Source organism: Pan paniscus, chromosome 1 (genome assembly GCF_029289425.2).
Source record: "Pan paniscus chromosome 1, NHGRI_mPanPan1-v2.0_pri, whole genome shotgun sequence".
In the NCBI taxonomy this organism is placed as follows: Eukaryota; Metazoa; Chordata; class Mammalia; order Primates; family Hominidae; genus Pan; species Pan paniscus.
In genome coordinates this window covers 98,916,406-98,988,494 of record NC_073249.2, presented here as the reverse complement: position 1 = coordinate 98,988,494, position 72,089 = coordinate 98,916,406, and the positions used below count along the sequence as shown (strand labels likewise).

At 42.9% G+C, this 72,089-nt stretch overlaps 3 protein-coding genes across 14 annotated transcripts in view; 2 read left to right on the top strand and 1 right to left on the bottom strand.

Annotated features, from left to right (window-relative positions):
* The window catches only part of ARNT (aryl hydrocarbon receptor nuclear translocator), a 66,205-nt gene extending 34,227 nt beyond the window's left edge, over positions 1-31,978 (bottom strand). For 2 of the 12 annotated variants that reach the window (XM_055101639.2, XM_008970461.5), the window contains exons 1-4: positions 31,755-31,970; positions 14,343-14,454; positions 8,742-8,786; positions 2,287-2,331 (exon numbers count right to left, since the gene is read on the bottom strand). In XM_055101639.2, the coding sequence (XP_054957614.2) occupies positions 2,287-2,331; positions 8,742-8,786; positions 14,343-14,454; positions 31,755-31,779 (227 nt within the window). In that variant the 5' untranslated portion in view covers positions 31,780-31,970. Of the gene's footprint in view, positions 1-2,286; positions 2,332-8,741; positions 8,821-14,342; positions 14,455-16,461; positions 19,283-31,754 lie in introns of those variants that run through there. The other 10 variants (XM_055101641.2, XM_055101653.2, XM_003817287.5 and 7 more) reach the window with 10 other exon arrangements.
* A 9,914-nt stretch (positions 31,979-41,892) lies between these two features.
* Positions 41,893-68,561, top strand: CTXND2 (cortexin domain containing 2). Its single transcript, XM_057300261.1, has 2 exons — positions 41,893-42,588; positions 67,511-68,561. Exon 2 carries the CDS (start codon positions 67,584-67,586, stop codon positions 67,749-67,751), a length of 168 nt encoding a protein of 55 aa, XP_057156244.1. The 5' UTR covers positions 41,893-42,588; positions 67,511-67,583; the 3' UTR covers positions 67,752-68,561.
* LOC103785895 (cytochrome c) lies at positions 58,490-59,917 on the top strand. The gene has a single exon (XM_008970516.4). It carries the CDS (start codon positions 59,219-59,221, stop codon positions 59,549-59,551), a length of 333 nt encoding a protein of 110 aa, XP_008968764.1. The 5' UTR covers positions 58,490-59,218; the 3' UTR covers positions 59,552-59,917.
* Positions 68,562-72,089: the final 3,528 nt, after the last annotated feature.

Genomic DNA, 72,089 nt, shown 5'->3' with positions numbered 1-72,089 from the left:
ATTTCTGAATGAAATATATGCACATTAAGCAGGACAAATGAAAACCAAAATCATTCATGTGATGTTTTCATGGCTTTTTGAAATTTCATCAAGATACTGCCAATAATAACTGATGGCCTGACTTTTCAATGAAGCTTGAAAAACTATCCTCCAAATATCTATGATTAACTTCTCATTTTAGAGATGGTTCACATCCTAAAGACTTTACAAATATTTATTTCAATTAGTTTCGATAAACAAATTATTCTTCAAAAACCTCTTAACTTCACTCCTTTCCTGTTACCACTGCCACTCTAGCCCAGGCCCTCATGATTTTATAGCTGTCTTATTATTTCAACAGCTTCCTATCTACCTCCCTACAGTCTAACAGTCCATCCCTTTAATCAATTCTATAACTGCTACCAGAGAAATATCCCTACAATGCATTTTATATAATACCCTCTAATTCAAAGCCTGAGACTGCATCTCACCACTCCAGAATAGTTTTTAACTACTTCCCCTGATATTTCTAATCTCTCTACATCAACGGTTCTTAAAGTATTTTCCCGAGACCAGGAGCATCAGCAACAAACAAATACTAAGTGCTAAGTGCTCAGTTAATCACTGGATTTTGAAATAACGAATTATTCATCTTTCTGAGGTAGCTACAAACTTAATTTTTAAAAAAGAAATAATTTGACTAATATTTAATAAAAACTTTCTAAAAAGAAAACTGACATTTAAGTTAAGAATTTAATAAAAAAAAGTATATTTCATCATCTTGATAGGTAATTTAAACAAATTTAAGTTTTTTTCAATCAAAACTCTACTTGTCACAAAAACTGTTTCCTTACTGTCTTTTTTTTTTTTTTCTGATACAAAATCTTGCTGTCACCCAGGCTGGAGTGCAATGGTGCCATCTCTGCTCACTGCAACCTCCACCTCCCGGGCTCACGCAATTCTCATGCCTCAGCCTCTAGAGTAGCTGGGATTATGAGTGCCCACCATGATGCCCGGCTAATTTTTATATTTTTAGTAGAGATGGGGTTTCACCATGTTGGCCAGGCTGGTTTTGAACTCCTGACCTCAAGTGATCCACCTGCATCTGCCTCCCAAAGTGCTGGAATTACAGGCATATGCCACCACTCCCGGCCTCTTACTGTCATTTTTAAAAAAACAGGACCAACCAGGCATGGTGGCTATGCATATAATCCCAATATTTGGGAAGCTGAGGTAGGAGGATCACTGAAACCCCAGAGTTTGAGACTGCAGTGAGCTATGATCATGCCACTGTACTCCAGCCTGGGAAACACAATGAAAACAATGTCTCTAAAAAATATACATATATTAAAATAAAATAATAGGCCGGGCACAATGGCTCACACCTGTAATCCCAGCACTTTGGGAGGCTGAGGTGGGTGAATCGCTTGAGGTGAGGAGTTCGAGACAAGCCTGGCCAACATGGTGAAACCCCACCTCTGCTAAAAAAAATTATTACAAAAATTAGCTAGGCATGGTGGCAAATGCCCATATTCCCAGCTACTAGGGAGGCTGAGGTGGAAGAACAGCTTGAACCCAGGAGGCAGAGGTTACAGTGAGCCAAGATTACACCACTGTACTACAGCATGGGCGATGGAGTGAGACTCTGTCTCAAAAAAATAAAATAGGCCGGGTGCGGTGGCTCACACCTATAATCCCAGCACTTTGGGAGGCCGAGGCGGGCGGATCACAAGGTCAGGAGTTCAAGATCACCCTGACCAACATGGTGAAACCCCATCTCTACTAAAAATACAAAAATTAGCCGGGCGTGGTGGCAGGGGCCTATAGTCCCAGCTACTCAGGAGGCTGAGGCAGGAGAATCGCTTGAACCCAGGAGGTGAAGGTTGCAGTGAGCTGAGATGGCGCCATTGCACTCCAGCCTGGGCAACAGAGCAAGACTCTGTCTCAAAATAAATAAATTAATTACAGAACCATTATCTGTATTCCTATTTTTGTAGATCCATTTAATAATAAATGCAAGCACAAAATCCATAATTTGTGCTCCTATGGAAACCTTGCAAGCACATTGCTTTAGTTATCACATACACAGAAAAACACTGTATAAAATATACTGCCAGTTTGAAGCCATGTCACCTGAACATAAATGATAGTTATAATACTAAGTTTCACATACTTCCAAATAGGAAAGATATTAAACAGAGAAATTCCGTCTCATCCAGAAAAAATTAAGTCAATATGCTAGGATTGTCTGGTTCTACAACATGGATCATATTATATATTACAATATATTACCTACTACAATATTACCTGGCAAACCGCTCCTTATCGTTAGACATCTGATCATCATCACACCTGAAGGAGAGAAAAAGGATTGTTTCAAAGCATTACACTTGTTATATCTATTTCACTCTGAAAAGTAAACTAGAAAGGGGTGAAAATATTCAATAGAAAAAAAGCCAATGGAAAAGCATCACAAAGTGATAGAAATAACAGCAGCACCCCATAGAACTTAAAAGACCCACAACTATTATTTGTCAGGTTTCTGGTATTTCCATTACCCTTACCAGACACACCAAAAAAAGATGATGATCTAATGACAACACAGCTGACTGGCCTGTCAGCACAATTCTAAAGTAAGGGGTTAGTTTTGGGGTTTTTTTTAATTCTGGTAAAAAACACATAACATTTACTGTATACCATTTTTAAGTGTACAGTTGAGTAGTGCTAACCATATTCACATTGTTGTGCAACAGATATCTAGAACTTTTTCATCTTGCAAAACTGAAACTCTATACTCATCAAACATCATTTTCTCATTTCTCCTTCACCCCAACCCATAGCAACCACCATTTTACTTTCTGTGTCTATGAATTTGACTACTTGCAGATACCTCATGTAAGTGGAATCATACAGTAATTGTCTTTTTGTTATTGGCTTATTCTTTCAGTATAATGTCCTTAAGATTCATCCATCTTGTAGCATATGACAGGTTCTTTCTTTTTAAGGCTGAATAATATTCCCTTGTATGTACATACTACATTTTCTGTATCCATTCATCTGTCAGTGGACATTTCGGTTACTTCGACCTCTTATCTATTGCGCAAAATGGGCCAATAAACATGAGTGTGCAAATATCTCTTCAAGATTCTGCCTTCGATTATTTTGTATATATATATCCAGAAAAAAGAAGGGGGAGGCTGGGCGCAGTGGCTCACGCCTGTAATCCCAGCACTTTGGGAGGCCAACGCTGGGCGGATCACGAGGTCAAGAGATCCAGACCACTCTGGCCAACATGGTGAAACCCCATCTCTACTAAAAATACAAAAATTAGCTGGGTGTGGTGGCACGTGCTTATAGTCCCAGCTACTTGGGAGGCTGAGGCAGCAGAACCACTTGAACCTGGGAGGCGGAGGTTGCAGTGAGCTGAGATCACACTACTGCATTTGTGGCAACAGAGCGAGACTCCGTCTCAAAAAAAAAAAAAAAAAAAAGAAGGGGGAAAGGGAATTTGGCAGTGCTTTTCTCAGGCACAACAACCTGACTTGGTAAGATAAACTTTGATAGTCTTTTTTTATGGTTAGGAAAAGGACAAACGAACCTCTCTTTGGATCTGCATGTAGTTGTGACTACTGGATTTTATGGAAGCAATGACTGAGGGTTAGAGCTAATTCACGGGTATAAAAAAAGACTAGTGGTTACCCTCATATCTTTCATACACACAGTGAAGTTCCACTAATAGCATGTATCATTATAATTCAGGATTCTCAATAGGAGGAATTCTCAATAAAGCTGTTTGAAAAAGTCTATCTTCTCCAGAAATTGAAATCTCTTCCCTTCTTCACATTTATTGAGACTCATTAAGTCTCAAGAGACCTCTTAGAGAATTATACTTCCACTTGCAACTATTTCTTTATGATGGCCAAGTCACGGTTGTTGTTTTCAAGAGTATTTGGCAAAGTTCATCTAGTGAGTAGCCAGAAATATGAGCCTTAACTTTAAATGTTACTATAAAAAAAGAAGATAGATGCTATTAACTGTATGAAGCAATATAAAACTAAAAAATGGCAAGCAATTTACAATATGGACATCCTTTGTGTAAAAAAAACTGAGGAGATAAGTGTGTGTATGCTCACACATACACATTTATATACAATTCTATATACACTATTTTTGGAAGGATACTCAACAAACTGGAAACTGTAGTTGTCTAAAGAGTTTTGAAGGTCCAGGCTGGGGGCAGTGGCCCGCACTTGTAATCCCAGCACTTTGGGAGGCCGAGCCGAGTGGATCAGGAGTTTGAGACCAGCCTGGCCAACATGGCGAAACCTTGTCGCTACTAAAAGTACAAAAATTAGCCGGGCATGGTGGCAGGCGCCTGTAATCCCAGCTACTCAGGAGGCTGAGGCAGGAGAATAGCTTGAACTCAGGAGGCGGAGGATGCAATGAGCAGAGATCGAACCAATGCACTCCAACGTGGGCAACAAGAGCGAGACTCCTCTCAAAAAAAAAAAAGGAGTTCTGAAGGTCCAAAGTAAAACGAAGATGTGCCTTCACTATATATAACTCTGCACTGTTTGAAATTTTGTTGTTTTTCTTTTTTGAGGCAAGGTCGCCCAGGTTGGAGAGCAGTGGCGCAACCTCGGCTCACTGCAATCTCTGCTTCCAGGACTCAAACCACCCTCCCACCTCAGCTTCCCGAGTAGCTGAGACTACAGGCACACACCAGCACATCCAGCTAATTTTTGTAACATTTTTTGTACAGATGGAGTTTTGCCATGTTGCCCAGACTGGTCCTGAATTCCAGAGCTTAAGCGATCCACCCACCTCAGCCTCCTAAAGTGCTGGGATTACAGGTGTAAGCCACCAGGCCCAGCCTGAAATTTCTGTAATAAAATACACTTATATTACTTTCCCAATTAAAGAAAAAACTTAGTTAACAAAACAAACAAATAAGAAAAAGAAATGGGCTGGGCGTGGTGGCTCATGCCTATAATCCCAGCACTTTGGGAGGCCGAGGTGGGCGGATCACCTGAGGTCGGCAGTTCAAGACCAGCCTGACCAATATGGAGAAACCCCATCTCTACTAAAAATACAAAATTAGCCGGGCGTGGTAGTGCATGCCTGTAATCCCAGCTACTCGGGAGGCTGAGGCAGGAGAATTGCTTGAACCTGGGAGGCAGAGGTTGCGGTGAGCTGAGATCATACCATTGCACTCCAGCCTGGGCAACAAGAGTGAAAATCAGTCTCAAAAAAAAAGAAAGAAAGAAAATAAATAAATGATATTAAATCTGGGCACCCACATAATCAAATCATTTTTTTTTCATTGGGCTCCTTTATCAAATTGTCTGTTACTCAGCAACGTACAGACTACCTGGGTAATATTTTCAACTCTGGAAAGAAAAAAAGCAGGTTGCAGTCAAAGTTCTCTTCCTTTTGAGTCTTACTGTTTTTCTTACTTGAAAAGAAGACAAGCAATTGGTCTTCAGCAAGAATATCCCCCTTTTCTGAAAGAACTCCTTCATCAATATATTAAAAGGTCCATTTTCAGGCCGGGTACAGTGGCTCATGCCTGTAATCCCAACACTTTGGAAGGCCAAGGTGGGAGGATTGCTTGAGCACAGGAGTTTAAGACCAGCCTGGGCAACATCATTTTAAAATTAGCCAGGTATTACGACCCAGCTACTTGGGAGACTGAGGTGGGAGGATCTCTTGAGCCCTGGAGGTCGAGGCTGTAGTGAGCCGAGACTGTGCCACTGCACTCCAGTCTGGGTGACAGAGTAAGACCCTGTCTCAGAAAAATAAGAAGAAAATAGGCTGGACATGGTGGCTTATGCCTATAACCCCAGCCCTTTGGGAAGCTGAGGCGGGTGGACCACTTAAGGCCAAGAGTTCAAGACCAGTCTGGCTAACATGGTGAAACTCCATCTCTACTAAAAATACAAAAATTAGCCAGGTGTGGTAGTCCCAGCTACTTAGGAGGCTGAGGCACTAGAATTGCTTGAACCTGGAAGGCAGAAGTGGTAGTGAGCCAAGATTGCAGCACTGCACTCCAGCCTGGGCAACAGAGGAAGACTCTGTCTCAAAAAAACAAACAAATAAATAGTCCATTTTAAAAGCTCCAGAATATTAACTACTCAAAAATACAAATTCCTCACACCTGTAATCCCAGCACTTTCGGAGGCCGAGGAGGGCGGATCACGAGGTCAAGAGATCGAGACCATCCTGCCCAACATGGTGAAACCCTGTTTCTACTAAAAATACAAAAATTAGCCCTCTCCCTTTCCCTCTCCATCTCCCTCTCCCCACGGTCTCCCTCTCCCCACGGTCTCCCTCTCCCTCTCTTTCCATGGTCTCCCTCTGATGCCGAGCCGAAGCTGGACTGTACTGCTGCCATCTCCGCTCACTGCAACATCCCTGCCTGATTCTCCTGCCTCAGCCTGCCGAGTGCCTGCGATTGCAGGCGTGCGCCGCCACGCCTGACTGGTTTTCGTATTTTTTTGGTGGAGACGGGGTTTCGCTGTGTTGGCCGGGCTGGTCTCCAGCTCCTAACCGCGAGTGATCCGCCAGCCTCGGCCTCCCGAGGTGCCGGGATTGCAGACGGAGTCTCGTTCACTCAGTGCTCAATGTTGCCCAGGCTGGAGTGCAGTGGCGTGATCTCAGCTCACTACAACCTCCACCTCCCAGCCGCCTGCCTTGGCCTCCCAAAGTGCCGAGATTGCAGCCTCTGCCTGGCCGCCACCCCGTCTGGGAAGTGAGGAGCATCTCTGCCTGGCCGCCCATCGTCTGGGATGTGAGGAGCCCCTCTGCCCGGCTGCCCAGTCTGGGAAGTGAGGAGCGCCTCTTCCCGGCCGCCATCCCGTCTAGGAAGTGAGGAGGGTCTCTGCCCCGCAGCCCATCCTCTGAGATGTGGGGAGCGCCTCTGCCCCGCCGCCCCGTCTGGGAGGTGAGGAGCGCCTCTGCCCAGCCGCGACCCCGTCTGGGAGGTGAGGAGCCCCTCCGCCCAGCAGCCGCCCCGTCTGAGAAGTGAGGAGCCCCTCCACCCGGCAGCCGCCCCGTCTGAGAAGTGAGGAGCCCCTCCGCCCGGCAGCCGCCCCGTCTGAGAAGTGAGGAGCCCCTACGCCCCGCAGCCACCCCGTCCGGCAAGTGAGGAGCGTCTCCGCCCGGCAGCCTCCACCCAGCCAGCTGCCCCGTCCGGGAGAGAGGCAGGGGCCGCCCCCACCCGGCCAGCCGCCCCGTCCGGGAGGGTGGTGGGGGCGCCTCCGCCCGGCCGCCGCCCCGTCCGGGAGGTGGGGGGCGCCTCTGCCCGGCCGCCCCTTCTAGGAAGTGAGGAGCCCCTCTGCCCGGCCGCCACCCCGTCTGGGAGGTGTACCCAACAGCTCATTGAGAACGGGCCATGATGACGATGGCGGTTTTGTCGAATAGAAAAGGGGGAAATGTGGGGAAAAGATAGAGAAATCAGATTGTTGCTATGTCTGTGTAGAAAGAAGTAGACATAGGAGACTCCATTTTGTTCTGTACTAAGAAAAATTCTTCTGCCTTGGGATGCTGTTGATCTATGACCTTACCCCCAACCCAGTGCTCTCTGAAACATGTGCTGTGTCCACTCAGGGTTAAATGGATTAAGGGCGGTGCAAGATGTGCTTTGTTAAACAGATGCTTGAAGGCAGCATGAGCATTAAGAGTCATCACCACTCCCTAATCTCAAGTACCCAGGGACACAAACACTGCGGAAGGCCACAGGGTCCTCTGCCTAGGAAAACCAGAGACCTTTGTTCACTTGTTTATCTGCTGACCTTCCCTCCACTATTGTCCTATGACCCTGCCAAATCCCCCTCTGCGAGAAACACCCAAGAATGATCAATAAAAAAGAAAATTAATAAAAAAAAAAAAAATACAAAAATTAGCTGGGCATGGTGGCACGCACCTGTAGTCCCGGCTACTTGGGAGGCTGAGGCAGGAGAATCGCTAGAACCCAGGAGGCGGAGGTTGCAGTGAGCCGAGATTGCACCACTGCACTCCTGGCGACAGAGCAAGACTCCGTCTCAAAAAAAAAAAAACAAAAACAAAAAATACAAATTCCAATTCCTGCTACCTATAAGAGGTGTCAACAGGTGTCAGAGGGTATGACAGAGTCACAGATTAATGACACCTCAACCAATGAATTACACCTCTCAGTATGTACTTCCTTGTGTAACCCCCTCACACACTTATACCTGGAACATATGACTTGCTTTGGCCAATGGGACATAAGCAAATGTCATATAAGCAGAGGCTTGATAAGCACTTGCACACTGGGATTTGTGCTGTAGATTGTAGCCATCACCACATGAAAAAATTCAGTCTGGCCTCCTTGAGGATAAAAAAACACATAGACAGAAATACCCAGCCATCCCAGCTGAGTCCAGTTCTCAGCTGACCAGCTGAGAATGCAGTCTTATGAGTGAGTCTAGGTGAGATAAGCAGAATAAACATGCAGTCAATCCACAGAATTGAGAAATAACGAACTGTTGTTCTTTTTAGGCTATGAAGTAGTAGAGAACTGATACAGAGGGTTTGTAAATGCCGTCCTCTCCTCACTGAGGTCCTTTCTCTAGAGATATTAACGGAATGCTTAAAAATTTTCTGAGATATATGAATATTTATAGTTTTAGGATGAAGTACTCTCCTTAGACCTAAGGACAAAAATTTACAAGTCAGAAGTATAAAGATCATAAACTAATTTTTAATATCAGACATCTAAGGAAAGTTTTTCAGTCTCTTACCTCAAAAATTTACTGTTCCCTTCTCCATCATCATCAAAATCCAGCCTGAGGAAAGCCAACAACAAATACTTTAAGCCTGCTGATAATACAAAACATTAAGAAGTTAAAATTTCTCAACACAAGCTACCGGAACACCCACCCAAATGGAAGAATGGAAAGAGGAAGTGGCAGAAGTCAAACAAAGCTACATTTCCTCTTGTTCATAGTCCCAAACTAGGCAAAGAAGTACAAAACTGGGGCCAGGAGTGGTGGCTCACGCCTGTAATCCCAGCACTTTGGAAGGCTGAGGTGGGTGGATCACCTGAGGTCAGGAGTTCGAGATCAGCCTGGCCAACATGCTGAAACCCCATCTCTACTAAAAATACAAAAATTAGCTGGGCATGGTGGTGGGCGCCTGTAATCTCAGCTACTCAGGAGGCTGAGGCAGGAGAATTGCTGGAACCCGGGAGGTGGAGGTTTCAGTGAGCCAAGATCGCGCCATTGCACTCAAGCCTGGGCGACAACTGCAAGACTCCATCTCAAAAAAAAAAAAGTACAAAACTGGGCAATAGAAACAAAAGTACCTTCTGCTACCTTAACACTTTCCTAGAGTAGCAGTCAATCTTTGCCAGAGTTTTCAATCAGACTACAACCTCTGTAAAGGGAGCAGGAATCCACTCAGAAAAAATAAGAAAAAATTAACGTAAATAATTCAGGTCCATGTTTCATTTCTAGAGTCTGCTCTAAGCCGTGTTACCAAATTTCTGAAACATCTTTCAAAGCAGTGATCTTACATAAAGGAGTGACTTAATACCTACGAAGATTGTTAGATAATGTTTCTTTCCTTCATTGATCTAATAAACATGTAATATATACTTCATTCAAGACACTGTGCTAGGTGAGGTAAAAACAAGAACCTTGCCCTCAAGGGGCTCTTCACCTAGAGAAATACAAATATAAAACAAGTGAGAATAGGAAAGTGTCACATAAGGGGTACAATCAACATGCTACAGACATTCAGGGAAAGAAGAAGTGAATTTCTTTAAAGGAGATTAGGAAAGATTATAAACAATAAAATAGGCCGATCCCCTTGTAATCTCTGTACACTATTGAACTAAAATATTGCTAATGTTACCACCTTAACCTAGTGATCACTCTTTTTACTTCTACTATTGGGATACCTTGATATTATGGGCCTCTAGATGGGTCGCATTTGAAGTACACATACAGCATCAATCCTGAAAGTGTTTGCTCCTCTTCCTCCTTCCTGAATCCCCTAATCTGGTCACCTGTAAAATCCTATCTATCTACCCAGTAACTCAAATTCTTTCTTTCTCTCTATCTCTTCCTTTCTTTCTTTTTAAGAGACAAGTTCTCACTCTGTTACTCAGGCTGGAGTACAGTGGCATGATCATAGCTCACTGCCACCTTGAGCTCCTGGGCTCAAGGGATCCTCCCATCTTGGCCTCCCAACTAGCTGGAACTATAGGAGCCCACCACTGCACTCAACTAAATTTTTTTATTTTAAAAAATCTCAGCCGGGCATGGTTGCTCACACCTGTAGTCCCAGCACTTTGGGAGGCCAAGGCGAGCAGACTGCTTGAACTCAGGAGTTTAAGACCAGCCTGGGCAACACGGTGAAATCCCGTCTCTACAAAACATACAAAAACTAACCAGGCATGGTGGCGCATGTGTAGTCCCAGCTACTTGGGTTGGGAGGGCGGGAGGGGCTGCAGGCCTTGAGTCTGGGAGGTCAAGGCTGCAGTGAGCTGAGATTGGGCCACTGCACTCCAACCTCAGTGACATGGCAAGACCCTGTCTCAAAAAAGAAAAGGGGCCAGCCACTGTGGCTCACATCTGCAATCCCAGCACTTCGGGAAGCTGAGGCAGGCGGATCACTTGAGGTCAGGAGTTCAAGACCAGCCCAGTCAACATGGTGAAACCTCGTCTCTACTAAAAATACAAAAATTAGCTGGGTGTGGTGGCGGGCACCTGTAATCCCAGCTACTCGGGAGGCTGAGGCATGAGAATTGCCTGAACCCGGGAGGCAGAGGTTGCAGTGAGCCAAAATTGCGCCACTGCACTCCAGCCTAGGCAACAAGAGCGAAACTACATCTCAAAAAAAAAAAAAAAAAAAAAAAAAAGGGAAAGGGAAAGAGAGGGAAGGAGGGAGGGAAAGGTAATTGCTAAGTCAAAGAAAAAAAATGAAGGAAGGAAGGAAAAGAAAGATAATTGCTAAGTCAAAGAAAAAAAAAATCTCGCCATTTTCCCCAGGCTGGTCTTGAAATCCTGGGCTCAAGTAATCCTCCTACCTCACCCTCCCAAAGTGCTGGCACTACAGGCATGAGCCTCCGTGCTCAGCCCAATAACTCTATTTCTAAGAATCTAAAGAAATAATATGAAATAGGAAAAAAAAAGTTTAGGTACAAAGAAGTTCTTTTTAGCATCATATGTAACAGCAAAATCTTCAAAACAATTTAGATGTCCCAAAATAGGAAGTTAAGCACATCCTTTCACGCAACCATTAAAAATTATGTTTATGGCTGTGCGCAGTGGCTCATGCCTGTAATCCCAGCACTTTGAGAAGCCAAGGCAGGCGGATCACGAAGTCAGGAGATTGAGACCATCCTGGCTAATATGGTGAAACCCCGTCTCTACTAAAAATACAAAAAAAAAAAAAAATTAGCCAGACGTGGTGGTGGACGCCTGTAGTCCCAGCTACTCGGGAGGCTGAGGCAGGAGAATAGCATGAACCCAGGAGGCGGAGCTTGCAGTGAGCCAAGATCGCATCACCACACTCCAGCCTGGACAACAAAGCGAGACTACGTCTCAAAAAAAAAAAAAAAAAAAATTATGTTTATATAGAATATGTAACAATATTTTTTTAAAGGGCCAGGTACAGTAGGTCATGTCTGTAATCCCAACACTTTAGGACGTCGAGATGGGAGGGCTGCTTGAGCCTAGGAGTTTTAGACCAGCCTGGTCAACGTAGTGAGACCGTGTCTTTAAAAAAAAAAAAAAAAATTAGCCAGGTATGGTGGCATGTGCCTGTGGTCCCAGCTACTCGGAGAACTGAAGTAGGAGGATTGCTTCCTGGGCCCAGGAAGTTGAGGCTACAATGAGCCATGATCATGCCACTGCACTCCAGCCTGGGCAACAGAGCAAGACTCTGTCTCCGAAATGTGTGTGTGTGTGTATTGCTTATTATTTATATAAGGTGCCAAAATGTGTGTGTGCGTGTGTATTGCTTATTATTTATATAAGGTGAAAAGACCAGGCCATGTAAAACTATATAATTACATAACTATTAAAAACAATTTACATATAAAGACTGAAGGACATGCACTAAAAAACATGGTAGTAGATTTTGGCCTTTTTATTGTTCTTTCTAACTTTCTGTATTTTCCAATCTTTCTTTAAAAGAAATATGGGCCGGGTGCAGTGGCTCGTGCCTGTAATCCCAGCACTTCGGGAGGCCAAGGCGGGTGGATCACGAGGTCAGGAGATCGAGACCATCCTGGCTAACACAGTGAAACCCCGTCTCTACTGAAAATACAAAAAAATTAGTCGGGCATCATGGCGGGCGCCTGTAGTCCCAGCTACTCGGGAGGCTGAGACAGGAGAATGGCGTGAACCTGGGAGGTGGAGGTTACAGTGAGCTGAGATTGCACCACTGCACTCCAGCCTGGGCAACAGAGCGAGACTCCATCTCAAAAAAATAAAAAATAAAATAAATAAATAAAAGAAATATTAGGCCGGGCATGGTGGCTCATGCCTGTAATCCCAGCACTTTGGGAGGCCAAGGTGGGCATATCACCTGAGGTCAGGAGTTCGAGACCAGCCTGGCCAATGTGGTGAAATCCCATCTCTACTAAAAATACAAAAATTAGCTGGGCATGGTGGTGCACGCCTGTAGTCCCAGCTGCCTGGGAGGCTGAGGCAGGAGAATCCCTTGAACCAGAGAGGTGGAGATTGCAGTGAGCCAAGATCACGCCACTGCACTCCAGCCTGGCAAAAGAGCAAGACTCTGCCTCGAAAATAAATAAATAAATAAAAATAAAAGAAATATTAAAAGACTTCTTTTAGGACAGGTGAAGTGGCTCACGCCTGTAATCCCAGTACTTTGGGAGGCCAAGGCAGGAGGACTGCTTGAGCAGGAGTTTGAGGCTGCAGTGGGCCATGATTGTGCCTCTGCACTCCAGCCAGGGTACAAGACCCTGTCTCTAAAAAAACCAAAAAGAAAATTTTTAAAGACTTCCTTTAATATATTTTTCTGATTACCAATCATACATGTTCATTTCAAAAATCTGAAAAATCAAAAACAAAAGAAACCATAAGTCACCCATAATACTATTACCCAGAAATGTGGTATATATTCTTTCAGTTTTTTCCTATGTACATGTTATACATATCTTTTGACAGTGAAATACTATAATGCTGTAACCTTTCTTAATAGATTGTGAACATCTTTCTACACTGAAACATATTTGTCGCTTATAACTACATAGCATTCCATTTTAAATATACTATGACTTTCTCAAGTGATGCCCTAATTTTGATATTTATAATACTTTTGTTTGTTACTGTACATAAACATAACACAGTGTTTAAAGAGTAAGCTACAAAGCTAAACCCCTAAGGTTCATATCCTATATCTGACACTTACTAGCTTTACAATCTTAGAAAGTTACTTATTTAGCTTATGCTTCAGCAAATGGTTAAAATCTGAAAGCTACTGAACATATAGCAAGTCTTAATATGTTACTCATGTTACCACTGAACCCAAGCATCACTCTTCCATTACTATTGGTGGGACAAAACTTAAAGACTGGTTATAATTAGCTGCACAATTTTTAAAAACAAAAAGAAGGAAAAAGGAAAATTTAATACCAAAAAGTAAATAAACTAGTGCCCATTCTTCCAGGCCCCTCTAAGGCAACCTCCTTTCTGAAGCTTTTCTCAGTCTTTACCAACAAATGCATATTTCCATACACAGAAAAACATAGTATCAAATTTGTTCCTAACAAAACTAGGCATATTCTATCATATATTCATGTGTATAATAATTATTTCTATCAGAACACAACCAACTTAGAAACAAGGACTGTGTCTTATTCATCTTTGTATCCTACTTGGAATCAGCACAATGCCATAACACTAATTAGGAATTTAATAAATACTTTTGGAGCTGAATGGACTCTGCATTCCAAACCAAGCAACATATCAATAACTTAGAAGACAGCTATTCTAGAGCTCAGCATTCTCTAAATTCTGAAAAGCAGCCTACCAAAATGATTTTGGGAAAACAGAAACAAAGCTTAATGAAAGCAGCAAACAGTTTTCTCAGGCATAGTAAAATCTCTGGGCTTAGCTACAGTCCTTTATCTTACAGAAATTTTGGTTTAAAAAAAGAACTGCTTACGGGAAACTTGGATAAAAACATAAATTCTTCATAAACAAAAATACAGGGACTAAGGAGACTTATATGACAGTAGTGTAGTAAGTAATCAAGTTGAAGTGAGATGGTCAGGAATAGCGAAGTGAGTTCAGCAACTAAATAAATTCAGCAACTAAAGTTGGTTTATAGGAGAGATATTCATAACACACTACACTCAAACTCACCCTGGTCGCCGCTTAATAGCCCTCTGGACAATGGCTCCTCCACCTTGAATTCCAGGTCCAGGGTTTCCAGAGGCAATGGCTGGACCCAGTGATGGTACATCTGATGTCATTTCTGTCAGGAAAATAATGAAGTAAACATTTTTAAAAAGACAGTCCTTGCTTATCATCAGTATCATCAAGTTAGCTAAAAGAAAGGTTCAAGCTATAGACAAAATCTCAGCAGTTTGCTAAAAATCCCAAATGCTCATATCCAGATTGCTCTTCTTGATTTTTTTTTTTTTTAAGACCAGGTCTCACTCTGTTGCCTGGGCTAGAGTGCACTGGTATAATCACTGGTATAGGTCACTACAGCCTCAAACTCCTGGGCTCAAGCAATCCTCCCACCTCAGCTTCTGGAATAGCTAGGACTATAGGCCCGCACTACCACACCCAGTTAATTTTTTTTTTTTTTTTTAAGAGATGGGGTCTTGATATGTTGCCCAGGCTGGTCTTGAACGCCTAGCTCCAAGAGATCGTCCTGCTTTGGCATCCCAAAGTGCTGGGATTATAGGCATGAGCCACCACACACGGTCTCTTCTTGAATTCTTACACTGGTATGAGATATCCCCATACTTCAGTTCCCCCCATGTCATAGAGTTTGGAAGAAGTACTATATTCTGCAAACTTCATGTTAAAAAGCTTATACATACATAACAATATACTAATATTGTATAGACTTAATAATATACTAATTTAAAAAAATACATACATAAATGGGTTTATACATTTCATTCATGCAACAAATATTTATAACTTATTTTATTTATTGTGATTGGAAAATACAGAAAACCCCAAAGGAAAAATCACCTAAATTCCAATACTTAAAAGAAAATTCTGTAAAGTAAAACTGAAAGTCCCTCATTATTGTCTCCCTTTCCTGCCCCCCGTACCTCTCCTCTCTCCTTCCAATTCGATCTCATCCCCCAGCAGTAACCATTAGTAACAGCTGAGTACTTTTTTTTTTTTTTTAAGACAGGGTCTCACTTTGTCCAGCCCAGGCTGGAGTACAGTGGCATGATCATGGCTTACTGCAGCCTCAACCTCCCGGGCTCCAGTGATCCTCCTGTCTCAGCTTCCTAAGTAGCTGGGACTACAGATGGGTACCACCACACCTCGGTGATTTTTTTTTTCTTTTTTTTTTCTTTGTAGAGATAGGGTCTCACTGTGTTCCCCAGGCTGGTCTCAAACTCCTGAGCTCAAGCAATACTCCCACCTCAGCTTCCCAAAGCACTGGAATTACAGGTTTGAGCCACTGAGCCCAGCCCTGAGTATATTTTCTCTTATTTTTCAACCTCAGTTTATATATACCTGCCCACCGTGCCCAGCACCATGAGCCACCGTGCCCAGCAGAAAAAAAAATTTTCGAATCATATATGCAACACAGAATATCCAAAATATATAAAGAGTGGCCAGGCACGGTGGCTCACACCTGTAATCCCAGCACTTTGGGAGGCCAAGGTGGGCATATCACCTGAGGTCAGGAGTTCGAGACCAGCCTGATCAACATGGTGAAATCCCATCTCTACTAAAAATACAACAATTAGCCAGGCATGGTGGTGGGCACCTGTAATCCCAGCTACTCGGGAAGCTGAGGCAGGGAGAATTAATTGAACCCAGGAGGCAGAGGTTGCAGTGAACCAAGATCGCACCACTGCACTCCAGCCTGAGTGACAGAGAAAGACTCTGCCTCAAAAAAATAAACAAATAAAAAATAAAACAAAATATATAAAGAGCTCCTACAACTCAACAAAAAGCAAACCCAATTTTAAAATGGGCAAAGAACTTGAACAAGCATTTCTACAAAGAAGATATACTAATGGCCAATAAATACATGTAAAGTGCTCAACATAACCAATCGCTAGGGAAATGCAAATCAAAACCACAATGAGAAAGCATTTGCTACTCATTAAGATGACTATTATCCAAAAATATATAAATAAATAAAGGGTTGGCAAGGATGTGGAGAAATTAAAACCCTTATGCACTGCTAGTGGAAATGTAAAATGGCATAACGGCAATAGAAAACAGTATGGAGATGCCTCCAAAAATTAAAAATAAAGCTGGGTGCAGTGGTGCGCACCTGTAGTCCCAGCTACTCGGGGTCTGAGGCAGGAGAATCTTGAGTCCAAGATCGGGCTGGGAAACACAGCAAGACAACGTCGCAAAAAAAAAATTAAATTAAAAATAGAATTACCACATGATCCAGCAATTCCACCTCTGGGTATATACCTGAAAGAATTGAAAGCAGGGTCTCAAAGAAACATTTGTATACCCACGTTCACAGAAGTACTATTCAACAGTAGTCAAGGGTGAGGGCAACCCAAGTGTCTATCTACAGGTTAACGGATAAAGAAACTGTGGGGCTGAACATGGTGGCTTACACCTGTAAGGCTAGCACTTTAAAAGGCCGAGGGAGGAGGATCATTTGAGTCCAGAAGTTCAAGACCACCCTGGGCAACATAGTGAGACCCTATCTCTAAAAAAAATGAACAAAATTGGCCATACATGTGGTATGTGCCTGATTACAGGCATGAGTCACCACGCCCAGCCAGGGTTTCGGTAATTTTTACCCAAAAAAAAGGGTCATACTATACAAACAGTCCTGACTTATAATGGTTCCATGTAGGGCTTTTCACCTTTATGATAGTGGGAAACCATTACAATTTCAGTGTAATGTACAGTGTTCTGTAAATTACATAATATCCAGTACTTTATTATAAAGTAGAATTTAAGTTAGATTATTTTGCCCACTGCAGGCTAATGTAAGTATTCCACACACATTTAAGGTAGTCTAGGCTAAGAATAGGTTAAGTGTATTAAATGTATTTTTGACTTAGGATGTTTTCAATTTACAATGGGTTTATCAAGCCATAACCCCACTATAAGTACAGATGTACTTATTCTGAACTTTTTCCCTTCCACGTAACAATATATTGCTATGGCAATAAATACACACGTAGATCATTCTTTTTAACAGTTACATAGTACTCTGTACTGTAAATGTATAGTTATGACATTCAAACCTTCACTATTATAAATAATGTTTCAAGGAACATCATTGTGTATCTTCATGCACAGGTGCCAGTACTTCCATTTTATTTCTGAAAATGACTCCCTGGGCCTAAGGGTAGACACATTTAAAACTTTGATTACCCATTACCTGCCAAGGAGGTTATACCAATTTAAAGCCTCATCCACTGCATCAATTTAGCCATACCTCCAACAGCACTGTGTTTTGGGAATCCTTCAAATTTGTGGTCATTTTCTTGGTAAAAAACAATTATCACTGTTAGTTTAACATACATTAAGGCTGAGTATATTTTTATGTTACTGCTAATTTTTCTATTTCAGCCTATAAATTTGAAATAGTAAGCATATGTTACTTTCCTAAGAAAAAACACTTTTTCCATTAAAAAAAAAAGTTCAGGGCCAAGTGCAGTGGCTCATGCCTATAATCCCAGCACTTTGGTAGGTCAAGGCATGAGGATTGCTTGAGCTCAGGAGTTCAAAACTAGCCTGAGCAACATAGTGAGATCCTGCCTCTGTAAAAAAAAAAAAAAAAAAAAAAGTTCATACTTTTAGTAATACGTTTATATAGGATATAAGAGTACCATGGAGTCAAACCTGTAATCCTAGCACTTTGAGAGGCCGAGGCAGGCAGATCACGACATCAGGAGTTCGAGACCAGCCTGGCCAATACAGTGAAACTCCGTGTCTACTAAAAATACAAAAATTAGCCAGGCATGGTGGCGCACACCTGTAGTCCCAGCTACTCGGGAGGCTGAGGCAGAAGAATCGCTTGAACACAAAAGGCGGAGGTTGCAATGAGCCAAGATTGTGCCACTGCACTCTAGCCTGGGTGACAGAGCAAGATTCCGTCTCAAAAAAAAAAAAAAAAAAAGATTACCATGGAGGCCAGGCACGGTGGCTGATGCCTGTAACCCCAGCACTTTAGGAGGCTGAGGTGGGTAGATCACTTAAGGTCAAGTTTGAGACTAGCCTGACCAACACGGCAAAATCCCGTCTCTACTAAAAATACAAAAATTAGTCAGGTGTGGTGGTGCATGTCTATAATCCCAGCTACTTGGGAGACTGAGGCATGAGAATCGCCTGGGAGGCAAAGGCTGCAGTGAGCCGAGATCACGCCACTGCACTCCAGCCTGGGCAACAGAATGAGACTCTGTCTCAAAAAAAAAAAAAAAGAGTGCCAGGTAAATTCAGAGAAGATAATCCTGGTTTAAATTAAGGCCTGGCATAGTACTTGCAGAGAAGATGCTCAATATGAAGAGGAAACTGAAGGAAATAAAGAAGGCAGGCAACCAGCCCATGGGGAAGTTTCAAAAAGGTAAATCAAGCTGGGCCTTAAAAAAAGTAAAGGAGACCAGGCACAGTGGCTCACGCCTGTAATCCCAACACTTTGGGAGGCCGAGGTGGGTGGATCACCTAAGGTCAGGAGTTCAAGACCAGCCTGACCAACATGGTGAAACCCCGTCTCTACTAAAAATATAAAAAATTACCAGGCGCCTGTAATCCCAGCTACTCAGGAGGCTGAGATAGGAGAACTGCTTGAACCCAGGAGGCAGAGGTTGCAGTGAGCCAATCGAGCCACTGAACTCCAGCCTGGGCAACAAGAGCAAAACTCCGTCTCAAAAAAAAAAAGTAAAGAAGAAGAAAAAGGCATTCCACATAGATAAAAGTACATGAGCAAGTCTAAAGGGAGATATGAAAATACAGTTATGTATCACTTAACAACAGGAATATGTTCTGAGAAATGTGTCATTAGGAGATTTCAACATTGTGTGAATATCATTGAGTATACTTACACAAATCTAGATGGTACAGCCACTACACACCTAGGTATGTAGGTGTATAGCCTACATACCTATATGTAGCCTATTACTCCCAGTAACAGCCTATTACTCCCAACCTGTACAACATGTTACTATACTGAATACTGTAGGCAACTATAACTCGGTGGTAATTATTTATGTATCTAAACATAGAAAAAGTAATGTGTTGTACTAAGACCTTATGACAACTATGATGTCACTGGGCAATAGGAATTTTTCATCTCCATTATAATCTTATGGGACCACCATCATACATGCAGTCCTTTGATGACCAAAGTGTCATTAGGTGACACATAACAGCAACTGTGAAGAGCTGTAAAGAAAAAGACCTATTGGAACCAACCCAAATGTCCAACAATGATAGACTGGATTAAGAAAATGTGGCACATATACACCATGGAATACTATGCAGCCATAAAAAATGATGAGTTCATGTCCTTTGTAGGGACATGGATGAAATTGGAAATCATCATTCTCAGTAAACTATCGCAAGATCAAAAAACCAAACACCGCATATTCTCACTCATAGGTGGGAACTGAACAATGAGATCACATGGACACAGGAAGGGGAATATCACACTCTGGGGACTGTGGTGGGGTGGGGGGAGGGGGGAGGGATAGCACTGGGAGATATACCTAATGCTAGATGACGAGTTAGTGGGTGCAGCGCACCAGCATGGCACATGTATACATATGTAACTAACCTGCACAATGTGCACATGTACCCTAAAACTTAAAGTATAATAAAAAATAAATAAATAAATAAATAAATAAATAAAATAAACATATACAAAATATGTGGTGGAATGTAAAAAAAAAATTGCCCCTGAAGAAAAGAAAATGGTTTTCTTTAAATCAAAAAAAAAAAAAAAAAAAAAAAAAAAGACCTATAAAAGGTAAGATGTCAAGTGCTAACCAAGAGAAAGCTTTGAATGTCACGATGAAACACCTGGATCAGATTCAACAAAGACAAACATATAACTTTAAGTCTGAGTAACAAGATGAAAATATAAATTAAAATTAATCTGACAGATTTAAAGTTTGAAGTAATAGAAGTAGGAAGACAAGATTAATTAAAAAAACAAGGTGATAAAGGCCTAAATGAGGATGGCACAACGAAAAGGTAGTTACTTCTAAAATTTTAAACTATGCAACTTCTGAGTAAGGATAGTGAATTAAATGTATCTATCTATTTCTACTCTCTTCTCTCTTCACTCACACACAGGAAAAAATTTTTTAAAAGCAAAAATTTTTACACAAGACATAAAACCACAAGGATGGAAAGAATAAGAGAAGAAGAGCAATAATTTTTTTGAAACTAGAGATAAAATGGAGTATTGCCTTGGGAGATCGACAAGAAATAAATCCTAAACTGACAAGGGAAAAAGCAGAAAACCAACTCAATTTACACTATGGAATTCCCCAAAGTCTCAGAAGCTGGTGAGTCCAGGTAACTCTGGGTATGCAGGGTAGGGTGAATGAAGTGAAAATAAGGAGAATTAGTTCAGCATCTGTTTACTACAGAGATGGATTCCTAGATCCTTTTCTCTATTCCTTCTAACCAAGGCAACTACCCCTCTCCATTCTGTCAAAAGACAGATTTACTCTCTGGAGAGTATAAATCAAAGGTCTTACAGTCTAGTGAACACGACGTAAAGGTGAAAGTGAGGGACCCGTACTGAAAATAGGAAAACTAACACCAATGTATGCATACCACATGCTTCATTTTTCTTCTGTGTTATACTGCCTATTTCCTATATTTCGTATCTCCACTTTCTTGGTTTACTATCTCCTACTGGTAGAGCCTATCTTCTAGTGGATTCCTGAAAGGGTGTAAGAAATGCCTTGGATGTATGAAAATATTTCTTCTATTTCACTAATTGATAGTTTGCCTAGCTATGGAATTCTAAATTAGAATTTATTTTCCCTCAGAATTTTGAAGGCATTGCTCCAAAGTTTTTTTTTTTTTTTTTTTTTGAGACAGAGTCTTCGCTCTTTTGCCCAGGCTGGTGTGCAGTGGCGTGATCTCGGCTCACTGCAACCTCTGCTTCCCAGGTTCAAGCAATTCTCCTGCCTCAGCCTCCCAAGTAGCTGGTACTACAGGCACACACCACCACGTCCAACTAATCTTTGTATTTTTAGTAGAGACGGGGTTTCACCATGTTGACCAGGCTGGTCCCAAACTCCTGACCTCAGGTGATCCACCTGCCTCAGCCTCCCAAAATGCTGGGATTACAGGCGTGAGCCACCAAGGTCAGCCTGTTCCAAGGTCTTCTACTTTCCAGCATGACTACTGAGAAAAAAGACCAATCTGATACCTGAATCTTTTGAATGTGAATAATCTTATTCTCTCTGAAGCTTATAGGATATTCTCTATCTGATGCTGAAATTTCAGCATAATGGGCCTTGATGTGTGCACAGCCCCTTTGATCTGGAAACTAATGTCTTTCACTGGGACATTTTATTTAAACAGAAACAAAGAATTCTGTTAAAAGAAATAAAAATGATGCCACTGGAGAGAAGGAAATGAGAGAAAGGGAGCAGAGGACTCCCTTATAATTTTTTTGTAACAAACATTTTATAAAACTAAGTCTTTAAATATTAATATATGGATGTATAGTTTTGATTTAAATAACTTTTATATATGTATGTATACACACATACATATACACACACACACACGTATATTTGGCAAAAGACCTGAGAAGAGGTAATAACCCAGATAAACACATAAAAAATAAAATCCAAACACTTATAGTTCCTTAGCCTGGGGAAATGAAAAACTGAATTGTGATAGTGATGAAAGATACAGAAAGGTAGGAAGAACAGCAGATTTAAAGGAAATACTGGTGAGTACATACATATATAGGATGTTAAAGATTATTCAAATAGAGGCTGGGCGCAATGGCTCACACTTGTAATCCCAGCACTTTGGGAGGCCAAGGCAGGTGGATCACTTGAGGACGGGAGTTCAAGACCAGCCTGGCCAACATGGCGAAACCCCATCTCTACTAAAGATACAAAAAATTAGCCAGGCGTGGTGGCACACTGTAGTCCCAGCTACTCGAGAGGCTGAGGCACAAAAATCATTTGAACCTAGGAGGCGGAGGCTGCAGTGAGCCAAGATCGCACCACTGCACTCCAGCCTGGGCAACACAGAAAGACTCTGTCTTTAAAAAAAAAAAAAAAAAAAAAAAAAAAACAGATTACTCAAATAGAGCTGGGCATGGTGTCATACACCTATAATCCCAGCTACTAGGGAGACCAAGATGGGAGGACTACTTGAGCTCAGCAGTTCAAGACCAATCTGGGCAATACAGTGAGACCTCATTTCTATAAATTAAAAAAAAAAAAAAAACTATTCAAACAGAGATGCAGCCAGGCACAATGGCACACACCTGTAGTCCAGCTACTCAGGTTGCTGAAGTGGGAGGAATGCTTGAGCCCAGGATTTCAAGACCAGCCTGGGCAACATAGTAAAACCCTGTCTCAACTTTAAAAGAAAAAGAGAGAGATATCTTTTAAATAGATAAAAATATAGGAAAGTAGTTTATGTGAGAAGCCAGGAATGAAATTTTTGGAGTCTTTTATACATAAAAGATAAATGAAGGGTGATATGGTTTGGCTCTTTGTGTCTCCACCCAAATATCATGTCAAATTGTAATCCCCAGTGTTGAAGGTGCAGTCTGGTGGGAGGTTATTGGATCATAGGGGTGGTTTCCAAAGGTTTAGCACCATTCCCCTAATGCTCTCTCATGATAGAGTTCTCAAGAGATCTGGTTGTTTGAAAGTGTGTAGCACCTTCCCCTTCTCTCCCTCTATCCTGCCAGCCATGTGAAGACATGCTTGCTTCCCCTTCGCCTTCCGCCATGATTCCAAGTTTCCTGAGGCCTCCCCAGCCCTGCCTCCCATACAGCCTGCGGAACTATGAGTCAATTAAACCTCTTTTCTTCATAAATTACCCAGTCTCAGGTAGTTATTTATAGAGTGTGAGAATGGACTAATACAAAGGGAAGAGGACTATGGTAGGTACCAAGTGAATGTCAAATTGAAGTAGGAAGGCAAGCAGCTAGGAAGGCAGGTAGGTGGGCAAATGGGAAGAAATGAAGGAAACTGCTTGGTTTACTATTTAGTTCTAGCCCCAAGCCGGGCACTGTGGTGTACACTTGTAATCCCAGCTACTCAGGAAGCAGAGGTGGGAGGATCATTTGAGCTCGAATCCAAGACCAACGTGGGCAACATAGCAAGACCCTGTCTCAAAAAAGAGTCAAGACCCTGTCTCAAAGAAGAGTCCTAGCCTCAAGGGTGAGAAGAGAAAAGTAGAAGAATACTGAACAAGAGAAAGAAACAAGCAGAAAGATAAGCAAAAAGGACAAAGAAGGAACAATCAGTGATAAAGACCTAGCAACAGTGTCTCTGAAACCAAGTTTCTAGGAGAGGCTCAATTATGGAGTATCAAGAACTTGTAGAGGATTCTAATAACAACCCTAAAAGCTGCAGTGCATGATTCATGCCTGTAATCTCAGCAATCTGGGAGGCCAACAGCAGGAGGATCACTAGAGGACAGTAGTTCAAGACCAGCCTGGGCAGGCCGGGCGCGGTGGCTCACGCCTGTAATCCCAGCACTTTGGGAGGCCGAGGTGGGCAGATCACGAGGTCAGGAGATCGAGACCATCCTGGCCAACATGGTGAAACCCCGTCTCTACTAAAAATACAAAAATTAGCCAGGCGCGGTGGCACGTGCCTGTAGTCCCAGCTACTCAGGAGGCTGAGGCAGGAGAATCGCTTAAACCCGGGAGGCAGAGGTTGCAGTGAGCCGAGATCACGCCACTGCACTCCAGCCTGGGTGACAAAGCAAGACTCCGTCTCAAAAAATAATAATAAAATTTTTTAAAAAAAGGACCAGCCTGGGCAACATAGCGAGATCCTGTCTCTACAAAATTAAAAAATTAGCTGGGCATGATGGTGCATACCTATGGTCCCAACTATTCAGGAAACTGAGGAGTGAGAATCGCTTGAGCCTAGGAATTGGAGGTGTTTCAGGAAGCTATGGTCACGCTACTGCACTCCAGCCTGGCTGACACAACAGGACCTTGTCTCAAAAAAACCCTTAAAAGTATTTAAAGAATTGAAACACAGAACTAGGAGAAAGAAATATAGAATGTTAGGCCGGGCGCGCTAGCTCAAGCCTATAATCCCAGCACTTTGGGAGGCTGAGGTGGGCGGATCACGAGGTCAGGAGATCGAGACCATCCTGGCTAACACAGTGAAACCCCATCTCTACTAAAAATACAAAAAATTAGCAGGGCATGGTGGTGGATGCCTGTAGTCCCAGCTACTCGCGAGGCTGAGGCAGGAGAATGGCGTGAACCTGGGAGGCGGAGCTTGCAGTGAGCTGAGATCGTGCCACTGCACCCCAGCCTGGGTGACAGAAGGACACTCAGTCTCAAAAAAACAAAACAAAACAAAATGAAGAATTACAGAATGTTACAGAAAAGATTTTAGGAAACTACTCTTTTTTTTTTTTTTTTTCCTAGAGACAGGGGCTCACTCTGTCAACCAGATTAGAGTCCAGTGGCGTGATCATGGCTCACTGCAGCCCTGACCTAGCAAGCTCAGAGATCCTCCCACCATCTCAGCCTCCCAAGTAGTTGGGACTATAGGCATCCACCACCACATCCAGCTAATTTTTTTATATATATTTTTGTGGAGACAAGGTCTCACTATATTGCTCAGGCTGCTCTCCAACTCCTGGGCTTAAACAATCCTCTCACCCTGGCCTCTCAAAGTGCTGAGATTACAGGTATGAGCCACCACACTCAGCCTGGAAACTACTCTTCTAGCTCCTTTTTTCAGCACCTTGCACTTGGTTCTCCAACCAAGCAATGCCTTGCCCCCAGGCTGCCTAATGTGGTATTTCACCCTTTTCATCTACAAAAAAGACAATACTCCACCTACCTCCTTCTCAAAAGATATCCATTGTACTATATTTCAGTAGGAAGTTGACTCTAAGTCACAATGGAAAAAATAATAACTTAGAGATTAAGAATGATGACTGTGTAGATGGACTGCCAATAATAAAATTCTGTCTCTAACTTCTAGTAGCTATGTGACTTCAGACAAGTTACTTATTCACTCTCTGTGCCTTAGTTTCCTCATCTGTAAAACAAGAATAATAATACTTACCTAATACGATTGTTATAAAAATTAAATGAGAACAGCTGGTAAGTATTACTAATAAATATTAGATGTTATTATAGTTAGTACAAATTCATGATGTCAATGGCTTAATTAGTTTTATCCCTTCAAAGGTATTTCATATTAACAGTGGGTTTTACATTCATTTTTATTCCACAAACATACATTAAACTCTAATCCAACATACTAGGCACCCACTGTAAGCACTGCAATGCTCTGGTAAACAAGGAAAGCAAAAGTTCTGCTCTCATGGAACTTATATCCTAAGTATGCTGGTTTTGTTTTGTTTTTTGAGACAGGGTCTCACTCTGTCTCCTAGTCACCCAGACAGGAGTGCAGTGGCACAATGATGGCTCACTGCAGCCTCAACCTCCCAGGCTCAGGTCATCCTCGCATCTCAGTCTCCCACGTAGCTGGGACTACAGGGAATGCTACCACACCCTGCTAATTTTTTGTATTTTTTTGTACAGATGGGGTTTCACCATGTTGCCCAGGCTGGTCTCAAACTTTTGGGCTCAAGCAATCCACCTACATCAGCCTCCCAAAGTGCTAGGATTACAGGTATGAGCCACCATGTCCAGCCCTAAGTATACTGTTGAATCCATAAACTTACTTGTCCATTCAACTACAATGAAAACGTGGAGGGAAAATATAAAATGGGCCTCAGAGGGTGGCTCACACCTGTAACCCCGGCACTCTGGGAGGCCGAGGCAGGAGGATTGCTTGAGCCCAGGAGTTTGAGACCAGCCGGGGCAATATAGTGAGACCCGGTCACTATCTAAAATAATAAAAACTTTAAAACAAGAAAATACATTGACGAAATCATGAAAAGTGACATAAATTTGAAGAGTTTATGTGAAAAGTTGGAGACAGTTGCTACAGACTAGACATAAAGATTAGCAACAAAATAGGAAAGTGCAGCCTGGCATATAGAAGGAACTTAATTATCCACTCCTTTCCCTGGGTTTGTCTCCTTAAGTGTAAAATGATAGGTGTTGTCATATTTCCAACCTGAAGATTCACTGATGTCTACTTACTAAAGTCATTATGGCATATTAGGCAGTTGTGGGTTTTTTTTGTTTTTTTTTTTTTTTAGACGGAGTCTCACTCTGTCGCCCAGGCTAGAGTGCAGTGGTACGATCTCAGCTCACTGCAACCACCACCTTCCAGGTTCAAGCGATTCTCCTGCCTCAGCCTCCCGAGTAGCTGGGATTACAGGCACCTGCCACCATGCCTGGCTAATTTTTGTATTTTTAGTAGAGACGGGGTTTCTCCATGTTGGCCAGGCTGGTCTCAAACTCCTGACCTCAGGTGATCCGCCCACTTCGGCCTCCCAAAATGCTAGGATTACAGGCATGAGCCACCGTGCCCGGCCAAGGCAGCATTCTTAAAAACAGATGGCGGCAGAGCATGGCGGCTCACGCCTGTAATCCCAGCACTTTGGGAGGCCAAGGTGGGCGGATCACCTGAGGTGAGGAGTTCAAGACCAGCCTGGCCAACATGGAGAAACCCTGTCTCTATTAAAAATAAAAAATTAGCCGGCGTGATGGCAGGTGCCTGTAATCCCAGCTACTCGGGAGGCTGAGGCAGGAGAATAGCTTGAACCCAGGAGGCGGAGGTTGCAGTGAGCCAAGATCGCACCATTGCACTCCAGCCTGGGCAACACAGTAAGACCCTGTCTCAAAAAAAAAAAAAAAAAAAAAAAAAAAGGCCTTTGCAATATAATAAAATACTATCTCTTTTTTTGTTGTGGGACAGGGTCTCACTCCAACGCCCAGGCTGGAGTACAGTGGCATGATCACAGCTCACTGCAGCTTCAACTTTCCAGGCTCAGGTGATACTCCCATCTCAGCCTCCCAAGTAGCTGGGACTATAAAAGTGCACCACAGTGCCCGGATAATTTTTTGTATTTTTTGTAGAAAAGGGGTTTCGTCATGTTGTCCGGGGTGGTCTCAAATTCCTGGGCTCAAGCAATCGGCCTGCCTCGGCCTCCCAAAGGGATTAGAGGCACGAGCCACCACACCTGGCCATAAAAGAATATCTTGACATCTTAACTTTACATTGCATGAATTCCTATTTTCCCATATCTGAAAAAGGTAAATAAAGGTAACAGGTAAGAATTGTGTTAATTGACGCAGTTAAAACAAAGTTATATAGGTGAAAATTAGCTAAAAAAAATTTTCTTCCTAAATGACAGCCTTACAAACCCAAACGGTATTACCCTTTTCCTTCTACTACATTCTTCATCCACAGTAACTTGTACATAACAGCACAAAAAGAATTCTCTGCTAATGAGAATACCAGAATCAAGAGAGATAAAAACCTACACTTACTACAAACTCATTCAACATCTCTAGTTTGAATTTGGAATTGTAAATCAAATACCTAATCTCCTCCCAACTGTTCCCTCAGCCAATGCATTACAAATGACATATTCAATTTAAAAAGTGTTCCACCTTGGCTGGGCATGGTGGTCATGCCTATAATCCCAGCTCTTGGGGAGTGCCCAACGCAGGAAGATCACTTGAGGCCAGGAGTTAAAGACCGGCCTGGGCAACACAGCAAGACCCTGTCTCTAAAAAAAATTTAAAATTAGCCAGCCACGGTGGTGCACACCTGTGGTCCCACCTACTCAGGAGGCTGAAGTGGGAGGATCACATGCTCCCAGAAGGTCAAGGCTGCAGTGAGCCATGATTGTGTCACTGCACTCCAGCCTCAGTGACAGAGCAAGACCCTCTCCTATGGGGAAAAAAAAATGTGTTCCTCAAAACTTGTCTAGTCCGGGCCGGGCGCGGTGGCTCAAGCCTGTAATCCCAGCACTTTGGGAGGCCGAGGCAGGCGGATCACAAGGTCAGGAGATCGAGACCACCCTGGCTAACACGGTGAAACCCTGTCTCTACTAAAAATACAAAAAAAAAAATTAGCCGGGCGTGGTGGCGGGTACCTGTAGTCCCAGCTACTCGGGAGGCTGAGGCAGGAGAATGGCGTGAACCTGGGAGGCGGAGCTTGCAGTGAGCCAAGATCGCGCCACTGCACTCCAGCCTGGGCGACAGAGTGAGACTCCGTCTCAAAACAAACAAACAAACAAAAAAAACAAAACTTGTCTAGTCCATACACAAGAAAGAAACAGCCTAAAGTTTCATGGACCACCTACCCACCGAGTTCTACTTGCCAGTGATAAGTAGAACTAGTGAAAAATGATAGAATATGAAGAATTATCAATTCGAGAAAAAAAATCATCACAGAACTATTACTTCAACACAACTCTTAGATGAGAGTACCAACCATATTTTACTCTTCTTCTAATGCAGCACCACAGTGAAAAATGCAGAAGAACCTGGTCCCCTTGAAAAACACTGCAGGGCCACCAGCACAATTAACATGTTCAAGCACTATTACTAACCCTAAGGATTAACTTGGCCGGGTCAGTGGCTCACACCTATAATCCCAACAGTTTAGGAGGCTAAGGTGGGAGGATTGCTTGAGGACAGGAGTTCAAGACCAGCCTGGGCAACATAGCAAGATCCCATTTCTACAAAAAGTTAAAAAATGTATCCAGGTGTGGTGGTGTGTGTCTGTAGACCCAGATACTCAGGAGGCTGAGGTGGGAAGATCACTTGAGCTCAGGAGTTCAAGGCTACAGTGAGCTGTGATTACACCATTGCACTACAGTCTGGGAGACAGAGCAAGACCCTGTCTGAAAAATAAAAATAAGTATTATTTTTAAAAAGGATTAACTGAAGTGAAGCTTAAAGAGTGAAATATTTTTTAAAATCTTGACAAAACTAACAAGAATTGTAAAAAAAAAAAAAAAAAAAAAAAAAAAAATTAGTACTCCAGCAAAAATATAAAGTAGAAAAAACTCAAAGAAATAGGCATGGTGTCCCTGGTCCTTAAAATGGCTCTAAGGAAAGAAGGTATGACAGTGTAGCAAAGAATTCTGACCTGAAAACATTTATCTTCACTAAGCACAGTACATTTCCACCTATGTCCCTCCATTCATTAATCTCATTTCCCAAAATGCAACAGGCTACTGAAAAAATCCACAATGTATCTCTGATCTCTTCCTCATGATATACAAGAGCAAAGGGAGAAAAGAAAAAAGAAAATATATCTTCTGATTTGATTGAACTGAACATGGGATCAATAAGTCAGAAGAGATGGAATAATTTTTCAACATCAAAAAAGAAATCTGGTCAAAGTGTCTCACATCTGTATTCCCAACTTTGAGAGACTGAGGCAAGGCTTGCTTGAGACCAGGAGATCAAGATCAGCGTGGGCAACATAGCAAGGCATCTGTCTCTACAAAAAAATTTAAAAATTAACCGCGCATGGTGGCAAGGCACCTGTAGTCCCAGCTATTCGGGAGGCTGATCGTGAGAGGATCACTTGAGCCCCTGAGGTGGAGGCTGCCGTGAGCAGTGATCTTGCCACTGCACTCCAGACTGGGCGACAGAGCAAGGAGCAAGACCCTGTAGCAAAAGAAAAAGAGGGGAGAGGGGACAGGAGAGAGGGGAGAGGAGAAAGGAAAACAAAGAAAAAGAAAAAGGAAATCTAAAAATTGCAGAAGCAAGCAGCCAAAGCATAGTAAACAAAGCTGTTTCATTAACAAGGATTCTGCACACACACATACACACTAACATATGCTATTTTCTGCTAAGATTTAAGCTGATATTGATCAGCTTATGAAAATATGGTCAAGAGGCTGTCATTCTGGTTGCTGTTGTTCAAAAAACAAAACAAAATAAAGCAACCCCACCCACACAGCTGGAAAAAAGCTTCTGACATATGAACTAAAACTTGTTTACCCAGGCCACTTCTTAATAAGAGAAATGCTTTGCAATTTAACTAGGGTTATATAAGTATTTTGCAATGTGTGATCAGTTAAAAATCTTGTTTATTTATTCCATAGTTCACAGATAGGTTATATTACTACAAGGTCAGGTTTGACATAACGGCATTTTTCCTGTTTTATAGTTTTATTCTATCACTCAGCACTTCCTGCAATGTAATTTTTGCGATTAATTTTACCTCCCTTTCCTTCAAAAAAAATTTAAAAGATTTAAAAAAAATGACATGTGACAAACTAACCATTTCTTAAAATAGCTATTCCCAGAAACACGGTAGAAAAGAAATTTCAGTGATTCAACTGTCCTATCAAAATCTGGATATTGCAAAATCATACTGCCTTTCAGTAACATGAAAAAAAATCTAAATTTCAACGTGGGGATGGGGGTAATCACTCCCACTGTTTTATTTTCAAGAAATTCTCCGCCCCACGCAACACACACACATATCTCAAGGCCCTTTTTAAGGCTATCAAATATATTGGTTTTTGGAAAAGGATAGACTTTATTTGGCAAGAATAACCAAGGTCTGCAAGATAAACTAGACCCCTAAAATGAAATGCCTTCTAAAGAGAAATAACTGTAACATAGAGGAAAGAGGGCTGGGACTAGTAATTTGAAGATCTGATCTCTCTAGAACTGCACTACACCCTACTCCATCTCTTAGACAAAACAGACCAAACCTTTTTGATATTTGATTATTTTTTGAAATTGAGAAATGGTGTGGAATCAAACTTTTCTGAAAGAGTTTGGAAATTGCCTCGATGTAGGCCTAACAAGATTTAAACCTGGGGCTGTGGAACTAAAGACCTGTCCGGAACCACAACCATTACACAAACCCCTGCCCTCAGCAGGCAAAGACACTACAGGCCCTCTTAATACAAGATCTAAGTTTCAAAGTATAGTCCGGGGACGGAGACGGGGACGGGGGTTGCGGGTGGGAGGTAACAGCCTAAAGAAACGTCGTATATATCAAAGAATGTCCATTTCTTATTTTTTAAATTAAAATCTAAACCTTTAAATGTTTGGAAGCAACGCCTCAACTAAAGAACAGTGTGGTCCAGGGTTTATGAATCCAAACTACTCTTAAAGTAAACCGAGACACTCTGCCTACAGTTTTCGGCATCAAGCGGCTCCAGCGGGCAGAGGGTTAAAAGAGGACCACATCACAGACCAGACGCCGCCCGAGGAGTGAGGGCGGGCCAGCCCCGCACTGGCTGCCGCTCCAGCGGAGGTCAGGACAGGGAGCCCCCCCCAACTCCCACCTGCCCCCTCGCTCCCTTGGGTATACTCGAGTCTACCCAAGTCCCCGGGATCGGGCCCCTCCCCAGGTCACCGCTCCCCCACCGTCTCTCGCGGCCCCCGCCCCGCCCCGGCGCCTTCAGCTCCAGCTGCGTCCCCTCAGCCCTGGGTCTCCTTAGTTGTCAGCCCCTTCGGCCCCTCCCCTTTAGAGGCGCTCCAGTCCTCCGTCTCCTCACCGGGGTTGGCACTAGTCGCCGCCATGGCCGCAGATGCCACCGCCGCCGCGCCACCCCCCCCCCAGTGGGAGGAGCCGCCGCCACCGAACCGGGAGGGAGGGGAAAAGAAAGGCCACTCCCCAGAAGCGGCGCCTGACCGCCGCCTCCGCTACCGCGGAATCCAAGATGGCGGCTTCAGCAGCCCCCAGCATCCCAGCCCCTGCGGCGGGGAGACCCCGCCTATATAGTAGGCGGAGTCAACACACGGCCAGCCTCCTAAGAAAAATTGACCAATGAAAATGCCAAATCGACCAAGGGCAGGGCTACTCACTGCGCCAGCCAGTCCAGTGAAGGGAGGGCGAGGAAGAAGTCCAGCTGTCTCCCTAATCTCGCCCTCCTTGCGTAAGAGGTCAATGACCGAGTAACGTCATTGAAATGCAATTAAAATGGGTATTTTAGGCTGGACGCGGTGGCTCGCGTCTGTAATCCCAGCACTTTGGGAGGCCGAGGCGGCCGGATCAGCTGTGGTCAGGGGTTCGAAACCAGCCTGGCCAACATGGCGAAACCCCGTCTCTACTAAAAATACAAAATTAGCCGGGCGTGGTGGCGCATGCCTGTAATCCCAGCTTCTTGGGAGGCTGAGGCAGGAGAATCGCTTGAACCTGGGAGGCAGAGGTTGCAGTGAGCCGAGATAGCGCCCACTGCACGCCAGTCTGGGCAACAAGAGGTGCTAAAGAGCACCTAAACTTCACATGGTGATTTGTAATCCTTTCCAGTTTTTTTCCTCTTTTAAGGACTTTTGTCCCTGGTGAAAAAGTTAAATGACTAACTTTTGAATGCCTGCTATGGAACTGGTAGTCTAAAAGGATCCAGGTGTTAACGGTTTGGTATGGGAGATATTGCCAGCCAAAATTGGAGGCAATGGATGAAGAAAGTAATTTGAGAATGGGTAACTTCTTTGGTCAGTGACAGGGACAGAGTGAGGAGTTTTGTTTGTCTGTTTTTGAGACAGAGTCTCGCTCTGTCGCCCAGGCTGGAGTGCAGTGGCGCAATCTCGGCTCACTGCAACCTCCACCTCCCCGGTTCAAGCAATTCCCCTGCCTCAGTCTCCTGAGTGGCTGGGATTACAGGCGCACGCCACACGCCTGGCTAATGTTTTTTGTATTTTTAGTAGAGATGGAGTTTCCTGTCGCCCAGGCTGGAGTGGCAGTGGCGCAATCTCGGCTCATTGCAACCTCCACCTCCCCGGCTCAAGCAATTCCCCTGCCTCAGTCTCCTGAGTAGCTGGGATTACAGGCGCACGCCACACGCCTGGCTAATGTTTTTTGTATTTTTAGTAGAGATGGAGTTTCACGATGTTGGCCAGGCTGGTCTCGAACTCCTGCCATCAGGCAATCCGCCCGCCTCGGTCTCACAAACTGTTGGGATTACAGGCGTGAGCCACCACACCTGGCCAGTGAGGAGTTTTTAATAGGGAATCAATAAGATGATGGCTGTGCAGATTTATTTTCTTTTTTCTTTATTTTTTTCTGAGACGGAGTCTTGCTCCATCGCCCAGGCTGGAGTGCAGTGGTGCGATTTTGGCTCACTGCAACCTCTCCCTCCCGGGTTCAAGCAGTTATCCTGCCTCAGCCTCCTGAGTAGCTGGGATTACAGGCGCGCACCACCACGCCCGGCTAATTTTTGTTTCCTGGTAATAGGAAGCATTGAGCTATTCGAGGTAGGCACTGTCCAAAATGCTTTATATGTGTTTACTCATTTAATCCTCACAACAACGATGAGGTAGGTTCTACTGCTATTTCCATTTTGCAATTAAGGAAACAGAAACAAAGAGGGTAAGCAAGGGACATCCAGCAGGTAAGTAATGTGGGAGGCAAACTAAAGGAGTCTGACACTGGAAACCTGTTCCACCCATCCCCCTATTTTAGCACTACAATTTTAGCACTACAAAGTACTTCCTTTTCATGTATCGCTCACAAAATGTTTAATACAAATTTAATTAAAATTTTAACAAAAATCCCATTATGCTATTGAACATCTTTGCATTCTTAGAAGTTGTATATGTACTGCGCAGATTACATTGATCCACTTATTTAGTTCACTGCAAAGGTATTTTAACATAATTTACATATTATTGTTTACATCTGTTAAAATTTCATTTTTCTTTCATTTTGTTGTTATATTTATAAGTCACCAAAAAGAAAAAAATCATCCACCCAAAAGAAATACATTGGCTGGGCTGGGCGGGGTGGCTGTAATCCCAGCACTTTGGGAGGCCAAGGAGGGCAGATCACAAAGTCAGGTGTTCGAGACCAGCCTGGCCAACATGGTGAAACCCCATCTTTACTAAAAATACAAAAATTAGCCGGGCATGGTGCCGCGTGCCTGTAATCCCAGCTACTCCGGTGGCTGAGGCAGGAGAATCGTTTGAACCTGGGAGGCAGAGGTTGCAGTGAACCGAGGTGCCCCTGCACTCCAGCCTGGGCGACAGAGCGAGACTCCATCTCAAAAAAAAAAAAAAAAAAAAAAAATGCTGTAGCTTCTTTACCAAGTAAAATGGATTTTTCCAGAATAAATGCAAAATGTTTTCCTGTATGATGTGGATAAATTTTGTGGTTAAAAGAGATCAAGTTACATTTCTGTAGAAAAAATTGGTAGAAATCATTTTGTTATAGAGCTGCTTACACAACTAGCTACAAAGTTAATAACATATTCTGTTTGGAGAAAGTGCAACAAAGCTGGCTGGGTGCAGTGGCTCACGCCTGTAATTCCAGCACTTTGGGAGGTCAAGGCAGGAGGATCATCTGAGATCAGAAGTTCAAGACCAGCCCGGCCAATATGGTGAAACCCCATCTCTACTAAAAATACAAAAATGAGCTGGGCGTGTTGGCACACGCCTGTAGTCCTAGCTACTCAGGAGGCTGAGGCAGGAGAGTCGCTTGAACCTGGAAGGTGGAGGTTGCAGTGAGCTGGGATCGATTGGGCCACTGCACTCCAGCCTGGGTGACAGAGCGAGACTCAATCTAAAAAAAAAAAAAAAAAAAAAAGTGTAACAAAGCTATTGGCAGAATTCTTTGTCAAATATCACATGGAGTCATGATACACAACATGAAATGGCAATATCTGCCCTGTACCTGCTACCAGATGTTTGTTTTAAGCGTAGAAACCACTGATATACACAATATGAATCCGCTTACAGCATATAGGCAATACATAAGGAGAAATGCCCAGAAACTTCCTGTCTGGTTTATCATTAAAAATTCAAGATACAAAAGAAAACATTTTTCATTTAGATAAGAATTATTTTGTGAGGTATGAGTCAGTCTGAAAAAGATATCTTGGGATCAAAACTGATGGAGTTACAGGCCAGGCATGGTGGCTCACGGCTGTAATCCCAGCACTTTGGGAGGCCAAGACAGGCGGATCACTTGGACCCAGGAGTTTGAGACCAGCCTGGTCAATGTGGCGAAACCCCATCTCTACTAAAAATACGAAAATTAGTCTGGCATGGTGACACATGCCTGTAATCCCAGCTACTCGGGAGGCTGAAGCACGAGAATCACTTGAACCTGGGAGGCGGAGGTTGCAGTGAGCCGAGATCATGCCACTAAGCTCCAGCCTTGGCAACAGAGCAAGACTCTGTCGCAAAAAAAACACAAACAAACAAAAAAACACTGATGGAGTTATAACTTTGGATGCAGAAAGAACACTGTTCCTACAAAAAAGATGTCAGTCCACTTTCCTTTTTATTTCCTCTTTTTTTTTTAGACAGAATCTCACTCTGTTGCTCAGGCTGGAGTGCAGTGCCATGATGGCTCACTGCAACCTCTGCCTCCCAAGTTCAAGCTATTCTCCTGCCTCTGCCTCCTCAGTAGCTGGAATTACAGGCGCCCGTCACCACTGCCCCGCTAATTTTTTTGTGCTTTTATTAGAGACGAGGTTTCACCATGTTGCCCAGGCTGGTCTCCAACTCCTGAGCTCAGACAATCCACCCACCTCGGCCTTCCAAAGTGCTAGGATTACAGGCATGAGCCGCCATGCCCAGCCCACTTTCCATTTTATTCAGAAAACAGTTCATAGCCAAAATATACTTCTCCCAGCCAGGCTCAATGGTGCATGCCTGTAGTCCTAGCTAATCTAGAGGCTGAGGAGGGACAATCACTTGAGCCCAGGAGTTTGAGGCCAACCTGGGAAACATAGCAAGGCCTCATTTCTAAAAAAAAAATTTCTCCTGATTTTGATTCGACATTGAACAAATTAGCACAAACCATAAATGTAGTAAAATATCATCCAGTGAGCACAATCTTTGAGAAGAAACAGATAAATTGGTGCTTTCTCCACAGTTAAGTATGGAGGCCAGTAAGGGGGGGAAATGCTGTCAGTTTTTAATAAGGATTGAAGTGAAAATCTCTTCTTTATGATATAGATAATAGTAACATAAACCATTTTTATTATTTTAAGTAGGATTTAAGTAGGTTTCTCAAATGGTTCATCTGAGCAATATTTTCATTAACATGAACATATTACTTTAACTTCTAAATGTCATGGTTTGGAGTTTTGTTTTTGTTTTAGAGATAGAGTCTCACTCTTTCACCCAGGCTAGAGTGCAGTGGCACCATCATTGCTCACTGGAACCTCGAACTCCTGGCCTTAAGCCATTCTCCCACCTCAGCCTCCCAAAGCACAGGGATTATAGCCATAAGCCACCACACTCAGCCTGTTTTTGCTTTTTAGTTCATGCCTTTTATTAACCCATCTCGTCTTCTGGTTTGTTGAAACAGTAAGTCAGACAACATTTGCCACAATAATGTCTTTCAAAGTGGCTGGCCATAAAAACTCCAGCACCACACTCACCTGAAGGGCACTCACAACAAAGGCAACTAGTTTTGCCATTCTTGTCCACCTTGTAATATTTTAGGACCATTAGCTTAACCGTCTTTCTCTTATGCGTATTCTTCTTGGGAGTGGTGTAATACTTCTTCCTTGGCACCACCACAAAGTCTCAGCACAATAAGAAGAGTGGACTCCTTTTGAATGCTGTCATCAAAGTACATCCATCTTCCAATTGCTTACCAGCAAAGATCACTCTGCTGATGAGTAGGAATTCCTTTCTTATCCTGCCAGGACTTTACATTTTATATTGTATTAGAGAGTTCAACCAATGAACCCCAACAAATAAGAGAGTGATGTCTTCCCCATTACAAAAGTCTGCATCTTGGTAGCAGTTCTACTGCAGATGGTGGATCACAAAAGCAAACATTTTTAATGTTAAGAACAAAGTATCAGGATTTTGTAAGAAAAGCAGACTATGATGCAAATGCCTTGACTGCCAAGAGTATTTTATTTCCCAACACATGATAGTTTTCTTTCTTCATCAGAGGAAAAAAATGAATGACACATTATTGAACATATTCTAAACCACATCCAAATGTTGCAACCAAATGGGGGTAAATGCTTCCCAGAGCTGAATGCAGCCAATGCCACTGAATACTACTCCTGCTCTCTCTCAAGTTGAAGCATTTGACTTTTGAGGTTACTCTTTGCTCTTCTGCTTAGAATCTGACAAACCACTGAATGCTTTCACTAGAAATTCTCCAATAGATCCTTGTAAGCTCCAACTATTCAGAATTATCTGGTAGCCATCAAACACTTCTTGCCATATCTGACAAACTCACTGTAAATACAGATTTTCTAATTTTAGTAGAAATAAAAATTAACAGATCAGATCAGGATGCCAGTTAGCAAATTTTTAAAAATTAAGAAATCTGTTGACTGTGAAGCCTGACCTACATGTTTTTATACACATTTTCAGCTTATCAATATTTAACCATTACTAATACTATTACTATTATGTTTATATTAATTTGTAAATTAATAGAAAATTACAGTTTTTTTCTGTTAACTCTTATGGTAAACTGGTTTTTTTAATTATTTAGAATGGTAGTTTTTAAATTGTTTTTTGTTTTTGTTTGTTTTTTAAGACCAGTCAAGTGAAGGAACAAAGAAATCTGTAACTGATTGGGATCAATTAGTTGTAAACACCAAGGCACTCAGACCAGCCTCCAAAGTTTTATTAAGTGTCTCTGGGTATGGTTGCCAGATTTAGCAAATAAAAATAAAGCTAAGCCAGTTTGATCTGAATGCTGGATAAACAACAAATAATTTTTTTTTTAATGGAGTTTTGCTTTTTTTGCCCAGACTGGAGTGCAATGGCATGATCTTGGCTCACTGCAACCTCCGCCTCCCCGGTTCAAGCGATTCTCCTGCCTCAGCCACCCGAGTAGCTGGGATTACAGGCACCCGCCACCACGCCCAACTAATTATTGTATTTTTAGTAGAGACGGGGTTTCACAGAGGCTGGTCTCAAACTCCTGACCTCAGGTGATCCACCCACCTCGGCCTCCCAAAGTGCTGGGATTACAGGCGTGAGCCACGACGCCCAGCCTACGAGCACATCTAAGGAATGGAAACCAGATTGCAAGTGGGTGAGAAGTGAGTAGAAACTAAGTAGACACAGTTAGTTAGCACAGATTACTTTTTCAAGAAACATGACAAAGAAGAGAAAAATAATCAAATGGTAGCTGCGGTAGGGGTTAGGCTAGGGGTGGAAATAGTAAAATATTTCTATAGACTGAGCTTGTGGAAAGGAGCAAACTAAAAATGCAAGAAACATCCAGGTGTGGTGGCTCACGCCTATAATCCCAGCACTTTGGGAGGCCAAGGTGGGTGAATCACCTGTGGTCAGGAGTTCGAAACTAGCCTGGCCAACATGGCAAAACCTCGTCTCTACTAAAAATACAAAAACTAGCTAGGCGTGGTGTTACACGCCTGTAATCCCGCCTACTCGGGAAGCTGAGGCATGAGAATCACTTGAGCCTGGGAGCTGGAAGTTGCAGTGAGCCCAGATCGCACCACTGCACTCCAGCCTGAGTGACAGAGCAAGACTCTGTCTCAAAAAACAAAAAAATAAAAAAATGCAAGAAATATATATGCCTGAGAAAACAAGACTGGTTCTAGGGGAGAGAAGGAGACAGGGTTAGGGCAGCATGTGAAAGTGTTCTCAGAAAACCAAGATACCCTTTTTCTAAAAATGTTTAGACATTTTGAAGTGGAGGAAAGGGAACTCATGTGTGATGACTTTGAGTCTCAAAGAAAAGTAACAGGTGAAACTTCTGCTGGGAATAAGAGGTAGAAATGAGGTTGGGTGTAGCTGCACAGCTGTAAGCAATTGGTTGGGAAGTCAACTAGGTATGAACAAAACGACTGTGAATAATCTGCCACAGGAGTAGAAAAAGGAAACAAAAAAAGATCACCAAATGCTCTGGGGAGCTAGACAAAGTTAGAAAGCATAAATTTTCATGAAACTATGGAGCATTGTAATTTCTGTCAATACTCAGAAACCTGAGGAAAGAAAGTGAACAGTTTACCCACAATTGGAGAGATGATGAACTGATCAGTATCTTGAAGATGGAAGATTCTAGAATTGCAGAAGACCCTAGTTTAAAAATATCTGAAAGGGGATGAGACTGGTCTGGGAAGCAAATGAAGCCAGAAGTTATTGGACTGAGAAGAGAGGTTTAACTCTGGAAGCTGATGTTGATAGCAAATTCAAAAGTGAGAGAGTTGGAGTCAGAGGATAGGCACTGGGAACCACATGTATCACAAAAAGTTATTAATAAGTAAAAAATGTGTAAAAATGTATCTGTGTGTACTTATGTTTGTAGATAGATATACATCTTCAAATCAATAAGTAAAAGATTAATAGCTCTGTCAAAAGGGAAAAGGATAGGTAAGGTGAAGATAGGTTTGTATGTATCTGCAAAATACGTAAATCAATAGAGATTCAAATACTATAGTAATTAGAGAAATGCAATCTTTAAAAAACTGAGATATTGGGCCAGGCGCAGTGGCTCACACCTGTAATCCCAGCACTTTGGGAGGCCGAGGCGGGCAGATCATGAGGTCAGGAGTTTGAGAAAAGCCTGACCAACATGGTGAAACCTCGTCTCTACTAAAAATACAAAAATTAGCCGGGCATGGTGGCGTGCGCCTGTAATCCCAGTTACTTAGGAGGCTGAGGCAGGAGAATCACTTGAACCCCGGAGGCGGAGGTTGCAGTGAGCCGAGATCACACCACTGCACTCCAGCCTGGGCGACAGAGCAAGACGCTGTGTCAAAAAATCAAAAACAAAACAACACAAAACAAAAAAGATATTGTGGGGTTTTTTTGTTTTTGTTTTTGTTTTTCTTGAGATGGAGTCTCAATTTCTTGTTCTGTTGCCCAGGCTGGAGTGCAGTGGCTTGATCTCAGCTCACCGCAACCTCACCCTCCTGGGTTCAAGCAATTCTTCTTCCTCAGCAACCCAAGTAGCTGAGATTACAGGCACACACCACCATGTCCGGCTAATTTTTTGTATTTTTAGTAGAGACAGGGTTTCACCATGTTGGTCAGGTTGGTCTTGAACTCCTGACCTCAGGTAATCCACCCGCCTCGGCCTCCCAAAGTGCTAGGATTACAGGCGTTAGCCACCGTTCCCAGCCTAAAAACTGAGATATTGTTTTTAGCCAATTAGCTCAACAAATATTTCAGAGACTCTGAGTAACTTACATTGGTGAAGCTATGAAAAAAAAGAAAAGGCACTTTCATGCCTATTCGATTGGAGTGTAAATTACTATAACCGTTTAGTGTGTAATTTGGTAATATCTATTAAAATTCCAAATGTGCATATCCTACAACCTAGCATGTACATTTTTAATATTTGGAGGAATTTATTCCACAAAAACATTTCCACAAGTGCCCAGAGAAATATATATACAAGGCTGTCACTCCAGCCTGGGTGACAGAGTGAGACTCTATCTCAAAAAAAAAAAAAATATATATATATGTATGTATATATATGTATGTATATATATGTATGTATATATGTATGTATATACATATGTATGTATATACATATGTATGTATATGTATGTATGTATATATATGTATGTATATATACACACACACACACACGGATATTTATTGCAATGTTGCTATAATAAGAAATTTGGAACAATACAAAAGCCCACCAACAGAGAAAATGGACTACTTGAGTACTCAGCAGCCATTAAAAAGAATAAAGCAGATTTTTTTTTTTTTTTTTTTGATATGGAGTCTGGCTCCGTCGCCCAGGCTGGAGTGCAGTGGCACCATCTCGGCTCACTGCAAACTCTGCCTCCCAAGTAGCTGGGACCACAGGCGCACACCAACATACCTGGCCAATTTTTGTATTTTTAGTAGAGACGGGGTTTTGCAATGTTGGCCAGGCTGGTCTCTAACTCCCGACCTCAAGTGATCCACCTGCCTCAGCCTCCGAAAGTGCTGGGTTTACTGACGTGAGCCACCATGCCTGGCCCGGTTTTGACTTTTTTTTTTTTTTTTTTTTTTTTTGTGAGATGGAGTCTGGCTCTGTCGCCCAGGCGGGAATGCAGTGGCGCGATCTCGGCTCACTGCAAGCTCCGCCTCCCAGGTTCGCGCCATTCTCCTGCCTCAGCCTCCCGAGTAGCTGGGACTACAGGTGCCCGCCACCACGCCCAGCTAATTTTTTGTATTTTTAGTAGAGAAGGGATCTCACTGTGTTAGCCAGGATGGTCTCGATCTCCTGACCTCGTGATCCGCCTGCGGCAGCCTCCCAAAGTGCTGGGATTACAAGCGTGAGCCACCGCGCCCGGCCTGACTTTTTAAATCAAATGTGTCAAGTAAATTCTTCTGAGGAAAGAGGGGAAAACATTTTAAAGCATCGCTAATCCTGTTGACAAGTAGTTCCCAAACTTAAGCATACATCACAATCACCTAGAGAAGCTGGTTAAAACACAAATGCCACAGGAAGTGGTGGTGCATGCCTGTAGTCCCGGCTACTGGGGAGGCTGAGGCAGGAGGATCACTTGAGCCCAGGAGTTTGAGGCTGTAGTGCACTGTGATTCACCTATGAATAGCCACTGCACTCCAGCCTGGGCAACATAGACCCCATCTCTTAAATACACACACACACACACACACACACACACACACACGCCAACACCCCCAAAATTTCTTATTCATTAGGACCAGGATAAGGGTCCAAGAGTTTGCATTTCTAGCAAGTCCCTGGGAGATGCTGTAATTCAGAGACCTGTTGCATAGACCAAAAAGTTGGCTACCAATCCATCCTCTACCACTCATGTGATCCTACTTAGAAGTTTTTACCTGAGGCGGGGCGTAGTGGCTCACGCCTGTAATCCCAGCACTTTGGGAGGCTGAAAGGGGCGGAACACAAGGTCAGGAGTTTGAGACCAGCCTGGCCAATATGGTGAAACCCCATCTCTACTAAAAATACAAAAATTAGCTGGGCATGGTGGCATGCACCTGTAGTCCCAGCTACTTGGAGGCTGAGGCAGAAGATCTCTTGAACCCGGGAGGCAGAGGTTGCAGTGAGCCAAGATTGCACCACTGCACTCCAGCCTGGGCAACAGAGCGAGACACCATCTCAAAAAAAAAAAAAAAGAAAAGAAAGAAATTTTTACCTGAGCTTTTAATGGTGGCTGTCCTAGCCCTGGCAGAGTTGTGGAAATAGTCCTCCACTGATCTAGGCTCCAATTTAATCTAGTGGGATCATTTTCTCAGTATGGGAGTGTCTGAAACTTGATCCTGTTTCAATTGAACTATTCATGAAGCTTCTGAGTTCAGCGTGGGAGTGGGGAAGGGAGAGAGCTACCAACCACTCTCCTTTTGTGGGAAGAGGTTGATAAAAACAGAGGCTGCCAAGAGATGTACTTGAGTAGGAGGAGACTGCCCTGGCAACAAGTGAATGTAGCCTTGGATATCCGCTCTCAGAAGGTAGGTAACTACCCACATTGCCTTCCTGGTGGAGTTTTCACTGGGAGAAATTCCAAGAATTCTTCTGAGTTTAATAGCACCTTGCTATGAGCTTGGGAAATCGTGGGGAAATGACTGAAGGAAGTAAAGAGCTTTATTATTATTATTATTATTTTTAGAGGCAGGATCTTGCTATGTTGCCCAGACTGAACTCAAACTCCTGGTCTCAAGCAACCCGTCTGTCTCAGCCCAAGACCTTTTTCGTTAGAGCTTTTTACGAAAAGTTAAACTTTCATCTGAGAAGGGATGTCTTGAGCATAGTCTCTTTTTGAGGAAAGTTGGGGGGACCTCTGATTAGTCCTATTAGCCAGAGAGTGTCTTTGATTTTAAGGATTATAGTTAAAAAAAGCTGCATTATTGTGTTTCTTCACCATCATCTCTCTCTTTGCACTAAACTTATGGCCAGGAGAGAAAAACTGGGTCTTTTTAGTATTTTGGTCTTCTTCAAGAATGGCAGGGCATTGCAGGTGGGAAGAATGAAGTGATCTGGAAAAGGAACACAGAGAAAGGAAAAGGTAGTGGATCTTTCTGGAACTGAAAGTGGAATTGATGTTGCCAAGGATTTGTAAATGCCATTATTCTGATTCTTACTTTAGTAGGTCCAAATTTAACATAAACCAATAGCTTCACACCACACCTCCTTTCTCCTACTATAATCCCAAGAAGTGCTGCTACTCATCTCAAACAAAACAAGAAACTTAAAAGCCACTTAAAAAAATTCTAAGACAGGTATTCCCTTTGGAAAACAGATTTTAGCTCTACCATTTTTGAAAGTGTATTTCTCAAGAAAAGCTATTTTGCATAAGAATTAAATTTGTTGTGACTTTTCCCCCCATTTTGAAAACATTTTACCTAATTTTTTTTTTTTTTTTGAGACAGTCTCACTCTGTCGCCTAGGCTGGAGTGCAGTGGCGCGATCTTGGCTCAATACAACCTCTGCCTCCCAGGTTCAAGCAATTCTCCTGCCTCAGCCTCCCGAGTAGCTGGGACTACAGGCGTGCACCACCATGCCTGGCTAATTTTTTGTACTTTTTAGTAGAGACAGGGTTTCACCATGTTGGCCAGGCTGGTCTCGAACTCCTGACCAAAGGTGATCCCCCGCGACCTCGGCCTCCCAAAGTGTTGGGATTACAGGGGTGAGCCACTGCACCTGGCCCTAATTTTGTATTTTAAATCTTTTATTCTTTCCTTAAAGAGAGACTCCCATGTTGTATAAACTTTAGGCCATACAAAATCTGGATCGCTGCATATGAAAATGAGTAAAAAATATACATGGCATACTTAGAAACAAAACAGCATTTTTCTTTCTAATAAGAATGTATTTTATTATTTATTTATTTATTTATTTATTTATTTATTGAGACAGGGGCTTGCTTTGTCACCCAGGCTGGAGTGCAGTGGTGCGATCATGGCTCACTGCATCCTTGACCTCCTGGGCTCAATCGATCCTCTCACATCAGCCTCCTGAGTAGCTGGGAGGGACTATAGGTGCGTGCCACCACGCCAGGCTAATTTGTTTTTGATTTTGTTTTTTTGTAGAGATGGGGTCTTGCTATGTTGCCCAGACTGGTCTCGAATTCCTGGGCTCAAGCAATCCACCCGCCTCAGCCTCTCAAAGGGCTGGGATTATAGGAATGAATCACCGTGCCTAGCCGATCTCACTCTACTTCTGAATTCCAGTCCCACATTTTAGCCTCCTGAGCATATTGTATCAGTGCATTTAAATTCAGCCTACCTCAGACTGATTTCATCCTAGTACCTTAAAATATCTGCCACTCCTCTGGGTGCAGTGGCTCACGCCTGTAATCCCAGCACTCTGGGAAGCCGAAGCGGGCGGATCACGAGGTCAGGAGATCGAGACCATCCTGGCTAACAGGATGAGACCCCGTCTCTACAAAAACTTAGCCGGGCGTGGCAGCGGGCACCTGTAGTCCCAGCTACTCGGGAGGCTGAGGCAGGAGAATGGCGTGAACCCAGGAGACAGAGCTTGCAGTGAGCCGAGATCGCACCACTGCACTCCAGCCTGGGCGACACAGCAAGACTCTGTCTCAAAAAAAAAAAAAAAAAAGCAACTCCTAAAATAAATAATTCTATGAATGGCATCATTTTTCTTTCAGCTTTCCAAATTTAAGCCCAAGAGTTTTCTTTATCACTTCCTTCTTCTTCCCACTACATGTCCATTTAATTTCTAGGTCGTCACAAATTCTCTTTCACAATCTCACATCCATTCTTTCCTTTATGTTACTCACTGTGTTATCCTAGCCCTTGTTTCCCCTTGTTGAGACTGCTAAAACTCCTCTTGTTGTTTTCACCCTATAGTATGTGTTAGCTCCAATACTTTTTACGCACTCTTGCCAGTTATCTTCCTGAAGTATGGCTTTGATCATTTACCTGCCTGAATTCAACAAGTATGAACTGTTGTATGCACTATGTGCCAGACACCGATAGAGATTCATATTAATTCATTCATGTAGACGTATTAAATACATAAAATATGCCAGCCCTCCCCAGGCACTGAATCCATGCTATGAATGGGACAGACACCTAGAGCTTACATTCTAGTTAGAATCAATGGGATACACAGTAAGATATGGCCCCTGCTCCCAAAATGTTTATCTGCTCAAAACCTTCCATTGCTTCCCGATACCTGAAAGAACAAAATTCAAAGTCCTTGCCCTGACTTTCAAGCTTCAGTATGGTCCTGTCTTAAGCAACAGAAGTATAGTATCTAGATGAATAATCTTGAGTTTGCATGCATCTTGTATTCTGTATCGGGCACCACATTTTAAAAGGAATATAGACACACTAGAAAATCTTCAGTAGAAAAAGGGTAGAGTGGTAGACCACATCCTCTGAGAAACCAATCAAATGTACTTAATAGCTATTTTTAAATTACTGAAACTCTTGTGTATGGAAAAGATATGTGTTGCCTTATACAGTCCTAAGTAAAAAGTGAAGCTGTACTAAGAAGACAGATTTGGCTCAAGGTAAAAAATTACTGCCTTCCAGAACCTTCTGAAATAGATAGACAGCCAGGAGATACTCAGTGCCCAGCCCCTGTCACACAAAGAGCTCAAGCAGGGGCTTTACAGGAATGATTAGAAGGTGGTACAAGATGACCTTTAAAGTTTCCTTCCAATGTGAGATTTTATTTATTTATTTATTTATTTATTTATTTATTGAGATGGAATTTTGCTCTTGTTGCACAGGCTGGAGTGCAACGGCACGTTCTTGGCTCACTGCAACCTCTGCCTCCCGGGTTCAAGCGATTATCCTGCCTCAGCCTCCCAAGTGGCTGACATTATAGGCATGTGCCACCACGCCTGGCTAATTTTGTATTTTTAGTAGAGACAGGGTTTCTCCATGTTGGTTAGACCGGTCTTGAACTCCCAACCTCAGGTGATCCACCCGCCTCGGCACCCCAAAGTGCTGGGATTACAGACGAGAGCCACCGCGCCTGGCCCAATGTGAAATTTTATACCCTTCACTTTCATGCATTGTGAGTTCTGCAATATTAAATTAAGCATCATTTTCCAGAAAGCTTCAATGCTTCCTGTCTCCATCACTATTCCTTTATTTGGAGTGCTCTTTTCTTGTTCCAGATAGAGCTCAGCCATCACCTCTACAAAGACTTCTATAACTAATACCACTCCCAGCTGAGTTTATTAATTGATGAAGGTTGTACTGTTCATACCCTACACCCAAGAGAAGCAGCATGTTCCTTCTGACATTGGAGTTTCTACATTGACAAACATTTCCTACAGGAAATGGATGTTTGCCCTGTAGAAACTCATATTGATAGAAGAATATCAGGTTAATTCTTGCCTCATGTACGCTACACATTCCTGCCTATCTGATATTTCTTTTCTTTCTTTTTTTTTTTCTTTTTTTGTGAGACAGAGTCTCGCTCTGTCGCCCAGGCTGTAGTGCAGTGGCAGATCTCAGCTCACTACAACCTCCGCCTCTTGGGTTCACACCACTCTCCTGCCTCAGCCTCCCGAGTAGCTAGGACTACAGGCACCCGCCATCATGCCTGGCTAATTTTTCATATTTTTAGTAGAGACAGGGTTTCACTGTGTTAGCCAGGATGGTCTCCATCTCCTGACCTCGTGATCCGCCTGCCTCGGCCTCCCAAAGTGCTGGGATTACAGGCGTGAGCCACTGCACCTGGCCTTATCTGATATTTCTAACACAAACATCTAATGATGTAATTTTCATGTTTACAAGCTTTCCAATGGCTCCCCACTGATTACAAAGCTGAGTCCTGAGTGTTTAATATGCAACACAAGGTCCCTTGTGAGCTGCCTTTGCTACCAATCTTATCTATTCAGTAAAATATATCTCAAAGGCTTACTGAACAATTGCTGTTTCTCAAACATACTATATTGTCCTCCCTTAAACCTTCATATCTTTACCTGGAATATCTTCTTTCCTTCTCCCCTTTCCCACTTTTAGCTGCCAGATAAACTCATTCTTAGCCCTCAATTCAATTCATGTGTTGGCCTCTTCAGTAAAACCTCCCTTGATTCTTCCCTTTGGGCTTCTTTCCCACTTTACCGAGCAAATTGCTTTGGAATTATTTGCTTTCAGGAAGTACAGATTTTTTTATTTTTCTCTTTAACTTTATAAGATTCAGACAGTTTACTTAGTATAAAATTATACTAGAAATTTGTGATAAGGAGAATAAATGAAAGGAAATCAAAGAAAGATGGAAGTCTCTTGAAATGCACTAATTGAGAGAAGGTGGAAAATTAATAAAATATTCAGGCTGAATAAGTCTAGTGAGATCTGCAAGTGCCAGGGTAAAACAAGATATCCTTTTTGAGGAATGTAATGATGAATAATGAGAAAATATGTGCCTGAAGTCATAAAGATATGTCATATTTTCTTCTAAAGGTTTTTAAGTTTTCCTTTTACATATAACTAAATGCAATTTTTAAAATAAATATCCTATTTTCCAGTATCTTATTGAATAGTTCATGCTTTTCCTGTGACCACCAATACCCACTGTGTTATAATTCAAGTTTCTGTAAATGTGTGATTTGCCTCTGGGCTCTCTAGGGGTATCTATGCCCGCATACCTACCCCATTGTCATAAACCCTATAGCTTTATAATAAACCTTGATTGCTGATAAGGAAAATCTCTCTACCCTATTCTTTTTCTTCAGAATGTCTTCTTCTTCTTCTTCTTCTTCTTCTTCTTCTTCTTCTTCTTCTTCTTCTTTTTATTGAGACAGGGCCTCACTTTATCATCCAGCCTGGATTGCAGTGGTATGAAATGAACTCGGCTCACTGCAGCCTGAACCTCCCTGGCTTAAGAGATCCTCCCACTGCAGCCTCCCAAGTACCTGGGACTACAGGTGCCCACCACCAGGCCCAGCTAATTTTTGTAGTTTTTGTAGAGATGGGGTTTTACCATGTTGCTCAGGCTGGTCTTGAACTCCTGACCTCAGGAGATCTGTCAGCCTCAACCTCCCAAAGTGCTAGGACTACAGGCATGAGCCACCATGCCTGGCTTCTATCTTCTCTATCCTTGAGCCTTTGAGTTCCTTCATACGTTTAAGAAAATTGATTTGTCAGTTTTCTCAAAAAATCCTGATGGGATTTTGGTGGAGTTGCATTGTATCCATAGATCAATCTGGGGAGAACTAACTACTATGCTGAATCCACAAACATAGTATATCCCTTCATTTACTTAAGTGTTCTTTAACGACTATCAGTAAAGTTTGGTAATTGTTTCCAAACTGGTCCTAGTCAACTTTTGTTAAACTTATTTTTAAATATCTTACGTATTTTTAATGCCATTGTAAATGATGCTTTTTTAAAAATTACATTTTCTTGTGTGTTGCTGGTATTTAGAAATATAATTGACTTATGTATCTTATCCAGCCACCTTGCTAAGCTCTAATTATCTCATATTTTTCTTTAGACTCATCTGCGGGCAATGACGTCTGTGAATAGTAAACTTTTGTTTTCTTCTTTTTCAATCCATTTTTTTTCATCTTATCTTACTGCACTGGCTAGGACTTCCAGAATTATGTTACATAAAAGTTAATATAGTGAACATTTTTGTCTGGTTCCTGATTTTAAAAGGAAAATCTTTCAACTGTTGCCCATTAAGTAGTAGGTTTGCTATAGTTTTTTTTGTTGTTGTTTGGACAGGCTGTCACTCTGTCACCCAGGCTGGAAGACAGTGATGCTATCATGGTTCACTATGGCCTTGACCTCCGGGCTTCAAGTGATCATCCCACTTCAGCCTCTTGAGTAGCTGGGAGTACAGACATGCACCATCTTGCCTGGCTAATTTTTAAACTTTTTTAGAGAGACGGGTCTCACTATGTTGCCCCGGCTGGTCTCAAACTCCTAGCCTCAAGCAATCCTGCTGCCTCAGCCTCCCAAAATGCTGGGATTACAGGTATGAGCCACCATACCCAGCCTATACATTTTTTATGGATACCCCCACTTATGCCTAGTGTTCCATTATTGGAACCCTAAGCATGTGGGGGTTATTTATGTCCTACTGCTCAAGGTCATCACCAAGGTCTGATTGCAAAAATTCAAAAAATTGCACCCTCAGGCATAAATGGGTTAAAGGAGCTCCTTTCTATCCCTATTTTGCTAAGAATATTAACATAGGTGTTTTATATTAGTATCTTTTTTTTCTTTTTTTTTAACCAGAGATTGGGGGGGGGGGTCTCACTATGTTGCTCAGGCTGGTCTCGAACTCCTGGACTCAGGCAATCCTCCTGTCTTGGCTAGTATTAAGTTTTATCAAATGCTTTTTCTGTAATCATTGAGGTAATTTTTTCATTTAATCTATATATTAAATGTCACTTACAGGTTTTCTCATGTAAACTACCCTTGCATTTCTGGGAAAAACTCAGCTTGGTATTTGTGTCAATCAGGATTTATTTGCAGGGAATAGAAACTTTCTAGTTATTTAAAATAGAAGTAGGATTCTTAGTTACACATGACCGAAAAGCGCAACTCAAATGGGATTAAAGACTACAATGGAAAAATATGAATTTGCTAATTATAGGGCACAAGATTTTATAGATGTTCAATAAATCAAGCTTGTTAATTGTATTATTCAAATATTCTATATCTTCACTGATTTTTGCCTAGTCAACCTATTAATACTTGAGAAGAATGTGTGTTCTATCTACCACAATGGTGGTTTATATCTATTTCTCTCTAGAGTTCTATTGCTTTCTTATTTAAGACTGTTTTATTAGATGCATATAATGTATTTATTTATTTATTTTATTTAGTGGGTACAAGTGCAGATTTCTCACATGCATATATCAATGTGGTAAAGTCTGGACTTTCAGTGTACCCATGTAGGTACATATAATTTAGAATTGTTATATCTTCCTACTGAATTGAACCCTTGATCATTATTTATTAATCCTCTCTATCCTTAATAATGCTTTTTGTGGCCAGGCACAGTGGTTCATGCCTGTAATCCCAGCATTTTGGGAGACTGAGGCGGGTGGATCACCTGAGGTCTGGAGTTTGAGACCAGCCTGGCCAACATGGTGAAACCCCACCTCTACTAAAAATAAAAAATTAGCCAGATGTGGTGGCGCGTGCCTGTAGTCTCAGCTACTCAGGAGGCTGACACAGGAGAATTGCTTGAACCAGGAGGAGGTTGTAGTGAGCCGAGATCACGCCACTGCACCCCAGCCTGGGTGACACAGTGAGACTCCGTCCCCCCCCAAAAAACATATATATATATGATGCTTTTTGTATTTAGTTCTATTTTGTCTGATATTAATATAGCTATAAAATTTTATAGATATAAAATTTTATTTTGGCTAGTCTTTACCAAATATGCCTTTTTCTATCCCTTTTATTTTCAGCCTTTCCATGTCTTTAAATTTTAGGTGAATCTTTAAAAAATAGACTATAGCTAGATTGGGGCCAAGACCAAAGAATGGATGTTTGTCATTTTTTGTCTGCCCAACATCCAACTACCCTTCCTGTTAGGGGAAATCTTTTTTTTCTTTTTTTTTTCTTTTTTTAATTTTGTGTGACGAAGTCTCTTTCTGTTGCCCAGGCTGGAGTGCAGAGACGCGATCTCAGCTCACTGCAACCTCCACCTCTCAGGTTCAAGTGATCTTCCTACCTCAGCATCCCAAGTGTCTGGAATTATAGGTGTGCACCACTACGCCCAGCTAATTTTTGTATTTTCAGTAGAGATGGGCTTTCACTATGTTGACTAGGCTGGTCTTGAACTCCTGACCTCAAGTGATCCACCTGCCTCGACCTCCCAAAGTGTTGGGATGATTACAGGCGTGAGCCACTGCACCCGGCCATGAAGAAATCTTTCTTTACATGAATCTGTCAGAAACAATTCCCACTGCGGAGGCCTAGAGAAATCAAATATTCCCTCTTCCACCCTCTGGCAGCCAAGGTGTTAGTGCATGACTCAGCCTTGACCAGTCAGATGCTCTAGCCAGAGACTAGACTATTGAGTGACACAAAGATGACACAATTTATAATTCAGCCATGCCAGAGGCAGCAGTATCCAATGACAGTAGCAGCAGTGCTCGGCAACAGCAGTGTCCGGTGGTGGCAATGTTTAATGCCAGCATTGCCCTAACCAGACTTTTCCTGTGCTCTCCCTGGCTATGGTTCCTGATGGCTGGCTTCTCTTGATTTCTGTCTGTTTATAAGACTAGTTCTCTTTCTGAGAGCTATCTGACCTCTTTACAATAAATATATTTTCTGTTTAACGGAGAATCCATTCCTGTTACTTGCAAACAAGAATGTGTTCTTTTTTCCTCTGGAAAGGAGCAGGAGAGGTGATAGGTAGGGGGAATATGTGAGGTTTGAATTTGCTGGAGCCATTCTTGATACCGTAAGGGAAGCCAAACTGGGGATTAAATCAACATAGAAGAAAGGCAGGGTTAAGAAAAGCCATAGACATATAAAGGCAGAACCCTGATACTTTGAATCACTGGATTCAGCCATAGCTAAAGGTAGTCTCACTCTGGACTTTTTGGCCATATGAGTCAATAAATTCCATTTTATTTTTAAGTCTCATGTGAGTGGGCTTTTCTGTCACTCACAACCAAAAGCATCCTACCTGATACCTTTCTGTTCTGCCTGTGAAAAGGAATCCCTCACTTAATTCTGCAAATAGGCTTTCAGCTGCTATTCTACTTCTCTTCTTTCTTTCCTAGTTGAACTTCTCATAAATGATTTAAAATCTTAGTGTCTTTATTTCCTCACTGCCCTTTGCTGTTTTATCCACTAAAATCTGGATTCCTTCTTTACTACTATAACACTATTTCCTTTTAGATCACCAGTAGTCTCCTCCTGTCTTAATTCAGTGCCAACACCATATCTCAAAGTCATTCATTCATTCAATAAAGTTTTACATACCCACTTTAGAAACATATAGGGCTACATTCATTCACTGAACAAATATTTATTGAACATCTAATATATCCCAGACTTTTAGGATAAACAAATTCTATATGATCCCTACTCTCATAAAGGATTACAATTTTATCAGCCAGTACAGACTAAAGTAATATAATAAATTATAGTGAATATTACTGAAAGATCTCCCTAGAAAATTTATATTTAAGCAAAGCCTAGAAGTTGAATATAGAGGGAAGAGAATAACACAAAGAGAATGTTAAAGGAAAAGGCTTGAAGGCAAAGGGGAAGAGAGGGGCATGCAAAATTCATGGAACTGTGAGAAGCCCACTATTGCCAGGTTAGAAAGTACAAGGGACAGAGAGGTAAGAAATAAGGTTAGAATAAATTGTCAAGAGCCTTGGAGCCCCATTAAGACAGTGGGAAGCTGAAAACAGATTTTGATCAGATGACTGATCAATTTGCATTTATTAAAGATCACTTCGTAGTTTGGAGGGGAATAAGAGTGTTTTCAGGAAATCAGAGTGTATTTACAGGAGGCTGGCATTTGATGGCCTGGAGTACAGAGGTGGCTGGAAAGAAACAGAGAAGAAAATTTATGTGAGAAATATTTTGGAAATAGGCCCAAAAGAATTTTTTTTTTTTTTTTTTTTTTTTTGGAACAGGGTCTCACTGTCGCCCAGGCTGGAGTGCAGTGGCACAATATTGGCTCACTGCAATCTCTACTTCCCAGGGTCAAGTGATTCTCCAGCATCAGCCTCCCAAGCAGCTGGGTCTTTAGGCATAAGCCACCACACCGGCTAACTTTTGTATGGTTTGTAGAAATGGGGTTTCTCCATGTTGCCTAGGCTGGTCTCAAACTCCAAGCTCAAGCGATCCACCTGCCTCAGCCTCCCAAGTGCTGGGATTACAGGCATGAGCCACCACAGGCCAGCCTCCAAAAGGATATTAATAGATACAGGGAGTGAGAAATCACTGCAATTTTGAATGCAAAAATGCATATGACCTTGTTCTGAAAGAGCACTATAGAAAGGACAAGATACATAATTTGATATATCTATAAATAATATATATATACACCCAAAGGGTGGTACAGATATTTACCAATATTTCCATACTTTTTAGCCATTGGGAGGAACTCTGGACCACTTTTCTCTTATCCTAGGTCTTAGGACAACTTCCTTGCAATTCTCTGGCAAGGTACAACTCTGTACCATAATGACCACAACTCATGATATTGTTTCACAGAGCAGTTTAGCTCTGCATCATCCCAATTAACTCTTTACCAAACAAGATTTTAGCTTTGCTTGTGTGTAACCAAAACACCCATTAAACCACTTTTCAAAACAAATCTATTGGCTTTTTTCTATTTAAGAGACGTGGTCTTGCTTTGTTGCCCAGGCTAGCCTCAAACTCCTGGGCTCAAGCAATCCTCCCAAGAAGCTAGCACTATAGATGTGGGGGGGTTTTTTTTGTCTTTCTAGGATGATGTTCAGGGCACTTTCTCTCATGATGTGCTTTTTATAGGTTTCTCAGAAATTCCCCCATTAAGGTTATTTATCTGCAGATGCCTCAGAGTCAATCTCCTTCTTCCAATTGGTCTTTACAATGCTGAGTCTAATATATTTACCTCTAGCCACATTCTGTTAAAGTAACTTCATCCTAAGTTGAATTCCACCTAAGAGGAAGCCCTCTTGGGTGGAATCTTCTTTTATATGACCTCAGACTGGACCCTATCTGTGGAGTCCATATCTGGCCCTCAAGATTTAAAAAATCCCCCTTACTGGCCGGGCGTGGTGGCTCAAGCTTGTAATCCCAGCACGTTGGGAGGTCAAGGCGGGAGGATCACAAGGTCAAGAGATGGAGACCATCCTGGCCAACATGGCAAAACCCCGTCTCTACTAAAAATACAAAAATTAGCTGGGCGTGGTGGTGCCCGCCTGTAGTCCCAGCTACTCAGGAGACTGAGGCAGAAGAATTGCTCGAACCCAGGAGGCAGAGGTTGCAGTGAGCTGAGATCGCGCCACTGCACTTCAGCCTGGCCACAGAGCAAGATTCTGTCTCAAAAAAAAAAAAAAAAAGAAAGAAAGAAAGGCAGGGCGGGGGGGGCCCGGGCACAGTGGCTCACGCCTGTAATCCCAACACTCTGGGAAGCCCAGGCGGGCGGATCACGAGGTCAGGAGACCGAGACCATCCTGGGTAACACAGTGAAACCCTGTCTCTACTAAAAATACAAAAAAAATATATATATATATTAGCTGGGCGTGGTGGCAGGCGCCTGTTGTCCCAGCTACTTGGGGGGCTGAGGCAGGAGAATGGCATGAACCCGGGAGGGGGAGCTTGCAGTGAGCTGAGATCACGCCACTGCACTCCAGCCTGGGCGACAGAGCAAGACTCCGTCTCAAATAAATAAAAAAATAAATAAATAAACAAACAAACAATAATAAACTCCAAAAAGTCCAAGCATGGTGGCTCACGCCTGTAATCCCAGTGCCTTGGGAGGGCTAGGTGAGAGGATCACTTGAGGCCAGAACTTCAGCCTGGGTAACATAGCAAGACCCCCATCTCTACAAATTTTTTTAAAAAATTTTAGCCAGGCATATTATGCCTATAGTCCTAGCTACTTGGGAAGCTGAAGCAAGAGGATCACTTGTGCCCAGGAGTTCAAGGCTGCAGTGAGGCATAATTGCACCACTACACTCCAGCCTGGGTAACACAGTGAGACTCTATCTGTATTTTTAAAAATTTAAAAATTTAAAAATTCCAAATAGATCAGGGATCTAAATGGAAAAGAATGAAACCATACAAATAGTAAAAAAAGAACATGGGTGCATTCTATAGACTGAATGTGGAGAAAATTTTTCTAATAATGACTCAAAATTCAGAGGTAATAAAAGACAAAAATAAATTTCATTATGTTAAATAAAAATTTTTTGCATGACAAAAATATGCACCACAAACAAAAACAAAACATGGCCTGATGCAGTGGCTCATGCCTGTAATCCCAACACTTTGGGAGGCCAAGGTGGGCAGATTACTTGAGGTCAGGAGTTGAGACCAGCCTGACCAACATGATGAAACCTGTCTCTACTAAAAATACAAAACACCAGCCAGGTGTGATAGTGAGACATGAAGCTATCTGGACTTCCTGGGTGGAGTGGGGACTTGGAGAACTTTTCTGTCTAGCTAAAAGATTGTAAACACACCAATCAGTGCTCTCTGTCTAGCTAAAGATCTGTAAACGCACCAATCAGCACTCTGTAAAAACGGACCAATCAGCACTCTGTAAAATGGACCAATCAGTGCTCTGTAAAATGGACCAATCAGCAGGACACGGGCAGGGCCAAATAAGGGAATAAAAGCTGGCCGCCCGAGCCAGCAGCGGCAACCCGTTCGGGTCCCCTTCCACCGTGTGGAGGCTGTATTCTTTTGCTCTTCTCAATAAATCTTCCTGCTGCTCAGTCTTTGGGTCTGCACTACCTTTATGAGTTGTAACACTCACCGTGAAGGTCTGCAGCTTCACTCCTGAAGTCAGTGAGACCACGAACCCACCGAGAGGAACGAACAACTCCGGACTGCCACCTTTAAGAGCTGAAACACTCACTGCGAAGGTCTGCGGCTTCACTCCTAAAGTCAAGCAAGACCACAAACCCACTGGAAGGAAGAAACTCCAGACGCATCTGAACACTGGAAGGAACAAACTTTGGACACACCATCTTTAAGAACTGTAACACTTACCGTGAGGGTCTGCAGCTTCAGTCTTGAAGTCAGTGAGACCAAGAACTCACTGGACGGAACCAATTCTCGACACAATGGTAGGCACCTGGAATCCCAGCTACTTGGGAAGCTGAGGCTGGAGAATCACTTGAACCCGGGAGGTGGAGGTTACAGTCAGCTGAGATTGCTCCACTGCATTCCAGCCTGGGCCACAGAGCAAGACTTTCTCAAAAAACAAACAAAAAAAACCCCTGACGAATAGTGAGAAAACATTTGCAATATATATTATATATGAAGGGGTAATATCCCTAGTGTATAAACAATATTTAAAAATCGAGGGGAGAAGGAGACCACACATTCAATAGAAAAAAAGACAAAATACATGAACAGACCATTTACATAAAATATATAACTGTTAAAAAAACAATTTCGAGACTGGGCATGGTGGCTCACGCCTGTAATCCAAAGTGGGAGGATCACTTAAGTCCAGGAGTTCGAGACCAGCTTGGGCAAAATGGTGAGATCTTGTCTCTACATAAAAATAAATTAGCTGCACATGGTGGCATGCACCTGTAGTCCCAGCTCCTTGGGAGGCTGAGGCAGGAGGATCCCTTGAGCCCAGGAGGTTGAGGCTGCAGTGAGCCACGATCATGCCACTGCACTCCAGCCTGGGTGACAGAGTGAGACCCTGTCTCAGAAAAACACAAACAGAAAGAATGAAAACAATCCCACTTAAGATAACAAAAGAATAAAATAGGAATACATTTAAGAAAAGCAATGCAAAATGTATTCTTTGCAAGCTACAAAACATTGTTGAAAGAAATTGAAAAGACTTAAGCAAATGGAAAGATACACCATGTTCACGGATCAGAAGACTTAACATTGTTAAGATGCCAGTACTCTCCAAATTGCTCTATAGATATAAGACACACAATCTGTATCAGAATCCCATCTGATTTGTTTATAAAAACTGACAAGCCGATTCTGAAATTCATATGGAAACTCAGGGACTCTGAATAACCAAACACTCTTGAAAATGAAGAAAGGTGGGGTGCTCACATGTCATGATTTCAAAACACTACAAAGCTAAAGTAATTAAGACAGTATGATATTGGTGTAAGGTTAGATATACAGATAAACAGAATAGAATTGAGAGTCTAGAAATGTATCTGTGACCAAGCAATTTTCAACCAGGGTGTCAAGAACATTCAATGGGGCTGGGAGCAGTGGCTCATGCCTGTAATCCCCAGTACTTTGGGAGGCCAAGGCGGGCAGATCATGAGGTCAGGAGATCAAGACCATCCTGGCTAACACAGTGAAACCGTGTGTCTACTTAAAATACAAAAAAAAAAAAAATTCGCTGGGCATGGTGGCGGGCACCTGTAGTCCCAGCTACTTGGGAGGCTGAGGCAGGAGAATGGCGTGAACCTGGGAGGTGGAGCTTGCAGTGAGCCAAGATTGTGCTACTGCACTCCAGCACTCCAGCCTGGGCGACAGAGTGAGATTCCATCCAAAAAAAAAAAAAAAAAGGGGAAATAATAGTCTTTTTAATAAATAATGCTAGAGGCTGAGCACAGTGGCTCACTCCTGTAATCCCAGCACTTTGGGAGGCTGAGGCAGGCGGATTACCTGAGATCAGGAGTTAAAGATTAGCCTGGCCAACATGGTGAAACTCCGTCTCTACTAAAAATACAAAAATTTGGCTGGGCGCGGTGGCTCACGCCTGTAATCCCAGCACTTTGGGAGGCAGAGGCAGGCAGATCACAAGGTCAGGATATTGAGACCATCCTGGATAACACAGTGAAACCCCGTCTCTACTAAAAATATTTTTAAAAAACATTAGCCAGGCGTGGTGGTGGGTGCCTGTAGTCCCAGCTACTTGGGAGGCTGAAGCAGGAGAATGGCATGAACCCGGGAGGCGGAGCTTGCAGTGAGCTGAGATTGGGCCACTGCACTCAAGCCTGGGCAACAGAGAGAGACTGCCTCAAAAAAAAAAAAAAAAAAAAATTGCTGGGCATGGTGGCACACGCCTGTAATCTCAGCTACTTGGGAGGCTAAGGCAGGAGAATTGCTTGAGCCCGGGAGACAGAGGTTGCAGTAAACCAAGATCGTGCCACTGCATTCCAGCCTGGCCAACGGAAATGAATGAGATTCATCACCTGTAGGAGGTAGGTAGGAATGGGGTGGAAAGGATGAGATGTGGGTGAAATGGAATGGAAAGAATGGTCGAGGAGGGGTGATACTTTTTTGAGTGTAATTTTTGTATAGTTCTGGTAGCTATGTTAATATTTCACATACTCAAAAAATAAATGCAATAATAGTAGGGGCAAAAACTCTAAAAGTGGAATATAAACAAGACAAAATGACAAAAAAGCAGACCACTATGTCCCATAAACTGCAGGGAACATATATCAAGCTTGAAGGGAAAGTAGTCACCTTTGGTATTTTCCCTCTGTACACCTTTCTCCTACAGAGTACAGAGGGAAAATACCAACATTCCAGCAACTTTCCCCAAGAAAACCTATTGCCTCTTTACTCTCAACCCTTTTTATCCCCTCAAGGTGAATACTGAACTAAATATTTCAAAAATTGTCTAGCTACTTGCTCTGCAATGCCTGGTTATCAGATCCCTCTTTGGAACATAGGGCTCCTGCTATCTATTGTTTTATTTTGGCCTAAATTTATAGCACAGCTGTAATTGAAACAGAAATAGTCTCCTTTTAATAACCTGATGCGTCTGTTCTGCCAATCCCTATGTTTTGTTTTGAAAATCTGATCATTCTGTAACAACAACATATTTTATTAAAAATCACCCTTCTGTTAAGTGATGGGGCTTTTTCTTCTCTTTTTATTGAGGGGTGGGGGTTGCGTATATAATTTTATCATAAGTACTTTTGTGCATGATTTGTCCCTCCCGCTTCCCACCCCTGCAGTCCTCTTAAGAGAGGCCAACAGCCTTTCCCTGCCTTGGATTCTGAAGTGTTCCTGTTTGTCTTAACCTAGCCCTGGCCAGACGTTCTCTTTGATTTTTAACTTTTTTTTAATTAAAAGATACCAGTATGAGATGAAAAAATAAAATTAAATTAAAAATAAAAATCACCCTTCTGGCCAGACATGGTGGCTCACGCCTGTAATCCCAGCACTTTGGGAGGCTGAGGCAGGTGGATCAGGAGGTCAGGAGTTCAAGACCAGCCTGGCCAACATAGTGACACCCCGTCGCTACTGAAAATACAAAAAAAATGCTGGAATGGTGGTGGGCGCCTGTAATCCCAGCTGCTCAGGAGGCTGAGGCAGGAGAATCGCTTGAACCTGGGAGGCAGAGGTTGCAGTGAGCAGAGATTGCGCCATTTTTGCACTCCAGCCTGAGCGACAGTGTGAAACTCCGTCTCAAAAAAAAAAAAAAATTGCCTTTATGGAGAGAGTGGGATGTCCGGCTTCAGAGTGGTAACCTACGTTGCACCAGTGATGAAAAAGAGAATTAAATATGGGTGATGTTGAGAAAGGCAAGAAGATTTTTGTTCAGAAGTGTGCCCAGTGTCACACCGTGGAAAAGGGAGGCAAGCACAAGACTGGGCCTAATCTCCATGGTCTCTTCAGGCAGAAGACAGGTCAGGCTGTTGGATTCTCTTACACAGATGCCAATAAGAACAAAGGCATCATCTGGGGAGAGGATACGCTGATGGAGTATTTGGAAAATCCCAAGAAGTACATCCCTGGAACAAAAATGATCTTTGCCGGCATTAAAAAGAAGGCAGAAAAGGCCGACTTGACAGCTTATCTCAAAAAAGCTACTAATGACAAAACAAATGTCTCATGAATTTTTTATGTGTACCATACTTTAATAGAGCTTATACACCAGAATTCAGATTATGAATGACTGACAGAATATTTTGTCGGACAGTCCTGATTTAAAACTAAGACTGGCTTGTGGTTAAATGAATATGTTCAGTTTTTGAATTTTAATAGTAATTCCAATTCAGTAAATGCTATCACTGTTTACCCCTCCTAAAGATATGATTAGACTTTGTTAGTAATATTAAACTTTTCACAAAGATGGTGAGTACCATCTTCAAACTTACTGGAGATTGGTTTTATATTTAGATTTATATAACTGGTTATGTGAATATATTTGAATACTGGAGAAATTCCTTCACTGTCTCAGAACCAAGCAAGATTCACCTGTGTTTTGTGTCCATAAAGGCAAGGGTTGAAGATAAATAAGGTAGTAATGTCTACTTTATATTTCTGGCCTTAACTATGCCAATCTAATTAGAATTCCCTGTATTTAAAAGGGTTCCTTTTACTTATTGAAAGACATTTTAGTGTGTTTTATGTGTAATATCAAAGATTATTTAGCATTTCTCACATTTTATAAATGATCTATAAGGTCACATGCTTTTAAAATAGTAGCAAGTTAAACTTCACTCTTGAATGTTTGTCAAACTAAGTTATAATTTAGGATAGTCTTTAAACAGCCATTCAGAAACATAAAACTGTAGAACTGCTATGTATTTGTGATTGGGAATGATGCTTTTGCCAACTTAAAAGGATTAAAGTAGAGGAGATATACACAAATTTTAAAATTATGTGTGATCATAAGACAAGATAATTAAAAAGAAAACCACACACACACACACACACAAATCACCCTTCATAAGGAACTTGCAAAATCTGCCAATTCTTTTTTTTTTTTTTTTTTAAGGCCGAGTTTCATTCTGTTACCCAGGCTGGAGTGCAAGGGTGTAATTTTGGCTCACTGCAACTTCTACCTCCCGGATTCAAGTCATTCTCCTGCATCAGCCTCCCAAGTAGCTGGGACTACAGGCACACGCCACCATGCCCAGCTAGTTTTTGTATTTTTAGTAGAGATGGGGTTTCACCATGTTGGCCAGGCTGGTCTCGGACTCCTGACCTCAGGTGATCCCCCCCAACCTCGGCCTCCCAAAGTGCTGGGATTATAGGCGTGAGCCGTGGCACCCGGCCTTATCTGCCCATTCCATCTGCACATCTGGGAGGAGTCCAGGGGGTGGCATGAAAACCCAGTGTAAAAGATATGAGTGCAACTTACCTTGTTGCCCCAGAATTGTGGTCAACTCTTATTGAAGGCACAATACTACTTATAATCTAAAGAAAGCTGCAACAATTGGAGCCAGAACCTCTTCCAAATCTCATGAGAAGATGGCGTAGTCAATCGTATCTCCACCAACTCCCACCCCTTGTCCCACCACAGTATATATAAAGAATGAGGCCGGGCGCAGTGGCTCACGCCTGTAATCCCAGCACTTTGGGAGGCCGAGACGGGCAGATCACAAGGTCAGGATATCGAGACCATCCTGGCTAACACGGTGAAACCCCATCTTTACTAAAAATACAAAAAATTAGCCGGGTGTGGTGGCAGGCACCTGTAGTCCCAGCTGCTCGGGAGGCTGAGGCAGGAGAATGGCGTGAACCCGGGAGGCGGAGCTTGCAGTGAGCTGAGATCACACCACTGCACTCCAGGCTGGGCGACAGAGCGAGACTCCATCTCAAAAAAAAAAGAAGGATGAACTGGGGCTGGGTGTGGTGGCTCATGCCTATAATCCCAGCACTTTGGGAAGCTGAGGTGGGCAGAGGGTTGCTTGAGCCCAGGAGTTTGAAACCAGCCTGGGCATCATAGTAAGGCCTCGTCTCTACAAAAAATTTAAAAATCAGCCAAGTATGGTGGTGGGCACCTGTAGTCACAGCTATCCAGGAGGCTGAGGCAGGAGGATCACTTGAGCCCAGGAGGTTGAGGCTGCATTGAGCTATGACCATGCCACTGCACTCCAGCCTGGGTGACAGAGTGAGACCCTATCTCAAAAACAACAACAACAACAACAAAAAGAATGAACTGGGAGGGCAACTGGGAATTCTCATTATTGGCATTATGGGATGTACAAAATTTGTGATGAGAAGCAAAGATAAAAGTACTTCCCCTTCCTCCCAAAGCCAAAGATGAGGGCATGCCAAGAGACACATTGGTACAATTGGTGACACCAGCAAGGAGAGACTAACAGCATTTCATTCCCTAGATAGATGCTTTAAACTGTAGAACCTGCCAAACCACTCTGGTCAGGTTGGAGTAAAGCATGGTGTGAGTTTTTAACCTGTGCAAACATAAAAAATCATGTCAATTTCTTGGCTACAGAGTTCTGAAAGTGGAAGGCCCACTGGAATAATCTGTGCTGGCAGGGTTTATAGGTACCTTGGCAGAGTATGCCTAGGAAGAAAATGTGGCCAATCCCCCCAACCCATCACAGTCTGGCCACTCCCCTTGAAGGACTTCAGGTGTCTCCGAAGGAGCAGGAGCAGTGGGAGGTGCCAGGAGACCACTGTACCAAGCCATGTGATATCCAACGTGAGTTTAGGTTGGGAGAATAGAGGATAAGCAGCACCATTTGAAGGGGTCTTCAATGACAGAAAAGTCCAGAATGAAGAGAAACGCTACTCAAAAAACTACAAACATCCTTCACTCTGAAACCACCAGATCTAACCAGAGTAAGACCAGGTCACCTACTCACAGTTGGCCACAGCTGATTCATTAAATAGAGAAACACTTCACATTTTCCCCTTCCTTTCTTCCTGATCCTGTACAATGCAGAAGAAGAAGGCTGAAAAGGGAGAAGAGCTATAGAACTCTAAATCCTCTATAAGATTAGGAATTTAAAACTGAACTAAGGTTTTACAAAAACCAGCTTTATTAAGATATAATTCACATACAATTCAACCATTTCAAATGTACAATTGAATGGTTTTTAGCACATTCACAGAAATGTTTAACCATTACCACAGTTGTAGAACATTTTTATCACCTCCAAAAGAAAACCTGTATCATTTAACTTTCACCCCCTCAACCCCCACCTCCAGCTCTAAGCAACCACTAATCTGTCTCTATAGATTTCTCTATTCTAGACTTAACATGTGAATGGAATTATATAATATGCTGGGGGCGTTTGTGACTTGTTTCTTTCACTCAGCTTAATGCTTTAAGTTTCATCCAAGTAGTATGTACTTCCTTTTTACGGCCAATAATAGTCTATTGTGTAGACATACCACACTTTGCTTATCCATTTATAAGTTGATGGACGTTTGAGTTGTTTCTACCTTTTGGCTATGATGAATAATGCTGCTACAAACATTCTTGTATAAGTTTTTGTGTGGTCACATGTTTTCATTTCTCCTGGGGACAGCCATAGGAGTGGAATTGCTGGGTCATATGGTGGCTTTTTTTTTTTTTTTTTTTTTTGAGACGGAGTCTCGCACTCTCACCCAGGCTGGAGTGCAGTGGTGCAATCTTGGCTCACCGCAAGCTCCGCCTCCCGGGTTCACGCCATTCTCCTGCCTCAGCCTCCCGAGTAGCTGGGACTACAGGCGCCTGCCACCACACCCGGCTAATTTTTTGTATTCTTAGTAGAGATGGGGTTTCACCGTGTTAGCCAGGATGGTCTTGATCTCCTAACCTTGTGATCCACCTGCCTTGGCCTCCCAAAGTGCTGGGATTACAGGCGTGAGCCACCGTGCCCAGCCAGCTTTTTTTTTTTTTAGACAGTGTCTCACTCTGTCACTCAGGCTGGAGTATAGTGGCATGATCAAAGCTCACTGCAGCCTCCCAGGCTCAGGTGATCCTCCCGCCTCTGCCCCCCAAGTAGCTGGGATTACAGGTGTGCGCCATCACATTCAACTAATTTTTGTATTTTCTGTAGAGAGGAAGGTTTGCCATGTTGCCCAGGCTGGTCTTGAACTCCTGGGCTAAAGTGATCCTCCACCCACCTTGGCTGCCCAAAGTGCTGGGATTATAGGCGTGAGCCACCATACCTGGCCAGTAACTCTTATGTTTCATAATTTTAGGAACTTCCAGACTGTTTTCCAAAGTAACTTCGCCACTTTACATTCCCACCAACCATCAATGAGGGTTTCAATTACTTTATACCTTTGTCAACACTTAATCTGACTTGATTCTAGTCATCCTAGTGGGTGTGAAGTGGTATCTCAAAGTTTTGATTTCCATTTCCCTGATGACTAATTATGTTGACCATTTAAAAAATGTGTTTATTGGCCATTTGCATATCTTCCTTATGCAGAAAAAGAAATTTCTATTCATATCCTTTGCCTAATTTTTAATTGAGTTGTCTTTTCATTGTTTCGTTGTAACTTTGGTTATCAGGTCTCTCTCCGTCACCCAGGCTGGAGTACAGTGGTGCGATCATAGCTCACTATAACCCTGAACTCCTGGGCTCAAAGGATCCTTCTGCCTCAGCCTCTCCAGTAGCTAGGACCACACACATATGCCACACACCTAGCTAATTAAAAAAAAAAAAAAAAATTAAGAAACAAGGTATCTCCTTACTACCCAGGCTGGTCTCAAACTCCTGACCTCAAGTGATCCTCCCACCTCATCCTCCCAAAGTGCTGGTCAGGCATAAGCCACCGTGCCCAGCCCATTTTCTTGATAATAATCTTCTTAAAGTACAAAAGTTGGCTGGGCGCAGTGGGTCACGCCTGTAATCCCAGCACTTTGGGAGGCCAAGGCGGGCAGATCACCTGAGGTCAGGAGTTCGAGACCAGCCTGGCCAACATGGTGAAACCCGACTCTACTAAAAATACAAAACGTAGCCGGGCATGGTGGGGGCGCCTATAATCCCAGCTACTCGGGAGGGTGAGGCAGGAGAATCGCTTGAACCTGGGAGGCGGAGGTTGCAGTGAGCTGAGATCACGCCATTGCCCTCCAGCCTGGGCGACAGAGCAAGACTCCTTCTCAAAAAAAAAAAAAAAAAAAGTACAAAAGTGTTGACCAGGCACAGTAGCTCATACAATCCTAACACTTTGGGAGGCTAAGGAGGGCAGATCTCTTGAGCCCAGGAGTTTGAGACCAGCCTGGGCAACATGGTGAAACTCCATCTCTACCAAAACAAACAAACAAAAAACAATTAGCCGGGCATGATGACGTGCACCTGTAGTCCCAGCTACTTGGAAGGTTGAGATGGGAGGATCAATTTAGCCTGGGAGGTCGAGGCTGCAGTGACCCCAGACGGCACCATAGCACTCCAGCCTGGGTGACAAAGTGAGACCCTGTCTCAAAGAAAAAAGTTTTAAATTTTGATGAAGTCCAGTTTCTCTCTCTTTTGTTGCTCGTGATTTTGCTGTCATATGTAAGAATCCTTACATTTAGGTCTTTGATCCATTTTAAGTTTATCTTTGTATGTGGTGTGAAATTGTTACCAAAACACCAGGAGTTCGGTCTAGGTCCTGCTGCTCACCACACAGAAAGATGAGCAATACCTGCCACTGAGATGACAGGTATTGCCAGAGAAGAAGGCTTTACTCAGGTGCTGCAGCAGAGGAAACCGGAACTCAGTCACAAATCCATCTCCCTGACCAACTAAAATTAGAGGTTTATATAGCAAGGAAGAAATGTAACAATGTGTAGGAAAACAGGAACTCAGGAGGCCAAGAAAGCACTTGTGACCAATGAGGGCTCTTGCACTTCATTGTCAGGATGGGATGATCTGGTTGAGTTTCAGTTCCTTGATACTTTTTTTGAGAGGTCTGGTGGCCCTTTCCTGAAGAAGGAACTCAACATAAAACAAATGTAAGTTTTAAGCTTTAAGACCAGAAGGTCAATTTCTTTTTCTTTTTTCTGTTTTTTTTTTCTTTCTTTTTTTTTTTTTGAGACGGGTCTCCATCTGTCACCCAGGCTGGAGTGCAGTGGCATGATCTCAGCTCACTGCCACCTCTGCCTCCCAGGTTCGAGCAATTTTCCTGCCTCAGTCTCCTGAGTAGCTGGGATTACAGGTGTGTGCTACCACACCCAGCTAATTTTTATATTTTTAGTAGACATGGGGTTTCGCCATGTTGGCCAGGCTGGTCTCAAACTCCTGACCTCAGGTGATCCGCCCTCCTCGGCCTCCCAAAATGCTGGTATTATAGGCGTGAGCCACCACGCCCAGCAAGAAGGGTCAATTTCTGTTGAAACAAAAAAAACTATGGGACTGTTGGGTTCATTTCAAAATAAGGGTCTAACTTAATTCTTTTGCATGTGGCTATCCAGTTGTCCCAGCACCATTTGTTTTCTTTCCTCACTGAATTTTCTTGGTACCCTAGTTAAAAATTACTTGGTCATAGATACATGGGTTTATTTCTGGACTCTCAATTTTTTTTTTTTTTTTTGAGACAGAGTCTCACTCTGTCGCCCAGGCTCGAGTGCAGTAGCATGCTCTCGGCTCACTGCAACCTTTGCCTCCTGGTTTCAAGTGATTCTCCTGCCTCAGCCTCCCAAGTAGCTGGGGCTACAGGCATGCATCACCATGCCTGGCTAATTTTTGTATTTTTTTTTATTTTTTGAGACAGAGTCTCGCTCTATCACCCAGGCTGGAGTGCAGTGGCGTGATCTCGGCTCACCGCAAGCTCTGCCACCTGGGTTCATACCATTCTCCTGCCTCAGCCTCCGGAATAGCTGGTACTACAGGTGCCCGCCACCACGCCCAGCTAATTTTTTGTATTTTTAGTAGAGACGGGGTTTTACCGTGTTAGCCAGGATGGTCTCGATCTCCTGACCTCATAATCCACCTGCCTCGGCCTCCCAAAGTGCTGGGCTTACAGGCATGAGCCATCGTGCCTGGCCATAATTTTTGTATTTTTTTTTTTGGTCAAGACAGGGTTTCATTATGTTGGCCAGGCTGGTGATGAACTCCTGACCTCAAGTGATCCGCCTGCCTCGGCCTCCCAAAGTGCTGGGATTACAGGCGTGAGCCACCGTGCCTGGCCCTGGACTCTCAATTCTATTCCATTGATTTGTATGTCTGTCTTTGTACCAGTACCATAGTTTTGATTACTGTAGCTTTTAGTGAGTTTTTGAAATTGGGAAGTATGAGTCCTCTTACTTTGTTTTTCTTTTTCAGAATTTTCTTGATGGAGTAAGGTTTTGGGTTTTTTTTTCCTGTTTTCCTTATGTAAATTTTTTTTTTTTTTTTGAGGTGGGGTCTCGCTCTGTTGCGCAGGCTGGAGTGCAATGACTCGGTCTCGGCTTACTGCAAACTCCGCTTCCTGAGTTCAAGCAATTCTGCCTCAGCCTCCCAAGTAGCTGGGATTACAGGTGCCCGCCATCACGCCTGGCTAATTTTTGTATTTTTAGTAGAGACGGGGTTTCACCATGTTGTCCAGGCTGTTCTCGAACTCCTGACCTCTGGTGATCTACCTGCCTTGTCCTCACAAAGTGCTGGGATTACAGGCATGAGCCACCATGCCCGGCCTGTAAGTTTTAATAATTGAAATTGATCACTTCTGGGATATACCTGATTTTTCATGAAGATGTGAGAATGACAGCACAATTAAACGTAGTGATCAGAAAAAATAAAACAATTTCATGTTCATAGCCAGTGAGTTATACAACAACTAGGTACAATAAGTACTCTTGGAATTTGAAGTAATCTTAGAGGAGGATTTTGACTTAACACAGAATTCAGTTGTTTAAGACAGTTTTACCTGGATCTTAGGGGACAAGGCAGGCCCACCTGATTTCTAGGTTATATACATTTGCTCACATTCTGCCTTGGAGTAATTCTTCGGATATTTTATACTTGTGTGTATGTGTGTATCTTGTCAGTCATCTATATTAACTTTATCAGTTTTGTAACTGCTTCTTAAGTAAATCTTACTGATATTTTTTCAACCCTTGGTCCCTTTTTGGTTTTTCACAGTGTTATTAAGAAAACACATACACACACAAACCAATAAGCCTGTTTTATCCTCCTTTGTCTAGGAATATGACAAATCTGAAGCTATACCTGAGGAATTAGCTGGAGCTGGACAACAGTAACGAGGTGCAAGTCCCCATGGAAGATTCAAGCCTGTCCAGTGGTGTTGATGTGGACAAAGGCTTTGCCATTGCCTTTGTTGTTCTTCTGTTTCTGTTCCTAATAGTGATGATTTTTCGGTGTGCCAAGCTGGTGAAGAATCCCTACAAGGCCAGCTCCACAACCACAGAACCGTCTCCGAGCTGAAGTATAATAAAACCTGGTAGACTCCCCCAAGCAAGAGATTTGAAATCTGTTATACACACTTTATATTATTTCACCTCCCTGTTTCTCAGCCTTCTCACTCTTGCATTCCACAGTGAGATGAAACACAAGCCAGTTTGTATTGTTCCTGTTCAGGGAAATGGCTACTAAAGTGAGATAAAGGTTGAATTTATTGGCTAGAATAAGGCCATAGATTTTAATTCTTCAGTGCCTAAGGGCCTTAGGATGAGACAATGGGCCATAATTTTATGATGTAATGTAACATAATGTCATCATGCTTGGTAAGGTCCACCTGAAACTAGAAGCTCACCTAGAGGTGGCAGACTTGAATGATCCCTTTAGTTATGCAAATGTAGGCTCAGCAGAAACCAAATGTCCTATAAGAAGAGTGTAACCAGATTGTTTTAGTGTGTGAAGTTTTATAAAATCTGCTGTTCTTAAGTGGGCAGAACTCTCTGGTAGAAGGGGACTAATTTGCTGTGGGTGAATTCCTTAATCTCTCTCATCCCAAATTTCCTCATCTATAAAATAATATGTAGAGGTTTCAGTGAGGGCCCCAGAAAAGATATATCCGTGTCCTAACCCCTGGAATGTGAGCTTATTTGGAAAAATGGTCTTTGCAAATATAATTAAGAATCTCAAGATAAATTCATCCTGAATTATCTAGGTGAGACTTAAATCCAATGACTCCCCTAGAGATTCTGGTACCCCAGTATGGTCTTACTAACACCTTGATTTTGGACTTCCGGCCTTCACAACTGTGAGGAAATAAATTTCTGTTGTTTTAAGGCACGCGGTGTGGTAACTTGTTATGGCAGTCATAGGAAATTAATACATAATATATGATGATGCAGATGATGGTCATGATTCTGACCATCATCCCAGCGATCTTTTTTTCTTTTTGAGACGGAGTTTTACTCTGTCGCCCAGGCTGGAGGGCAGTGGTGTGATCCCAGCTCACTGCAACCTCTGCCTCCTGGGTTCAAGCAATTCTTCTGCCTCAGCCTCCAGAGTAGCTGGAATTACAGGCACCCGCCACCATGCCTGGCTAATTTTTGTATTTTTAGTAGAGACAGGGTTTCACCATGTTGGCCAAGCTGGTCCCGAACTCCTGACCTCAAGTGATCCACCCACCTCAGCCTCCCAAAGTGCTCGGATTATAGGCGTGAGCCACTGCGCCCAGCCCCCAGGGATCTTTTAAGAGCAAAGGGAAGAAAATCATAGCCCTTACTCTCCAAAGTCTGAAGTTAGGGGACTTTGATAGAGTGGTGTGGTGTATGAGCCAACTGGCAGGGAAGCTTTTAAGAGAATTCACTAGAAAGAAAGGGAGCACCTAAATTGCTGAACAAGACTCAATGTGGGTTTGGCTGAAGAGGATTGGTTTTAGTACAGCAGTTGATGGAGAATCAAAGCCCTCACATCCAGCCACGATGGCCTAATATTCTAGTCAACAGTAACCTAGCATATGAGTATGAACTGAGAGCCATAACCTTGGAATCTAACTGGGAGGGTATCACTTGGGCTTATGCAGTGACTTGGACCAGCAAGTAGCCACTTCAGTGGAGACATGTATCCATGGGACCAAGCTGGACTGGGTTTTAACAGCAATACCACATGGTATAGAGACACAACTTTAGCCATGCACTGTTAGCAGAGACCTGATCATTGGTCTCTGTTTCTGACTCCTGGATGTGGGACTGCCCCCTTCCTTAGCTTGAGTAAGCCTCCAGGGAAAATGGAGACAGGGGAATCAAAGCGGAAGATACTAGACTTTGCCTGCACCAGAACAAGGTACTGTATTGTATTGGTTAAGCTGGCAGGGAGGTAAAGTGAGGATGTGGGGAGGGGGACAAGAGAGATATATGATTTGATTTGATGAAAAGAAACTCAGGGCAAGGTGCAGATCAGGTGAAAAGCAGATTAGGACTGATGTCAGCTATGTCGGTGTTTGTGGAAAAGTAAAATAAAAATAAAGGCTGGATGCAGTGGCTCACACCTGTAATCCCAGCACTTTGGGAGGCCGAGGTGGGTGGATCACCTGAGGTCAGGAGTTCGAGACCAGCCTGGCCCAACATGGTGAAACCCCGTCTCTACTAAAAATACAAAAATTAGCTGGGCATGGTGGCAGGTGGCTGTAATCCCAGCTACTTGGGAGGCTGAGGCAGGAGAATCGCTTGAACGTAGGGGTGGAGGTTGCAGTGATCCAAGATCACGACACTGCACTCCAGCCTGGGCAACAGAGCAAGACCCCATCTCAAATAAATAAATAAATAAATAAATAAATAAATAAATAAAGGGTTGATGTCAGCACTTGAGGACTGCAGTGCGTTCCCTCCAGGAACTCAGAGATTAACCTCTCCACCACTTCTTAACATAAACTGCATGACTAACACATGATTAATGAGAGCATCAATATGCAGTCACCGGAGAATCACAGGTTTGACAATTATCTGACTTTCTCCAGTAACCTAAGAAAAGATGCATCAGTTGGAAGAAGTGGATCATTTGTGAAAGCAGAAAAAGATGAACAATCTAAAGCAAATCCACATGAAGCCAGTACGAATACTGTTCAAGAGAAAGGGGAGGCTGGGTGTGGTGGCCCATGCCTGTAATCTCAGGAGTTTGGGAGGTTGAGGTAGGAGGATCGCTTGAGCTCAGGAGCTTGAGACCAGCCTGGGCGATATAGTGAGATCTCATCTCTACTAAAAAATAAAAAATTAGCTGGGCATGGTGACCCATGCCTGTAATCCTAGCTGCTTGGGAGACTGAGGTGGGAGGATTGCTTAGGCCTGGAAGACGGAGGTTGCAGTGAGCTGTGCTCGTGCAACTGCACTCCATCCAGCCTGGGTGGCCAGATAATCCTTGGTACGGAGATTCAGGGAGTTGCAGCCCATGGACCTTCAGTTTGTTTGGTCTTATTGATCACATGATCTCTGTTAACCTGATGTTCTTAATCATCCCTTCCACCCACCTCAAACTAACAATTTACAGGTCCAATTGGTCTGCAGAGAAGTTACATTGGGCCAGGACCCTCCCACTACTAATGTGGGTGTGTCTGGTGGGTGTTGGGGTTCTACATTTGTGTTTGAATCAACATTTTAAAAATTATTATTATAAAGGTAATACATGCATATTGTAAAACAATTTTTTCAAACATTACCTAGGGATAAAAAGGCAAAAAGTAGGTCCGGGCATGGTGGCTCACGCCTGTAATCCCAGCACTTTGGGAGGCTGAGGCGGGCGGATCATGAGGTCAGGAGATCGAGACCATCCTGGCTAACACGGTGAAACCCTATCTCTACTAAAAATACAAAAAATTAGCTGGGCATGGTGGTGGGTGCCTGTAGTCCCAGCTACTCGGGAGGGTGAGGCAGGAGAATGGCATGAACCCAGAGGTGGAGCTTGCAGTGAGCCAAGATCACCCCACTGGTGACAGAGTGAGACTCCATCTCAAAAAAAAAAAAAAAAAAGGCAAAAAGTTATTTGATTACTGCCTTGTTTCCCATTCCTTCTTTCCAAAGGTAATCGCTATAAAGTCCATTTGTGCATATATATATATACATATATCTTTCCAAATATTTTCCTTTCTTTTTAATCTAAACTTTTTGAATAGGCTATCCATTTTCATGTTTCAAATTTCTTTTTTTTTGTTTCTTTTTTTTTTTTTTGAGTTGGAGTCTTGCTCTGTCGCCCAAGCTGGAGTATAATGGCGCAACCTCGGCTCACTGCAACCACTGCCTCCCAGGTTCAAGTGATTCTCCTGCCTCAGCCTCCTAGTAGCTGGGATTACAGGCACCTGCCACCATGTCTGGCTCATTTTTTGTATTTTTAGTAGAAACGGCGTTTTACCATGTTGGCCACGCTGGTCTGGAACTCCTGTCCTCAGGTGATCCACCTGCCTCGGCCTCCCAACGTGCTGGGTCAAATTTCAAAAGGTACAAAATGGTGTACTGTGAAAATTCTTACTCCTCTTCAACCTTCTGTTCTCTCTTCACAAACAACCAATGTTAACAATTTCTTTTTTTTTTTTTTGACATGGAGTCTCACTCTGTCACCCAGGCTGGAGTACAGTGGTGCGATCTCAGTTCACTGCAACCTCAGCCTCCAAGGTTCGAGCAATTTTCCTGTCTCAGTCTCCCGAGTAGCTGGGACTACAAGCGCCCACCACCACACCCAGCTAATTTTTGTATTTTTAGTAGAGACGGGGTTTCACCATGTTGGCCAGGCTGGTCTCGAACTCCTGACATCAAATAATCCACCCACCTCAGCCTCCCAAAGTTCTGGGACTACAGGTGTGAACCATTGCACTCAGCCCAACGT

What these genes read in the sequence shown, in the direction of transcription:
- LOC103785895 (XM_008970516.4), top strand. Translation starts at nt 59,219, where the DNA reads ATGGGTGATGTTGAGAAAGGCAAGAAGATTTTTGTTCAGAAGTGTGCC.
- CTXND2 (XM_057300261.1), top strand. Translation starts at nt 67,584, where the DNA reads ATGGAAGATTCAAGCCTGTCCAGTGGTGTTGATGTGGACAAAGGCTTT.